Genomic DNA, 71,557 nt, shown 5'->3' on the forward strand with positions numbered 1-71,557 from the left:
TATGCTTGTCAAATGTAAGTAGATGTTTTTTTTTTATAAAAATAGATACTATTAATTATGTTTGTCATTTGGCTAAACTAATAGTGGCAGAAAATAAAAATATCAAATCTCGATGAGTTAACTTTTGAAAGATATTACATTTGAACTCAAATTTGCAGGTCTTACTAGTATTGATCATGTTGATTTATTTCAAAAAGAAATTAGGCTAAGTTTTTAAATCTTTTTTTTTTAAATCAGAAGTGATCTTTGGTAAATTACATTTTTAATAATAAAACAGAATAAGCAAGTGGGGTTATAGTGTAGGATGCAAGCTTGCTAATCCAAAAGTTCCAAATCAAACTGCTTTCATATCCAAACCAGGTTATAAAATACATAAAGGAAGGAAGCAAAATCCTGGCAAAACCCGTTAGTCTGAAAGCTGGAAACATGGGCTAATCAGTATTGTTAAACGACTGTTTATAAGAGACAGATACCTAAATGAGTTTTTAAAAGTATTGCTTTAGTACTCTCACTGTAGATTACATTGCAGATAGTCTCCTTGATATGAACATAAATTGCAATGTAAATAGATGTACTTTTGAAAAAAAAATTCTCTCTACAGGAATGCAGTTTATTTTATGTTCAAAGATTTTGTTTGAATTGTGCACATATTAATTTGCAAGAATTTCCTATGGAACTTCAACGGGTAAAACTTTTTAGTTCCATGTATTTTTTTTTTACCTGATGACCTAATTCTTATACTTAAGAACATATTGGAGATTGTAACTTGTAAAAAATTTTCAAATAAAAAAAATCCTATTCAATTATGTGTATTGCTTTATCTTGCAGGAAATAACTGAAAAGATGAAAGCGAAGGACAATGGCTAATCAGCTTGTTAAACTCAAACAATGAATCAGGGAGTCTGATACAAAACTCGTATGGTAGCATCAACCATTGATAAATCAATTTTCACATTACCCTGTGTGACATTACCAACTTGACCAGTCTTTCATAAAATGAGTTGCCAGTTGCACTAGTTTACTGATGAAGCATACTTTAGAGGAATTATGCTTAATGAATGTAAAATTTTGAACAGCAATATGCAAAATATGTTGGAAACTCTTCATTCCACACATACATAATTGAATAAACAAATGTGCTGAAAGAACTTTATTTTTGTTGCATCATGTTTCATCAATTCATAGTGAAAGTATGTTAAATCAATAATTGGTCAGAGCTGCAGTTGCTACTTTTCTCCAATAAATAATAGAAGTATATTATACCCTGGAGGGTTTTTTGTGCTATGGAAATGTAGCTTACTTTCACTAAAAAAAACAATTTTTCCAAGGAACTACCAAAAAATGTTCTATGCCCATTAATTTATTTAAAAAAAAAACAAAGATAGGAGACAACTGATTCAAGATTAATATTCATGTAAATAAAGTTTGTTTCATAAAGGGAAGACAAAAATTATATCAGAACATGACATATGATACTATGATTATATATAATGAGTCTTCTGGTGTTTGACAACTAAAGCAAATGACAGATTTACCTCTAAGACACAATGTGACTATTTCACTACAGACAAGTGTGCAGCATAGAGAATGTATCAATAATGAGCTTTCATGCACATCTGTTGGATGGTTGTATTTACAATATTTACAAGTTAATGGGAGATTTTTCATTCAATGAGTGTGTGCAGGCATTCTTGTCCTTGATATGCGAAATTTAGACAAACATTACTTATGCGCAATTTCAATGCATAATCATTACCATATTGTAAGTCATGCTAAATTAATTTAGAAACAAGTATTTGTTTTACAGAGGGAAAAAAATCTATTACAAAACCAATTATCTTACAAATTAAAATCATTTAAGTGGAAAAGTATGACAGCCCTACTTCACACTAAATGAAAACAATAAATACTAACTAACAACAATTTAATTTTACAAATAAAATTGAATAAAATAATTTACATACAATGAAAATCCCTGAAAAATGTTTGCAAATATTCCATTTATTCTATTTTAAAATACCATATAATGAAATAACTTTTAAGTAAGCTGTAAATTCAATTAGCTAGCCCTACAAATTGTTTAAAATATATTAACATATTCTTTATTTTTAAGATTATTAGATGAATATAACATTTAGGAAAAAAAATTCCAAATTAAAGATGCTGCCTTTGCACAATTTGACAGTTATTAAAGGAAAATAGACTATTTTATGAGGTTCAAGTAAAGAGAATTTTTTTTAAACTTGGGTAAGTTTTTTAAATAAATGGTAGCTCATTATAGTTATTGTAACTGTGTATGAAGTACATTATCAGGGGTCATTTTTGTTATTTTTTGTTTTGTTTTCATCAAAGAGTTATAAAATACATTAACAATAAAAATCTTACAGGCTATAAATTGTTGTGGCACATCATATATACCCAAAAATGTTTTCTTATTTCTAGCCTACAAAAAGAATCAACATGGTGATTTATGTTTACGACAACAGGCACTTATTCACAACTTTCTTATATAAAACCCTCCAATTAAACCTTTTTGTATTTTGAAACTGACAAGAAATCCTAATATTTGTCTATTTTAAACATTTATAGAGATAAAACAGAACATTAAATACAGTTTAAAATTCAGTAAACAAGAGAAAACATCACAAAGAAGTTGTGCAAACAGTGTATGTCTAATGTATATAAGCCTCAATAACAGTTTTCAGCTAGTCACCATGAACAGAGCCGAATTTCTACAACCATAAAGTAAAACTACCTGAAGCAATAAAAGCCATTAAACATAACTTATCAAACACTTTTCAAAGATAACACCATATTCATATAATTATAATGTAAAATGCAGAAATTATATTTAAATATAAGTAAAATGTATTTTAAAACAAAGATTATCATGCATTTTGTACAACACCAATTCTTATTAACAGACAGACATTCATGTAAAACAGTGAAAGGAGATCACATTTGGACTAACAAAAAATGAGAAACTGATCTTCATACATAAACAAGAACATTTGGGACAAAAATATATTTGTAGTCTAGTAGATGCATTATGGGTCAGTAGAATTAACACATCTCTAACATTGGGATCATACATTTAAACACAACAAATATCCACCATAACTAAAACCAGCTTAAGCAATAAAAATATTTATGGGGGAAGCAAGTATGTTTGTTCTTTGTGTAAATTTCCTGTTTGTATATTAGTGTGATAAGGGCGTTAGTTGTAACATCAAACTCTGCCCTATTTAGATCACCAGCATCAAGTTCCAGATGAATTATATCAGCATAATTGTAATGCAATTTTTATAAACCGTTGCCTCAACTTTTTTTTGTCAAAACTGGATAATGAAGAATTGAAATCTTGAGACAACAACCCCCCAATAATGCTACCACCATTAAGTCATTTCTTAAAAACACAACAAAAACTCCAAGGAAATATGAATTACGTTGCACCTGTATCCCTGGAAGAGTCATCCGTTAGATCTGGGGCAGTAATTGAATTTGTATCACTGGCATCTGAACTTAAATGGCTGTCAGAGGGTCTAGGATCTGGCTTGGGTTGATAGTCTGTCACTACAACAGTAACATTTCCAACTGTGACTGACAGGTGAGATGGACGGCTTCTATCAACATTTTTCAATCTTGGAATACTGAAAATAATGACAAAACAAAACCATGTACGGTTAACTGTGTAAAGAAGACAAAAGATTAAAATATTGCTCAATATAGGATAATACTAATAACTGAGAGAGAGACTTACTTACCGATTTGAATCTGAATTACTATCGCTACCCTTCTCTTTTCGAGAAGAGTGTGACTTTTCTTTTTTTGGAGGTGGTACAAACTGTTGAGCCTTTTGCAATGCTACCAACTGAGGATTTATTCTTGGCTTTCTGTAAATAAAAGAAAATATTAATTTTATTAACAGCAAACATAAATAATAAAGAAGAGATAACACTTTTGACAAACCTGATGGCTAATCAGACTCTAATAACGGGATGAGAATTCAGATATTTGTCTTAAGGAGTCAATAAAGTCATATACTCAGCAAATATTTAGAAACTCGTGGCGTCCTTTAAAATTAATAATACTTTTAAAGGTTATAATGTTTTTTACAACTTTAATATTAAATTACTCTTATATCTATAAAATATCTAAATACTAAAAAGTATTCACATCAACCAGCTTTTAAATAAACAAAACAAAGGGGAAAAAACCTGAATTTTATTTTGTTATAATAGACTGGTAAACTAATGCTTTTACTTCTACTATTTTAACTAAAGAAATTTTAAGCTTATTATTTTTATTTTTGTGTATTAAAAGCTTATTGTTAATAAACAATCAATACTTTTCAAATAGTTTTTTAACATTAACTGCATTTGTTAAAATATATTGTATAACCTTGTAGATGTTCCTTTTCTAACATCACACATTTCACATTTATATGCCTCTGGTGAATTTTTGAAAGTGCACACACTGCAATCCCATGATCCCTCATCAAGAACTTTTGCTTGTCTTTTTGCCCTATGGATATTCAATAAAACTTGAAACAATTTTAAAAGTACATGTTCCTATTTATTGTATAAATTATGAATACAAAACTTGAATCATTAACATATCCGAACATTGGCTTGAATCAAATCAATGGACAGACCTTAACATTTACTCACTATTGTCAAACTTAACATAAAGCAATGCTATAAAATAAAAAATTGAAGTAACTAGTTTTAGTCAGCAAGTAAACCATTCTATTAGCAACTTTTAAGTAGAGCATTCGACTCAAAAATCATAAGTTCAAATTCAGTGGAACATCACTGAGTCCACCCAGCTCTGATAGGCAAACTGATGACCACATTATCCCTTCATTTGCCACGTTCACAGAAACAGGTGAAGTCTACTTCACTTGCCCCATGGATCGTCAAGTTCAAACAGGAAATTTAATAAAAATTATTACAACCAAGTCCATTGCAAAGTAAATACATTTCTTGATAACTAATGAAATATTTGAGTAAGAAATTCTGTAATTTATAATGCTAATTGCAATCTATGTATGGAAGAAGAGAGTATGATTGCTCATTCTAAAGTCCCAAGTTCGAACCACTGGGCAGATTGGGATTGCAACCCATCTTGGAGAAAAACTCCAAAATCAAACAACCGCTACATGGCAGGTTGTTTTTGCTTGGAAACCTCACAAGCAAATCAAGAGAGAAAAGTAGGCTAAGTCAGATTTGACAGTAAACCCTGTATTGTATTGGAGGAAATTCCCTTCAATTTTAGTTAGGGCTAAATTAAAAATGAGGAATATGAAAAACTAACACTTGAAACAAGTAGCAACAAACATCTAATTTAAGTTAACTATGCTTGATGGAGTCTGAGTCAGGTGGTAGGTCAACACGAGTTCATGGGGAAAAAATACCAGATCTGCAGTACGCCACATGGGTGGGTTTAGTGCGAAGATGCTCCTGACCAATTGCCAAAAGGTACGGAAATTCTAAAGATACATTTTAAAAGATAAATGGACGGCTAAATTGCAGTTATCAAATTATCAGCGTAAGTTTAAATACTGATATTTTATAAGAATAAAGATCTAGCTGTCTTTTCTAAATCTAGCTCAGCTTTCACATAAATCGCATCCGGTCGCAATAATTTTTATATCAGCTTGTTGGCCATTCAACAATCTATCACGTGTTACCAGTATGTTATTGTGTGAATGCTATTTTTAGCAACAGTGCAGAGACACGTTGAAAAAAACGAAGTAAAAAGTGGTCATAAAAAAGTGGGTCAGGGGAGGTAATTCAACTTGCGTTATGAGACTAGCTACAGTAATGAAAGTTTGAAACATTTTTGTAACTTTCAAAACATAAATTTCCTAAAAATGTGAAATAATTTTTTAAAATTTAATGAGTCACCTTTTTTTCACATTACTAGTCTCAGCCGATTTTATGTATCTACAACAATAAATTACTGCCTATCTATTTTAAAAGTATAAAGACTCATAAAAGACCAATATCGACTACTTTCGAGAATATTCTTGTTGGTGTCCATTGATTGTGGAAACAGAGAATGAGTAGTGACAGGTCACAGTGTATGTGCCTGTAATCAACTGTAATCACTGTAGAAATCTAGATCTCTAGTAATGTTGAGCAGTTGTGTGAGTTATTCCAATTTTTCTGGCTCACACTATACAACTGATAGACTATCTACTGGCACTGTGACTGTGTGACCTGTGTCTGATCACATCACTTCTGCTTCATCACTTCTTTAACTTTAACTTCTTAAATTCACAAATCATTTTTTTTCTTTTAATATAAAAAAATAACAGGACAAGGATAGGATGTGCTAACCTTCCAGAGGACCGCTTCTCTTCCATTTTAAAAATTATATCAGTAGCTTCTACCTAGATTTTTAAATCTAGACCTAGATCTACTGATTTAATGCAAACCACAACACTTTCGTGCCTACCAAGTTAGGTTTTTTTAATTTCTACAGCCGAAAATAAAATGGATGTCAATATGGTCACGTGACTATACTTCTAGAAATAATTAAAAACTGTATCATAAGAACTATAAATTTGTGAAACAATATTTACTTCAACGCATGTATGCTGCAGCAGTCTGTTTACCCACAAAAAAGGGAATATTAAAAATGTTGTTGATCTTAAACAAAATAATAGAGAAGAATTTAAATTTTTAAAAAGATGTTTGGTGCTGGAGTAGTAAAAAAAATTAACGCCTGTTTATTGACGCTGAATTCTGGATCTAAGCATAAATAATAAATACGAGCCGACCCGCGGTGTATCATACGCCGCTATTTAGTTGTTTTATTTTCTACTTTTCAGTAATTCATAATTTGTGAATTCGACAGTACCAATGCTACCACTGAAAATATTTGCTTTAAACACTATCAGTAGGTCGTTACGGACGATACTACCCCCACCCTCCTTTCCCCCAACCCCAACCCTACCCCCCCCCCCCCCACCCCGTGAAAGCAGCCTCCTCTTAGTTTCCTCCCCTAAGTTTAAAATCGTTTCACAACTAAATTATCTGCCCCTAATAGCCGTCACTAAACCCGGCTCTACGATTAATGTAAACATTTAGCGTGAACTACAGCTTACCAGACCATGTAGGGGTGGGGTGATAGGGAGCGCGCTTACAGCTTGTTTTCTAGCGTCTCCCAGAGGAGAATTATATATATAGATACCTATAAGCATAAATATATAAGCATATATATATATATATATATATTTTAATAACATAATAACAGTAGGGTAGAAAAATCAAATTAATTTAACTCTTTTCTAATTTTGACAAAGGAGGTAATTTAAAAATACATTAAACTCACGCTAATAAAAATGTGAATGCAAATATACGTTCGTCATAGAAGGAATTAGTGTTGCAATAATATAATTAGCAAAATGTGAATGCAAATTATTCGGATGTGTAAGAGGAAATTATTGTTAGAAATATATAAATAGCATGGATTGATAAAAGGCAATCTTTTATTTATTTTATTCACTGAATGTAGGCCCTACTTTTTATTGCTTATAATTTTTAATCAACTATTCAGCACTATTATAGACGCGTCATCACGTTCATTAGGTGCGCAATGGTTTTAGTTATGAAACTCTATTGTAAATTTTTAAAATTTAAAGTGCTGGAAATAAATTGCGTGAATGGATAAAGTGAAATCTAATATATAAAGCTCAGTTCTGTAACGTGTGGCAAAAAAAAAAAAGTTTGTCGTTGACACTTCTATGGATTTAAGTGTTAGATTTTTTATCGTGCTCATAGTCTAAATTTACGAGTCAAAAAATTACCATTGAAAGTCTTTAAAAAGAATTTTCATTCTATTTACTTATAAGAATAATTTTCAATTAAGAGTACGACATAAAATTTTTAAAAAGTGTATCGACGTTTATAAAATTTCTAAAATTGTGTCGGAAATGTATTGACTGCACAGTTACTTCCCTTTAATAAAAAAAATTCTTAAGAAGAAAGAATTTACATTTTATTACTTTGTTTTTGGTGTTAAGAAAAAAAAATAATTACACAATTAGCGGGGATTGATTAAGTGCAATGTCGTTAGGTATTTTTAACACTGCCTTTTATTTATTCTATACACTGAACATACTGTTCAATAATTATTATTTTTTTAAAAATCAATAACATTTAATAAGCCAGGTCCTACAAATCATTTACGTTTATTTCTTTCCATTTACGGATAAGCTTGGAGTATTATCTTTTTGTTCACTAAATTGAAACAGGCGCGTCCGCCGGCGCCCCTGCACGGTTTGATTTGGCACCCTGGGCTATCATGTGAGCCATATGCTGCACATGTGAGCGCTATGCTGCATAATTTTGTTTTGAACAGTGCGATAGACTATGGATAAGAAAGGTTACTATAGTCTTTAAGTGAATCAAATCCGGGCGTCCTCCGGCACCCCGACAGGGTGCTATTTGGCGCCCCGGGCCTTCCGGTGTACACTATGGTATCTACGTTCGCGTGAGTTCAAAAGACTATGAATAAGTTATGCACTATAGGCGTTTACTAAGTTCAATCAGGCGGTGACGTCATGGTGCGTCCTCTGGCGCCCAGACAGGGTGCTTTTTGGGGTCCCGGGCCTCCCGTGTTCGGTTTCGCGCCTACGTTCATTAAAGTGAGTGCAAAAGACTATGAATAAGTTGGGGTACTATAGTCGTTTATTAAGTTGAAGCAGGCGATTCAGCCCCGTGAGCACTTTGCGTTTATATTCGCGTTAGTGTTTTCTTTGTGTTTAGGTTGGGTTTGCGTTAGTGGTTGCGTTTTGATTTGGTTCGTTTTTGTTCTTTCTTTTTTCGTTTTCGTTTGTGTTTTATTTTCATTGGGTTTGTGTTTGTGTTTGTGTTTGAGGTTGGTTTTGCGTTTGGATTTGGTTTGTTTTCGTTTGTTTTTTCTTTTGTGTTTTTTTCTTTGGGTTTGTGGTTGGTTTTGCGTTTGGATTTGGTTTGTTTTCGTTTGCTTTTTCGTTTGTGTTTTTTTCTTTGGGTTTGTGTTTGTGTTTGTGGTTGGTTTTGTGTTTGGATTTGGTTTGTTTTCGTTTGCTTTTTTCTTTGTGTTCGTATTGGTGTTTGTGGTTGTGGTTGGTTTGTTGTAAGTTTTTGTTTTCGTTTGTATTTGTAATTGTGTTAGCGTTATGTTTGCGTTTTGTTGTTTTGGTTTTGGTTGGTTGTGGTTTGGGTGGGCAATGCCGGGTTTATGATGATTACTAAACACACAGGTAATGGTCTTTAACAGAAAGGTTTTTCACAGAAGCCAGAGCAGGGCATGGCCGGGACGGCTAGTATTGTATATATTATAGATACTGCCTATTATTTATACTGTTTTCTAATTATTATTCTATCTTTCGGGTTTTATAGGAGAGGCATAGCGAAGGGGGGGGGGGGCATATGTCCCCGGGTGCCGACCTTAGGGGGCGCCAAAGTGGGTTGGAAAAAATTTGCGAGGGGGGGGGGGAGTGGTGGAAATCGAAAGTTTTTGGGCGGGGGGGGGGGGGGGGAGGGGTGCAAATCGAAAGTTTGAGGGGGGTGCAAATCACCGGAAAGGGCGCGATTTGGCGCTACGGGCTAGACTGTGAGCAATATGCCTTTATGATTGCATTTAAATTGTGTTTATGTTATGAGTGTTGTGTTTGTTTTTTCGTTTTTTTTTTTTTTTTTTTTTTTTTTTTTTTTGCGTTCGTTTATGTTGTGTTTAGTTTTGTTCTGTTGGTACATTTAAAAAAGATTTACCGTGGCGGAGCACGGGATGCAGATAGTATATATATACAGTGGCGTAGCGAGGTCGGGTGTCACCCGGTGCGGCACTTAATGGTGTCACCCCCCCCAGAGGCGTTGCGACCCTTCCCGTGGACAAACTTTCAAATTTTCGATTTGCACCCCCCCCCTCAAGTTTTCGATTTGCACCCCCCCCCCCTCAAGTTTTTCTCTCTATATTTTGCTATTTTTTGCCTTGGTGTCACCCCCCTAAATGTCACCCGGTGCGGTCCGCACCCCCCGCCCCCCCTTCGCTACGCCCCTGTATATATATATATATATATATATATATATATATATATATATATATATATATATATATATATATATATATATATATATATATATATATACCAAAATCTAGATTAGAATAGAATCATATTAGAATATAGCCCCCTCCTACCCCATCCGCCTAAAAAAATGTATAAATAAGAGATATAAATACACCTAGATGGTTTTGTTTAATATTATAGACGTTATTCCCCTTTGTCCAGCGATCATTGAATAAAAAGGAAATTTTGTCTTATCTAAGTGGTTTGCGTAAAGAGTTTCTTTCATACAATTCTTCGGGTAGGGGCGAAGCCCCACCCCCGCGTAAGAACGTCTGAGCCCCCCCCCCCTCCTCCCTAACTCAAAAGAAATTTCTTCATCGATACTCTATAATAAAATTACCGCCTAATTAATGTGTCTAATCTAAAAAGTGGTTTTCTCGCAATTTCTTTAATGCAATTCTTCGCGTAGTGGCTAAGCGCAACACCAGTGTTTCTTTCAGACTTTTTCCTCCCCGGAGAGGGGTGGGGGTACTTGAAATTTTCGGGGGCGGGGGTAGAATTTTCTGGGAGGGGGCGGACACTGGAAAAAGTATATAATTATATTTCGTTGAATGGGACGGTAGACATGTTTTTTTTTGGGGGGGGGGGGGGGGGGGTGGGGGTGGGGGGGTGGGGTGGGGGCGGTGTGTGTGGGGGGGTGTGGGGGGGTGGAGGGTGGTGTGTGGGGGGTGTTGGTGGTGGGGGTAGGGGGTGGTGTGTGTGGGGGGGGGTGGGTTGGTTTTAGTTTAGAGAAAAGAGACAGCACTATCAGCCTAGCGCCCGGTGTATCCTTCCTCAACGGGCCATTTTTCTCGTATATAATATTAATACTAGCCGTCCCGGCCAGGCCCTGCATTGGCCTCTGTGAAAACCCTATCAGTAAAGCAACATGACTTGTGTGTTTATTAAGCAGCATGTACTCGGCATAGACGTTTGACAAAAGAACACATAATTAGCCCTAAACCCAACTCGAACTTTAAATTTAACACTAACCACAACCAACCAAAAACAAAACACACAAAAAACAAGCCCAAACATAACACAAACACAAAAGCAAACAAATTAAAACTAAAACACAAACACAAAAAAAAACACAATCACAATCACAAAAGCAAAAGCAAACAGAAACAAAAACGCAAGCACAAACATATACGTAAACACCAAAGGAACCACCTGATTCAACTTAGGAAATGCTTATAAATGCGTTTAAAACAAACGTAGTTGCCATAGCGCTCACGGGAATGCTAATTATATAATTATTTTTTCCAACACCAAACCAAACTAATAAAAAGTATTTTTTTCACCTGATGTAAAGTTATTTTAAAGGGAATTTTTTTTTATCTATCAAAGGAAGTAATTAGCAATAAAGGAACAAAGTGAAGTCATTTGTACACTTTTTAAATTTTTGTGAAGGATGATATATTTTTTTTTAATTTGTTTATTCCACAATGACATTAATTCAGGAATCAAACGGTAGGCCTACGTTTGAAAAAAATGCATTTTTTTACAAAACCATCCATGTTAATTTTCTTTAATTAGTCATTTCGATAATAACTGCCTTAAGAATATTACACTGGCGATCAATGAGTTTTTTAGTATATGCCTCTTTTGCCAAAGGTCTGTCCGCTGTCACATACAGAAACTCAGAATCCGTTTGAGCTTTATATATATATACATATATATATATATATATATATATATATATATATATATATATATATATATATATATATATATATATATATATATATATATATATATATATATATGAAATTATGTGAGTTTTTGTGTTTGTTTGACCTTTACGCATTACAATAATTGTATCGAGGTTTCTGCAGGAAAAAAAATTCTCAGAGTGTGATGCGAATTTTCTCTATATACGGTACATAAAAATAAATTGCGGATAAATGTTCATCCAAGTACCATGAAACTTTGGGGAGTTGATGAGAATATTCCTGGGAAGGTCAGATGCGTTTTTGCGTCCTGAAGTCCAAGTTGCTATCATAGGACTTGGTATCCGTTTTGGACGTCTGGTATAGGTGGTCAGGGATACTACTTGATTAGACGGTAAAACTGCACCAGGCGCATCCGCCGGCGCCCAGGCGGTGGAGTGACCCGTAGCGTCTCGGGCTCGCCATAGGCACTATGGCGCCTACGTTCGTTTTAAAGAGTGCAATACAGTATGGATATGATGGGATTCTAAAATCAAATGACGCGATGTGCGTTTGTTTTTACATTATTCAATCAGAAGATTGGAAAGTAATTTTTCTATATAGACATCTAGTGATACTGTAACCGCGTATAAAATCGGAATGAAGATTTTTACAAATCTCGACGTTTTACACCTCCCTGCGTCGGAAAAAAACTTAGTTTTCCAATACTCTCTATGTGCGCGTATGCCTGTGTCTATGAACACGACATCTTGATTACCGTTTCAGTTGGGTGACGAAATTTGATATATAAGCATTCCACTAAATTTGTAGTTTTCTTTCAAATATTGAGCCATTTACAATACAGATTATTTTGTCCAGATTATTTTTCTCACCTTACATCCACTTGACAAGCGTACACAATTCGATGTCTTTTTTTTTTCTTTTAGCGCTGACAATATAAATTAATTTGTTAAACTTAAGTGCTAAATTTTACCATTTAACAAAGAAAAAAATCTAGTTTCCTTTTACATTTTTTAATAGTCACCAGTTAAAGCACTACTTTCAGTTATGTAAATAAGGGTACATGTTTTTTTAAACAGACTAATTTGCTTTATTTTTTTTTTTCTAACACGACAAAAACCCAGCACCACGACAACATTTTCCGGGAGGGGCGGACAACATTTTCCGAGGGGGGGGGGGGGGGGGGGAAGCGGTAGACTTTCTTCGGAGGGGGGGGGGGAATACCCCCCACCCACCCACCCACGAAGAGATGACTATAGGAAACTCTGACTGTGTTACTGTCATGTACACTTGTTTTGCGATATAATTTGTAAACTAACAATCGATTGCTTAGGCCTACATATATGAAAAGATAAAAGAACAACCATAAGCACAAAAATGTTATTTATTAATGTCTATTTTTTTCCAATTTATGTTTAACTCTAATGATAGGAGAACTATAGATATGCCTAGTTAATTTTCTCCGGTAATGGGGGTGGGTGGGGGTGGTAGACTTTCTTCGGAAAGATGCCTGGAAAAAATTCTGGTTGGGTATCATCTATCCCACCATTAATAATTCCCATGGTAGATTTGACTATTGTAAGAAGTTCACAGGCATGATATTCCCAAGGGACATGGTGTCAAATGTTACTTATGAACTGTTAAAATTACAAGATATTTGCAGTCTTTAAACTTAATTTACAAAAAAAAAAAGCGTAGCATCCACATATTTAAAAATATATAGATAAGGTCGTGTGGCGTCAAAACGGCCAATGACAAAGCGGCCCCGTCAAAACTGCCCCGTTAATATGACCCCGTCAAATCGACCCCCGTCAAATCGACCCCGTCAAAAGGGCCATCGACATATGGGCTCCGGCATATAGGCTGCCGACAAATAAGTCGGGGTCCTTTTGACGGGGCTATTTTGACGGGGTCGCTTTGTCGGGGGTCGATTTGACGGGGTCATATTAACGGGGCAGTTTTGACGGGGCCGATTTGTCCCGGGCCGTTTTGGAGGTTCACCAGATAGGTCCTATCTGGGAAAAAAAAACGATAGAACGAAAAAATTAACCCTCTATAGATCTATACTCATTTTGAAACCCCCTCCTAAGAGTATGACCGATTCCCAGCTAGGCCTACGCCATTATTTCTTAGAAAAACTTACTGGAATGTAACTTAGTTCTAGATCCAGATGTAGATCTAGATCTATTAAGCAATTAAAGTAGCTCAAGTGGATTGAGTCTCCCTAAATTCCATGCATATTTTTTTTTTACTTTTCGTGTTAAAAATAGGCCCAAAGGTCGAATGAAGTGAGACAACACTTGACAAATTTGCATCCGATGATAAAGTATTTCCTTGTTACTTAAATAAACTCAGATAACATTTTAAATCATTACTGCGACGGTGCGCTACTAGTGTGGATTAAGGGGTCAAACTGCAAAGATAGACTTAGGTAGGCGAATAAACATCGGTCACGCGGCTTGCCAAAATGGATCTACACTTTAAAAAAGGTAAAAAGTATGTCGTGTTAAAATTTAATTTTCTTGATTATTTATAGATTAATGAAATATTTATGCTTATTTGAAACAAATTTGACAATTAACATTAAATGAATTAGATCTCTACTATTATATATATACTTTTGTTAATAATTTGATATGATAGTTTGTTACAAATGAAAATAAATATAAACTGGCAAGCAACACACTGGACGGTGGTAACACGGCCTCGGATAAGATTAGCATAGACTAGAATCTAGATCTCTAGATCTTTACTATTTATTATTCGTGATGGAAAAATGGCATAATATTTCATATTAAAATTTAAGCCGAGGTCCACATTGCAACATCTACATTCTAGATAGATCACCATCGAGTCTATAACCACTATAATAATAGGCCAGGCTAATACATTTTCACCCAAGACAAAGATCTACAAACTGTTTTCGACGCTGTAAACCAAAATTATAATTTTCAATTTTATTTAATGCTGACTTCTAGACTCTAGATACTAGATCTAGATAGAATCTAGATTTTAGATATATAGATCTAGATTTTCTAGATCTAGACCTAGTATAGAATCTAATAATTGTAAAATATTTGAAAAATTCCGTCTAGTCTAGAGTACTAGAATAAGAGATCTAGAATCTAGATATATCTAGATCTAGATTTCTAGATCCAAGTAAGATTCTATCTAGAAATCTAGATCTAGATCTACTTTTATCTAGATTCTAGATCTATTCTTTATTGATCTAGAGATCTAGATCTAGAATAGAATCTAGATTCTGCTCTAGAGAATCTACTAGATCTAGATCTAGCAGTAGATCTAGATAATTTGTTTGTGTGTAGTGTGTGTGTGTAGAAATAAGAATACTGAATAGTCATAGATCTCCAGATCTAGATCTAGACTAGATCTAGATCTAGTATTCTCTAGATCTAGATCTACTAAATTAAACTAAATTTCACTAGAGCCTTAACTAATTAATTATTATAATTATTATGCTAAGTGCTGAAGTACTTAGTCTACTAGCAACTAGGACTCTAGGATACTACTACTACTACTATAATAATATTTTTGTAATATACATACTGGACTAGACTAGGTTTAAAATTAAAAGTTTAGTTTAATTATTAATAATTAGGCCTAAGTAAGTAAGATCTAGATCTACATCTAGATTCTAGACACTCCAGATCTAGATCTAGTAGTAGAGTAGTAGACTAATCTAGAGTTATACAATATACTCATCAGTAGGCCTATAGTACAGTAAATAGTATTAGTAGACTATTTTCTTTAGACCACTCTTTAGTTCTTTGCAAAAATCCTTATCTTTTAAAATACATTAAACATTATGATTTGTGTTAGTTAACTCTTAGTCACCACACTTTTTTTACTGTTTATTGAAACATTTCAGGCTGACTACATTTTGCCTATTGTACAGTCAGATTTTGTTTTAGAAAGAAATTCACCACCGCAAAACACCCAATATGAAGCTGTCTCTTAAATTTACTCGAAGAGAGTCACACAAAGCTGCTGTGTTTACTTTAACATTTTTCAGGTGGGGATTAATTTTATTATAAACTTTATCAGGTGGAAGTGTTGATCTTATTTCCATTTATTAATAATAGTTTTAACAAAATATATTTTCTGCCCACAGTTATGCATTTTTCCATGCTAATAGAAAGGCATTCAGCAATGTCAAGAGTTCAACTGCTAGTGTATGGACTCCAGAACCCAGAAATGAGTCACTTCCTAAATTGTTACCTGAAAAGGTATGTAATATTATGCAATTATCAAATAGAGATTCTTAAATTAGATTCTGTGTTATAATTAAATTTCTATTCACTTTTTAATACAGTAAAAAAATGTAATGGTCTACATTTATTTCAAAATAAATATTAACATTAAAACAACTATTGGATTTGCACTTGATTCTTCATCAGTATCTTAAAAAAATAAATCAAGTATACAACTAAGCTGTAGGCCTATACGTCACTTTAATTTAAGGTTTTGCTAAAGTATAAAATCAGTTTATCATTCTTTGATATATTAATACAGGCTGAAAAATTTGTCATTGCTTTAATCAGATTTAATAGCCATAATTTGTAATTGAATTTAAACTATTTAAACTTATTTTAAAATCCTACTGAAGATATGGTCCTCTCACCATTTATTTGAAACAAGCGATGATGCCATGAAATTTGAAGGTGTACTGGACACAGCTTTTATGTTAGCATACGCAGTTGTAAGTTGTTGAGTTTTAAACATTATATTGTATAGTTGTCTGTTTTGCTTTTTGATGTAGATTTAAAAACCAAGTATAGGATAGGAAAGATTTAAAATATTCATATTTTCAATCTTAATCAAAGTTGACTAAAATATTTATACTTTTTTTTTTGTTTAATAGGGACTCTTTTTGAATGGATACATTGGTGATAGGTAAGCCTTTAATTAAAAAGAATTATATTTTATCAGCTTAGTTTAAAAATGTTTGTAACTTTATAGCAGATTGCTAACTATTAGTTTACGTAGTTTACATACTTATAATTATATTTCCAGAGTTAACATGCGGATATTATTGTCTGTGGGTATGGCTAGCACAGGCGTATTAGTAAGTGTATACACTTTCTGTTTTGTGTTTAACATTTAAAAAATTAAAGACAAATTGATTTATTTTCTGTATAAATATGTTCTAGAGCTTATGGTTTTAAAAAGTGAAATGTTAAGTGTTTTACAACAGAGCTTGGTTTTTGGAAGTTAGATAAAAATATTGTGTAAATTAGCACTTGACTCAAGTTTACAAATTTTATTTTCAATTAAATTAAAAAATGTTGTACATATATACACTTTTTAACATTTATAAATATATTTTTCCCTAATTCCATTTTGATTTCCCATTACGAACTTTTCCCCAGATTTTTATATTTGGATGCATAACAGAATGGGTTGCTTTCTACAACAAATATTTTTACTGTTCAATCTGGATTATAAATGGATTGATGCAATCAACAGGATGGCCAGTAGTAGTGGCCTGCATGGGGAACTGGTTTGGTAAAAGCAGGTATGGTAATAAACCCTCATGCTTTAGATACATAGCATTTGAGGTTTCAATGTTAAATCAAAAGAGTCATATAAAAAATGTTTTTCTTCAAAGCCGAGGAATGCTTCTGGGGATTTGGAGTTCTTGTGCATCTGTGGGAAACATCCTTGGAGCTGTGATGGTTTCTTCAGTTTTATCTTATGGATACCAAGTATGTAATCATTATCATTATAGTTGTATGAGTAACTAACAGTTGTTCTATAAATTAGTTATTGCTGTTGTGGGTAAAGACCAAATTTTTTGTTCAACCAGGCATTGTTTGAAAACCAAATGGTAAAGATATTTCAACTAAGGGACTGTTTTGTATAAAACAAAATGCTAACTCCTGCACAATTTTTTCTAATGAGATAATTTAAAATAATTTTCAGTATGCATTTTTGATGACGTCAACAGTTATTTTGGCTGGGTCATGTTTAGTATTTTTTGGCTTGGTACCCTCTCCAGCTGATGTAGGTGAGAGACTTGGTTAAAAGTGGCATAAAAACTTTATAAATTTGCAAATGAAAATACCTACTATTAAAGTGCTTGACAATCAATTTTCCAAAAAGATATATTGGATTAATAACCATCTTCAAGACAGTAAAATACATATATATATATAAATTTATTGTTTTAGGAATGGAAGGCCCAGATGATGATAATGAAGATTCACGAAAACACAGTTTAAATGCAGATCATGATGATGCTAGAAGTAAGATTCTTTTTACAGCAAGCTATCTTTACAAATAACATTAAGTCATAATTGTTTTTTGCATATTGCGTGTTTAGATTTTACAGACTGAAGCAGATAATTTTCTATTTCGTAATGGTTGATATTGGATATCGACAAAGTTGTTTTAACCATTCAGTGTGTTCAGGTGCAAGGGTAATTTTTGTACTAACATTCATATCATGTGATTTCCCATCCTTTTTTTTTTCTAAGTTAAACCTATTGTTGAGTACAAAGCGACCTCTGAACATGTTTATATCATCACCCTCCCTAAGAATGTGGTGACTCCAAAAGGTATAACATTGTAAACTGGTTAATCGCACCTGACACTGAAGCCCATAATCTGCTCAAGTACCCCGCTGCTGTATTTTTCTTATTTTTCTATTAAAACAAACTACAATTGTTTGTTTCATCTCTTTTTGGTACTTGGTTTCCTTTTAGTAAAATGTTTGTAACTCATTGCAATAGTTACATGACATGCTTGTTCAATGTGCGATTAACTAGGATACAATCTCTTACAGCACATGACATTTTGAAATGTCTATCCCAAAACACCCAATATTTTATTCTACCCTGCCAGGCTTTCCAAGCAAGTTGTCTTTATTTATATTTCTAAAGTTAGAGATAGTATATTTTAGAAACATGCATTAAAAGCTACATTCTATGGGAAAAAAAACGCCCTTAGTTAGCATTACTTGAAAGAAAAAATTATTAATGGAACACTATTTTTTAAAAATGACCAAGTGTATAAATAAAAATTATTTTTTTCGCATTTAAAGCTTAACCCCTTTCTTGCTATCAGGTGGCGTGGTACCGTGACAAATGATCTCAAGGACAAATAATCTCAGACAAAATATCTCTCAGAATGGCTTTTAAATATTTAGCTGGAAGAACTACAGAAAGCCATTGACAAAACAAAATTATTTAATTACCATCAGAATACTGTAGTTCTTGTTCTTATATAGACATCAGCTGCATAAAGATGATGAAGTAAATAGGTGTTATAATTGTATCTGGTATTGAAGTCTTTCATGAGATTTTTAACCTACTGTAGAGTCTCAGTCTTAGTTTTTAAACTGCCAGGGTTTCTTCCTGCTGCTAGGTATGAGAAAATTCTGCCCCACAGGTGGATTACAGTTCAGCTTTCTACTGCTTGCACTCTACTTTTGCTTTTTCATCATATGCTACATTTTAAATTTATTTTTAAAATTATGTTTAGTCTTTTCATTAATCATGTTTATGCTCATAATATTCATATCAACCCACATGAAATTTTACAATTATATGTTTGTATTTTTAGAATGAAATCAGTTATTGGAAATTAAAAAATCACAATTTAATTATAACATGTAAACTTGATATTGTAAATTATGTTGATTAATATGATTAAAATATATACAGAAGACGTCCGAGGAATGTGACTTATTTATAACTGTTTATTTGTTTCAGCAATTTACCTAGTCCTTCAAATCAAAATTACAAACTATTTTAAAACTAACTGAGAATTTACAATTTTTAAATTATGTCCCTAAATATCCACCCCAAATTTTCACTTCTAATGATCTGTTTTTTGATTTACAGGACCACTTCTAGAGGATGCACAGAGTGCTAAACCAACTGAAGGTGATGACACTATTACTTATGATCTGCAATCTACCAAGCCAACATCAATGCCTTTCTGGAAAGCTTGTCTTTTACCAGGTGTTATTCCAGTAAGTCTTTGGTCATACATTGTCAAATATTGGTTTATCAATTTAATATTACCACTATATGTTTATGTCATTTTGTAGCAGATGTGTGTGACCTATCAATATCTTAGTAATTGAAAAAAAACATTATTTTTTTTTTTTAAAATGGGCCTTATGTGTAATTATATAATTTGTAGTTCTTTATCCACTTAGCTTCCAACAGTACTTTAAAAATGTGTCTCCACATTGTTTTCAGTATTCATTGGCCTACGCCTTCCTGAAGCTTGTAAACTATTCATTTTTCTTCTGGCTACCGTATTACCTGAAAAATGCTTTTGACTGGGAAGAGAGTGAAGCAGACAAGCTTTCTACTGCCTATGATGTTGCAGGCATTGTGGGTAAGACATTTAGTGCTCTTAGATTGATTTCAGTGGGGTTAATTCTTATTGTCTTTAAAACCTTCATGCACTTCTTACTATGTTACTGAAATATATTTTAAACAGTCTGTTATTGTGGCTACTTTGAACCATATCTTTTTTTTTTAAAGAAAAATTGATGATAGTTGTTGAAATAATACCACTCTCTTTCAGTCTAAGCCCATTTTTTTCTGTATATTGTCTCCCAACCTAAGCAAAACTTATCAATGACATTTTTAACAACTTTGCAGGTGGAATAGTGGTTGGCTTTTTCTCAGTGAGTAGTAATATGTTTGTCCTGTATTAGCCCTATTTAGGGTATACTGTAAGTAGGATAAGGATGTTTGTTTAATCAGTTCATTAATATTTTCCTGATATATGGAATGTTGTAAGTAGGATGTCTGTTTAATCAGTTCATTAATATTTTCCCTGTTCATTGTATATTGTAAGTAGGGTGTTGATGTAATCAGTTCATTAATATTTTCCCTGTTCATTGTATACTGTAAGTAGGGTGTTGATGTAATCAGTTCATTAATATTTTCCCTGTTTATTGTATACTGTAAGTATGATGTTGGTGTAATCAATTCATTCTATTTTATTCCAGGATCGGTTAGGCAAACGAACTATACTCATTCTTCCAATGTTACTCGTCTCCATCCCTTCTTTATTTGGTTACAGCGGTGAGTTGGGAATTACATACCTTTTTATAAGAAAAAATTTCTATTACTGTTTCAATACTCCATTGGCTGATTTATAATCATTTTATTTTAGTTTCTCCAAATGATCGTCTTGTAAATACAGTTTTGATGTCTCTCATTGGTTTCTTTATTGGAGGCGCAGCTAACCTAATTAGTGCAGCTGTATCTGCAGACTTGGGTAAGTCGATCTCAAGATACCAACACAAAGATTTCCGATGCTCTGGAAATCAGGTTTAAAAAATGCATCATTTTACGGTACCATGAAATCCATATAAGTTTGAATACTTCACTAGCACCCCTTGATATCTAAACAGCAGTTTTAAATCACAAATTCTAAACAACAATCACTTTACAGGATCACAAAGACAGATTCAAGGTGATGATAAAGCTCTGGCCACAGTCACAGGTGTTATAGATGGCACAGGTAGCCTAGGTGCTGCCTTAGGCCAGGTATGTCTTTAGCTTTAGCCCAGATGTGATATCCCAGGTAGTTAGAACATTAACTTACCTCACATTGATGTTTAGATAAGTATCCTTTATAAGGATAATAGTTATATTTTTTTACCTGCAGATTGCTGTTCCTTACCTTGAAACTGCACTAGGATGGTCGTCAGTATTTTACTTATTTATGATATGTGTAAGTACAATCTATTGATCTACTAACGCTAGTGACTTTTACTCCACATTTTTTAAAAACTGCCTTAAATACATTTTTTTATAACCAGTTTTGTTGAAAGTAAACCTCTTGCTCTGAACAAACTTTGTAAAAGTTATAACTCATGTTTGCTAACAACATACTATTTTTGTTGTTGATATTATTAAAATTTCTTCCAATGAACTCCCATTTTCCAGATGTTTCTCACTGCTGTCTGCCTGTTCCCATTGTTTATCAAAGAGATCCGGAGTCTCAGGTGTCCATGTGGAAGAAGAGACAGCAGCTTAGCTGTCAATGACTGAACAATATAATACTTCTCCTGTTGTTTTAAACTGCTTTCAACTGCTGTGTACTAGAGTTCAAGTTTTAACCACTGTGTGTAGCCATTTTTACCCCAAGCAGTGTGAGATAAATTTATGTGCATGGTGGATGTATTCAGTTTTTTATTGATTTAAAGAGTGTTAGGGACCACTAATGAATGGATGAGATATTCTCTAAGTCTTTCAAATGTATTTTAAGCCTAACTCCTGAATTGATTCATGTTTGTGCAATGCATAAATCATTTTATGTAGTAGTTTTTATTTCATTACTAGCCATCTGTTAGGTTTCTGTTGAACAAATGTTTTGAACCTAGTCTTGCAGTAAATTTTCTGGTTTTAGTTTGATCATGTTACTGTACCTGTACATAGACTTGGTTTTTTTTTTAAATTTTATCATAGACATATTTTAAGTTAATTTTAGAAATTTAATTTTTAACATTTAAATTTAATTTTAGTATTCATTTATGAGTAATAAATTCTAAAATTTGCAACTGAGCCGTACTAGATTTTAACTGAAGTACTAATATCTTTGCTTTGGAAATTCTTTCAGTTTTTTATGTACATTTTACTCTCAGCTATTTTATTTAAAGATAAAGTTAACTAAAGTTTTTTTTTAAAGTGATAACTATTTATTTCATTTTTAATCAAATGTCAGTAATGCAGTGCATTCTGTGACTGTGACTATAACTTGTTTTACTTAATTTTTGAGAAATAGGTTTCTTAAATTTTTACTTCTCAACTGGTGAGCATCTGTATATTTGATATATATATATATATATTATAATTCATATTTGAAGATGTGAATCTATTATTTCTTTTCAAATGATTTTGAAAGGAATGTCTTGTACGAGATAACAAAATGTGTGGTTATAAATGGAACATGAATTGTTTCTTCTCATGTAGCAGAGATATAAACCAAATGTTAGACCACCCCTCCCCAAATACCAGGATACACCTCTTTGGTTTGTCCACCACACCCCAAATCCCTGGATACATCTCTTTGGCTTGATCATCCCACACCAACTTGACCCCCCCCCCCCCCCTAAATCCCTAGATACACCCCTGTGTTGTGACCACCCCCATAGTTCTATCTACACCCCTGTGATACAGAGTCCCTGCCATGAAATCTAGCAATATCAAGCCTGACACTTCAATAGATGATATTATATTTCTTGTTCAGAGCCGTCTTCCATTCACATGTCTACACACTGGTGTATGCTGGGACTCAACAGTTGTCCATGACAACTTGTGGCAGTGAAGGATGTTTTTTTGTTTTCTTGTACAGTGAAGTGGAGAAAGTGAAAGTTAGACATAGCTTGAGCAGCCACCATGGTGGAGGAATGCACAATTAGCCAGTTGTAGTGAAGCTTGTCACTGTAAACTGTTAATTTTATATTTGTTTTTTTTAAATAGAATAAAGTGCTTGTCTTTTCTATCCCTGTCAGTTTAACTGTAATGTAATGGGATCCTGGTGTACTTCTCTTTCAGTATTTTGTACTTAGTTTTCTATTTATTTTGTTTCTCCAAGCTTTATGAAGCAAACAGTCCATTACTGTATACATTTGAATGATAAAATGTAATTAAGTTTTGAGGGTTTTAACGCCCACTTAGTTATATTGATTATGCTTGCACATTTTTATAATCTGTATATAAAATGGTGAGAAAATATTTTTTTAATGCTTGACTAAACTCCTGGGGTTAGGTATTATTAATTTCCATCACCCTAAACTTGATAAAGTGTTGTTGAATGGCATTGGTTGCACAATTGTTTTCTCTCAAGTTTCATCATTGACTCAAATATGTAACATCCCTGAGTCCACTCAGCTCTTACTAGTACCTGACCAGGTGGCTGGCATAACGCTTGTATTGCTTTTTAGTGAAGCTGGTCCAAAAAGGGACTTAGTTGCTTTACTTACTGTATAAATGTAAGCCAACTATCTGAAGTCCAATTTTGAGTCCATGCTAGTATTACTTTAAATACTTCAGTCAGAACATCCTGACACATTCCATATGTACAAAGCCTGATGTATGATTATAATAAATGATTATCAATTTGTCTGTTGGCTTGTCTTTTATTTTAGTTCCAGTACCATTGTTAAGTAATTCAATAGCCTTCTATTGTAATACATTTTTCAAGTTAAAGCTATCTTTTCAAGACAGCTTTGCACTTAGTTTTAGGAACCTCTAGTCCACAAATGACCACTGTGATTTGCTCCATTCACATTCAGCTTATAACATGGTAAATGTGATTCACATTGTTTATCCTCAGTAGTTTCTTTTAATGATCGTGAACTCGTGCTGCCGGGGGTAAGGGCAGAACAGGGTGACACTTAAATGAAAAAAAAAAATGTAAAATTGACTGCAGAGGGAGAAGAGGAACATCAAGCTAAAAATGTAACTTGAATGGGGAAGGGTGACACCGACACTGTGACGCCGCCTAAACTGAGTGTAATACCATTGGGCTCTTCCCATTGGCATATTAGGCTGTTACAGGGGCGTAGCGGGGGGGGTGGGGGGTGCGAACCGCACCGGGTGACACCATTTAGGGGGGTGACACCAAGGCAAAAAAATAGCAAAATATATAGAGAAAAACTTGAGGGGTGGGGTGCAAATCGAAAGTTTGAGGGGGGTGCAAATCGAAAATTTGAAAGTTTGTCCCCGGGAAAGGTCGCTACGCCTCTGGGGGGGGGGGGGGTGACAACATTAAGTGCCGCACCGGGTGACACCCGACCTCGCTACGCCACTGGGCTGTTATATTTATTATTGGTGCGCAAAACTTCGGCAATTTCCCATTATTCTTTTCAATCACGCGTTCATTTATTAAAGTTTTCAAGCAAGAATGATGCACACCATGTAAACAATCCAATCTCTTGTAGAGTCAAACATAAACCAGGTACGATTGTTATCGAGGAGAAGGGGTGATTACAGTGGGTGTTTGGTACACAATGTGGATCTAAGCATGTGTTACATAAACGTGGTATAAGCAGAGACGGCGCCAGGTTATTTAGCGCCCTTGGCAAAACTTATTAAAACGCCCCCTTTTACACAAATTAATTACTAAAACATATCTTAACATATGTATAATAAAACAAATAACTAAAAGTGACATATCAATTTATTATCAATTGCGTACACGTTATAAGTAGAGATCAAAGTCAAATTTTACTAGCCTCCATCGTCTCAAAAGTTTGTAGTAATTCCTTCAATTACAGTTTGCAAGCGTAATCACATTTTATTGAAATTGTTGCTAAGTGCACAAGTCTACTTTGTACTTTGCGATATAGCCCCCCTTCCTTCCCCTTAGAAAATTTGAAATGCTCCCCCCCCCCCAGGGGAGAAAAAAGTCTGGGGAAAAAACACTGAATCAAAAAAAAAGTTCTTGTAGTGTTGGGCTCCATGCAGTTCTCCCATTGGGAGTCCCAAAACGCAGTGGCGTAGCGAGGTCGGGTGTCACCCGGTGCGGCACTTAATGGTGTCACCCCCACCCCAGAGGCGTAGCGACCCTTCCCGGGGACAAACTTTCAAATTTTCGATTTGCACCCCCCCCCCTCAAACTTTCGATTTGCACCCCCCCTCAAGTTTTCGATTTGCACCCCCCCCCCCTCGAACTTTCGATTTGCACCCCCCCCCCTCAAGTTTTTCTCTATATATTTTCCTATTTTTTGCCTTGGTGTCACCCCCCTAACTGGTGTCACCCGGTGCGGTCCGCACCCCCCGCCCCCCCCCTCGCTACGCCCCTGCCAAAACGGATCTTTCATGTTTTAAGCTTGACTATCTTTAGTTATAATTATAAAATGTCTATATTGTGTGATTATGTAACGATTTTTGGTTTTTGAAAAATAAATGGTTATAAATAATATAGATTCCGGCCTAAAATTGCTCTATATGAATACTTTTGGAGAGGTTGAAAAATATGAAAAGACAATTAATTAGATGTTTAATTTACGACTTAGACTGTCTACTAACATTAAGTATTGCAATCTATAACGGCTACTGATGCATTTGTTTTTCAACTTGATAATGCTAACAAACCTACCAAACAATTTTGTTTAGAACTTAATCTCTATATAATTGTACAATAGCAAATAATAATTTAAGGTTGTATTTATAAGTAAGCGGTCAACCTAATGTGTAAGGAATTTGAAATGAATGTAGAGTTTAGCAACGAATTATCTCCCATTTGAAAATTCCAATACCAAAATTTTATTCAAGGGAAATAACTTTCACAAGAATAGCTCAATTAACCAAGTGTAACTAAGACATGCTTGAAAAAAAAAACGCTCTAAATTTCAGTACGTAAAAATTATAACACATTTTTTATATTAGCTATGTAACCTTGTAAAAACAATAATTTTACCTATTCATTACTTAACTGTAGGTTTTGTTTGAAAGTCTAAAACCGGTAGCTTTATTATAACATACTTTTATTCAATTTCGATGACATACTTTAAATTTTATATGTGTTAATTTACGCTATCAATATAATTTTGGATCCCCTAAATCAGGGGTCGGCAACCTTTTGAAGCGGAAGAGCCAAAAGTTACAATTTTCAAAATTTCCCTGGTTTTAAAGAGCCACTAACATTTTTTTTATTTCAAATATTTTATTTTTTATTAAGATTATTAGTATTTGTTCAAGGAGCTGGAAAGCCGCATCTTGATATCAAAAGAGCCGCATGCGGCTCGCGAGCCGCAGGTTGCCGACCCCTGCCCTAAATAAAGGGACGCCTTTTTAAAAAATCAAACACGGGGTAGAATTTGTTTTAGACATTGCTAGAATTATTGATTAAATATAAAAAAAAATTGTAATTTTAAAAAACAAAGATTACGGTTAGTTATAAAAGTTATAAATTCCATCCTATTTAATATTTTATATTAACTAACCGTAGGTACTCGTTACACGTGAATCATAGGTCTATATATTTTAAATGGTATATATTTTTTAGAAGAATATTTTATAAAATAGTTATTGGTCAAAACTCAATGTGCTTTACTTCAGGTTTAACGATATTAGTGACAACTTAATAGCTAAAAGACCGATACATTTAAAATTACATAGGCTACTTATACCTATTAGAAAAAATAAAACCAAATTATGTACATAATTAGTCAACACAACACCATATTAAATGCACACATTGATTAAAAGACTTAAATGATTACGTCAAAAAACCCCGTCTTTTCAACGGTATTTATGTTGTTTTTTTAAAAAGTAATTTGTATTAGTTTTGGCCGAGGAAAGTGTATAAATTTCATAAAGTAAGTCTATAGATCTAGATCTAAATCAAATTTTAATGAAATAGTTCATTTCTTCGTATTCTAAAATATGATTAACTTCACCAAGCTCTATAATTATGCCCTGGGTATAAGGGGATTATTGTTATGGCCCAGTGTGTTAGAAGTACACAGACACTGTACAGATCTAGGGAAAACATGGTATCACTCGGTGTGTTAAACCTGTCTATAGACCAGTGGCGTCACTAGGCCGGGTGGCTTAATGACGGTGTCACCCCACGCCCTCCAAAATTTTGTATGTTTTTTTTTTCTCGTTTCTTTTTGTCACCCTCCCTTTCCCACCCCACCTCCTATTTTAAAAAAAAAATTCTGGATAAAACATTGTTTGAATTGGAATTTTTAAAAATTATTTTTCTATTTCGTGCAACCATCTAAATGGTGTCACCCTATGTAGACCCCCCGCCCAGTGACGCTATTGCTATAGAACAGGGGTCTCCAAACTACGGCCCGCGGGCCGGATGCGGCCCGCGAGGTCCTCTCATCATCTTTTTGTCCACGGAAAAAAACGTTTGTTGGAGTTGGCTGAGGAACTTGCTCAGAAAGTTACGACATGCCTGGAAGAAACTGGCCCCCGAACTGAAATTTGATAGTTAATGCGGCCCTCGGGCTGAAAAGTTTGGAGACCCCTGCTATAGAATATAGTTCATCCCCCCCCCTCCCCAATGATAATGACGAGTGTTCTACTTCTGTCCCGGTATTTAATCGCATGCCCGATAATTCCTATCAAATATCAAATTGTTTCATCATCTCTCGTAATCAATGTCAAGGTTAGGTTTAGATGTCAAACCTCCCCCCCCCCCATATACACACCCCCTACAACCACCAAGGTTCATGAAGTGGGTACCCGTTGTGGGGTCACATTTAAGCAGTGTCTGTCTTCATCCACTTGAAGGCTTGTATTTTCTGTGGGGTCCCATTATGAAGGTGTGTCGTCATCCACTTGAAGGCTGGTATTTTCTGTGGGGTCCCATTATGAAGGTGTGTCGTCATCCACTTGAAGGCTGGTATTTTCTGTGGGGTCCCATTATGAAGGTCTGTCTTCATCCACTTGAAGGCTTGTATTTTCTGTGGGGTCCCATTATGAAGGTGTGTCTTCATCCACTTGAAGGCTGGTATTTTCTGTGGGGTCCCATTATGAAGGTCTGTCTTCATCCACTTGAAGGCTTGTATTTTCTGTGGGGTCCCATTTTGAAGGTGTGTCGTCATCCACTTGAAGGCTGGTATTTTCTGTGGGGTCCCATTATGAAGGTCTGTCTTCATCCACTTGAAGGCTTGTATTTTCTGTGGGGTCCCATTTTGAAGGTGTGTCGTCATCCACTTGAAGGCTTGTATTTTCTGTGGGGTCCCATTATGAAGGTGTGTCTTCATCCACTTGAAGGCTGGTATTTTCTGTGGGATCCCATTTTGAAGGTGTGTCGTCATCCACTTGAAGGCTTGTATTTTCTGTGGGGTCCCATTTTGAAGGTGTGTCTTCATTCACTTGAAGGCTGGTATTTTCTGTGGGGTCCCATTATGAAGGTGTGTCTTCATCCACTTGAAAGCTGGTATTTTCTGTGGGGTCCCATTTTGAAGGTGTGTCGTCATCAAGTTGAAGACGATTGGTGCAGATCCCAGTTTTTGAAGAGAGACTTCCATGGGCCATAAGTGAACCAGCTAACTGGTGTTGGGGCCATGAGTGAAGCGGATGACAACTGGACTGGTGCACGAACATAGATTACATGACCAGCATGGAAGAGGGGGGGGGGACTGAACTCAGCCCTGTTTGTGACCTCTAATACGGTCGTTGGCTCTTCCAGATTGTTCTAATTTCTGGCTTTGCGCTATCTTGGTTTTTTTTAAAGAGTAGAATAAAAGAAGCGCTAAGAATGTAAGATAACAATTTAAAAAAAAAAAGTCCGCTCGTTTTGAAGACAGTTTGCGACAATAGCTATGTCACCCGAATAGCCGCGTTGCCAGGCATTACGACAGTGTTAGAATGTTACAGTTAAGCCAAAAGTTGAGTTCTGGTGGGAGCAGAGTTTCTTCTAGGCATCTCTGTTGCGCCCCCCCCCCCCCCTCCCCGAAGAAAGTCTACCGCCCCCACATATATATATATATATATATATATATATATATATATATATATATATATATATATATATATATATATATATATATATATATATATATATATATATATATATATATATATATATATATATATATATATATATATATATATATACTTTTATTAGTGTCCGCCCCCCCCCCCCCGAAAATTTAGTCTGAAAGAAACACTGCAAAGTAGTCTACGCATGTTATACAGCATGCACCTTTATAATAGAGGACCTTCCTCATCCTTTCCATATCGCCATAAATCCGCCTTCATCTAGCTACGCGTGGCGTAGTTTAGAGACGCCCCCTCCCCCTGGTATAAATACAGGCCTAACATACATGATATGAGTTGATAAATATATCAATTTATATCACGTATAAGCAGTCAGGTGTCACCCGGTGCGACACCTCATGGTGTCACCCCCCCCCCAGTAAAAAAAATGGTAGGCTTTATATATAGGCTAGGGAAAAATTATATGGGGCACCTGCTGATCTGGAGACTTTAGTCCGGTTTATTCACGAAGTTCGACTTGTTGTCTAAATCCTCCACCATATTCTCAATTAAGAACGAAGAAGAAGAAGATACATATGCTATATATATATATGCTATATATATATATATATATATATATATATATATATATATATATATATATATATATATATATGCTATATATATATATATATATATATATATATATATATATATATATATATATATATATATATATATATATATATATATATATATATATATATATATATATATATATATACTTGGTGTCAACACCCCCCCACCCTCCCCCCCCACTCCCCCCCCCCCCCCCCACCCCCTTGTCGGAATAGTCAGTTTAAATGTTAAAAGACTTTTTAACTCTAATTACCCATTAATTGAACTGACAAAAACATATTTTTCTGCTATATATTTTGCAATATTTTGTCTTGTTGTCACCCCTCCCCCCCAACTGGTGCTACCCGCTGCGGTCCGCACCCCTGCCTCCGCCTCGCGACGCCTCACTGTAAGCTAGACAGGAATACGTTTGACAGTACAGTAAAGTACTTTTACTACCAAGGTCTTTATTTGCGCCCCACGCCGAAGAGCTCGCTCATTATCTGGGTTAAACCACGAACGAAACAATGCGCACGGCGATAACCCAATACATGCCGATAGACATTGGTGGTAGGCAGATAATGGGGGCAGAGTTGAAAGTTCATTGTCAGAAGCGCTTGAAGTGGTGTGTCAATAGCAGGGGCCAATCAAATCAGGAGATAGACCCCGACGTCATTGTATGGCTGGACGTAATCTAGAACTAGTACCTGGGGGGTGGAGGTGGGCGGGGGGATAAGTCAGAAGACCCCCCCCCCCCACGTCATTGTAGGACTAGACGTAATCTACTAGTACCTGGGGTGGGGGGATAAGTCAGTAGACCCCCACGTTTTGTAGGGCTGTACGTAATCTAGGACTAGAGAGAGAAAGATGATTTTTATACCAAGTGTCGCAAAGAGCAATCGAAAAGATTTTGTGGAATGCTGTACTGCACTAGACTTATGTTAACTTCCCACAGTTTTTTTTTTAAATTGACCTAATTATCAAAACCAAGTTAATGACGGGTTAAGTGGCATCACGCGACAGTAGCATGAACTCATCTTTCAACTACTCCCCCCCCCCCCGCCCTATTTCGTTGGAAGGGGGGTAAACTTTCTTCGTGAGGGGGGGGGGGGGGCGAAGACACTGTTGGTGGAAGGGGTGGGCTGATCATCGACTGACTGACCCCATTCTCAGACCCCGAGCTTCTCAGGGCGGTACATTCGGGGTGACTGTTATAGGGCCCCGAGCTGAAGAATTTTAAAAATAAACTAAGTAAAAGATTTTACACTCCCGGGGAAAAGGGGAGGGGGGGTCTGACGGTTGTGACGATCTGTGACGAAAGGTATGAGGGTAGATATAGTATAACGTAACTTTGGTTATTGTGTGTGTGTGTGACGGTGGGGGGGGGGGGTATTAGAATGATGACGTTCAATTTTGGCATTGGGAGGGAATCGAGAAGATTTAAATATTATCTATTTAAAGGGTTTATTTACAAATTACATATTTTACCCCAAGGGTAGGGGGGTTTGAGGGATGGAGTCTAACTTTCATAATAATATGCTAATTCAAGTGGAGGTGATTTTACTCATATAGGCCTAAGCTTATCAATCAATAAGAGACTGTTTCTTTTGTAGTAATATTTGAGTGTAGCGGTCAAGGTCAGCCGATAGGATGGCGCAACAAGCGCGCAAGATTTTGATAGCCATGGACGGTAGCAAGTACTCGGACTACGCCTTTGATTGTAAGTAATCGATTATGCTTTTGATTGTAAGTAATCAACTATGCTTTTGATTGTAAGTAATCGACTACGCTTTTGATTGTAAGTAGTCGACCATGCTTTTGATTGTAAGTAATCGACTACGCTTTTGATTGTAAGTAATCGACCATGCTTTCGATTGTAAGTAATCGACCATGCTTTCGATTTATTCTGGCGTTAAAGTAAACCATGTCAGAAGATAAGTAAGGCATTAAACAAATAGGTTATCATGTGTCTGTGTGTGTGTGGGGGGGGGGAGATGGGAGGGGGGCTGGATTGTGCATGTGGATCTGGAAGCGGATTAGTAATTAGTTTGTGTGGAGTGTGAAATCATCATTACAGTTTATCTTTAACGCCCTTGATCATCAATTGCCTGAACGTGAACATTCGACAACCATGTGATAAAAAAAAGTTCACCTCCCCTACCCCTTACCCCCTCTCCCCCCCTCTCCGACCCACACACAGCCCACATCTGCCATCTATGAACATGTTTATTTTCTCACCGCTCTACCAGGGTTCATGAGGTACTTCTACAAGGATAAAGACGACGTTCTACTGGCCTACTGCGTGGAGCCTCCGACGGGACTCTCTATGTTCTGTTAGTTGGACCAACACAAAGAATAGAATAGATGTTTCGTTTCATTGTGAAGACCGTTTGTAATATATAAATATACCTACATACATATACTAGCATATATGGCTATACACATACGCGCTCATACAGACGCACGTACACATATATAATTTATGTACACATATATGTATTTATTTATAAAAAAGGCATATACACCCCCCCACCCCCCACCCCCCCCCACACACACACACACACACACACACATATATATATATATATATATATATATATATATATATATATATATATATATATATATATATATATATATATATATATATATTTTTTTTTTTTTTTTTTTTTTTTTATTATTTATTTATTTAATTAATTTTTCTTGACATAGGTCGGAGAAAGTCGAAAGGTGTTGTTGAAACAGAAACGAGTAAGTTGTCTGCTAGTTAGATGCTGGCTTAGTGTGGGGGTCATTAACCCAGTGTAAAATAAAGTTGTTGTACCATCTATGTCAAATTCTCTCACTTGATCGAATACCAGATACCAACATTACCAACCTACACAGCTTTTGTCTTTGTCGTTCAAACGTCTACAATATTATTCACGCTTAGACCGTTCGTATCTCCCCTCCTCTACGATAAACCAGTGGGTATCCTCCCCCCTCCCCCCCCTCTATCTACCAGCCCCTGCAGCCCCCGTAGCCCCGGGACAAGACGCCAACGCTGTGGCCAAGGTCCCCCAGGAAGACGAGGATGAGTCGACTGTGTTGTTGATTAGGCTTCAGTCTAAGATCTCCTCAGCTGGTGTAAGTCTGTCTGTGTGTAAGTCTGTCTGTGTGTTGCTGATTAGGCTTCAGTCTAAGATCTCCTCAGCTGGTGTAAGTCTGTATGTGTGTAAGTCTGTCTGTGTGTTGTTGATTAGGCTTCAGTCTAAGATCTCCTCAGCTGGTGTAAGTCTGTATGTGTGTAAGTCTGTCTGTTTGCTGACTGTCCACCTGGTGTAAGTCTGTGTGTTGTCTGCATTTATTTATGTATTATAAGTCTAAAATCTACACACCACTTTAAAGAAACGAAAACCTTTTGGAGTGAAAATATTTTTTTTGGCACTTACTTTTTCCAATATGGCAGGTCAAGGGCTCGGTGCTCCGTTTATCTGGCAAGCCAGGGGAGGCGCTCGTGAAGGCCAGTGAAGAAAACAAGGTGGACATTATCGTGACGGGGACGAGAGGGTCCGGGTTCTTCAAGAGAAGCACCATGGGCAGCGTCAGTCAGCACATCGTCAACAACGCCAGTGTACCAGTCCTTGTGGTTAGAGTTTAGGTAGTGGTCCCCTCAACAACAGTGGTCCTTGTGGTCCATTCAACACCAGTGGTCCTTGTGGTCCCCTCAACATCAGTGGTCCTTGTGGTTAGAGTTTAGTGGTCCCCTCAACACCAGTGGTCCTTATGGTCCCCTCAACACCAGTGGTCCTTGTGGTCCCCTCAACACCAGTGGTCCTTGTGGTTAGAGTTTAGTTAGTGGTCCACTCAACAACAGTGGTCCTTGTGGTCCCCTCAACACCAGTGGTCCTTGTGGTTAGAGTTTAGGTAGTGTCCCCTCAACACCAGTGGTCCTTGTGGTCCCCTCAACACCAGTGGTCATTGTGGTTAGAGTTTAGGTAGTGGTCCACTCAACACCGGTGGTCCTTGTGGTCCCCTCAACACCAGTGGTCATTGTGGTCCCCTCAACACCAGTGGTACTTGTGGTCCCCTCAACATCAGTGGTCCTTGTGGTTAGAGTTTAGTAAGGTGGTCCCCTCACCACCAGTGGTCCTTGTGGTCCCCTCAACACCAGTGGTCCTTGTGGTCAGAGTTTAGTTAGTGCCCCCCTCAACCCCAGTGGTCTTTGTGGTCCCCTCAACCCCAGTGGTTTTTGTGGTCTCCCTATTGTGACAGTGGTCCTTGTGGTCAGAGTTTAGTTAGGTGGTCCCCTAATGTGACAGTGGTCCCCCTAATGTAGGTGGTCAGAAAATTATTACTACTGGTGCTGGTCTTTATCAGTTATCGGATTACAATACTATTGTTGTTTTTTTTTTAGCGTTTAACATTTATCATAGTATTAAATTAAAATGTTTTATTACCTACCCTGATAAGGAGAGGATTGTTTCTTGCACAAAATTTACTTTTCTCTCCTTTTCGTTGCAGTTTTTTGCAGTTTTTATTATATATATATATATATATATATATATATATATATATATATATATATATATATATATATATATATATATATATATATATGACATTTTCTTTATCGAACATATACTTTTTAAGTTTGATTAAACTAAAACAGAACGAACAAAAACTAATTACCAAGATTGAACAAAAGTACATTTAAAAATGTAAAAACCTTGTTTAATACTCTTTATAATACATTCAAATACAATCAAACACATTGACAACATTCTGACTCAATAAATACAACAGAAAAAAAACGGTAACTTGTCACAGGGAAACCCATAAACGATGTCTCACCCAGATTGAATCAAACATTGATCCGGATTTGACACAACATCGCAGAATTGTAATCATTTTCATACCAAGGGAAACAACTGACTAATTTCGTTTGGCAAATAAATAATAGTTTGGTTATATCCCCTGGTAACTTTAGGTGTGGGGTGTGGTGGAAAAGAGGATTGTTGACTTTTACGTTTTTTGACAATGGAAGGGGAAAAAGGGGTGGGGGTGGGTGGTGGAATTAAAAATCGGCATTAGGAGGGTGTTATTGTTTATGGACCACCGAACAATTTATAGACAATTTTTAAATTAGCCAGAGTTTAGGGCTTGTTTTTTTCCCAATAAACTGCCGTAAACCTTATATACAAGTATGATTCAACATTTGTTTAAAATGTTGTATAGTCAACAAGATGTTGTGAGAATGTTGTATACCCAACAAGCTGGGGTGAAAATGTTGTATAGACCAACTAGCCGGGGGGAAAATGTTGTATACCCAACAAGATGGGGTTGAAAATGTTGTATAAACCAACACGCTCTGAGTCTTAGAGAAAAGACAACATCCCAGCGTTGTTTTATACAAACAGCCCAGGTACAACACGAGGAGCTGCGCGAGAAAGACGGGAAACAGATCACATTGTGAATAAATAAACTGTATCCATGTGTGTCAGTCATTGACGCCCTAGTGTATCAAGTCTTGGTGTCATTTGAATCAGCTATTCACTGCTATTGACGTCCAAATGTATCAACTATTAACGTTCTAGTAGGAGTCACTGACGTCATAATGTATACATCACTGACGTCATGTATCAATTACTGACGTCATAATGTATCAATCACTGACGTCATAATGTATCAATCACTGACGTCATAATGTATCAATCACTGACGTCATAATGTATCAATCACTGACGTCTAATTGTAAGAAAATATATCGAAGATTGGGGTCAAAATTTAAATTAAACATTTCATGAATTCGTATAAAACAATGAAACAAATTATCTCAATAATTGACAAACACATTCGAATAATTTAAAAATCGACAATAACTGTGTCAGTAATTAGCGTCCTAGACATATGTCAACAATTAGCGTCCTATAAATATGTTAGTAATTAGCGTCCTATAAATGTCAGTAATAAGCGCCCTAAAAATATGTCAGTAATTAGCGTCCGATTCAAAGTTTGTCAGAGTTTTAGGATAGTTCATTTTCCCCGAAGAAAAAGTGCTGGACAAGGTGCCGGGGAGGGAGTGGGGTCGCTCATACAGGAAGTCCGTGTCCACACTGCACCCGTTCCTCACGCTGACCTTCTGCGCGAGCTCGTATTTTAGGCGGGAAACCATCCGCATCTTGGGGATAAACACGATGAGCAGGATCATGGTGGCGCTGGCCAAGATGGCGGAGCAGATGATGATCTCGGACCACTTCCGGTCGACGTAGAACAAACAGAGCGGCCAGGCTATCCAGACGAGCAGACACGCCCAGCAGCAGGCCAGCAGAAGTTTAGACTCGCCCATGTTCTTTTTCTCGTTCCGCACCCGGATGGCGTAGAGCGAGCAGACGAGGATGAGGAACATGTTGTACACGTGGTAGATGACGAAATCTCGCCGGTCAAGGTCACAGGCGTGCTTCTCCACCTCGAACCTGTCTATTTTTAGATGTGTAGCCGGCGTGTGGTACAGCCACCACTGCACGCCTATAGAGATCTGCACGCACCAAATAAAAAACACCGAAACGCACTGGTTTACTCCAGAAACTTCACCCCCAAGACCGATAAGTTTGTAGTTTTCTAAAGTCATCAACTTAACAAGTATAACACCAAAGCATAGTGAAAAAGCGATTCCGGAAAGAAAAAAACGAAGTCCGCACACGGCTTCGCATGGAGTAAAAACAAAGGGCACGACTGAAATAAATAGGACTTTGAGGGACAGCAGAAGTGCAAGTCCCAGACCGATGTAGCGCTTGCCCAGCGCGCGGGTGTGGATCTTGTACAGGATGTAGAAGGTGAAGGTCAAGGAGATGAAGGTACCCGAGCTGGCGATGGCCAAGACGGCGATGGTCCACGTCTCGAGAATGATCTCCCCCTGACTGGCGGTGTACAGGCATTCGTCAAGCTCAGAGAAGGACGAGACGTTGGGTGACGTCACTTCCAGGCATGCGCAGTCCGTGTGGCAGTTGGTGTCTGGGGTCCTGACGACGACGTCGGTTGTGGTCGTTTGGCGCATGTTGACGATAGGTTTGGTTAGGTTTAGCAGGTTTTGGTAATAGCTCCCGACCTAGAATGTACAAAAGCAGATTAGTACATTTTTACAAATATTATGAATTCAACAGAGAGAATAATCATTGTGTACTTATAACGTGAAGGTACAGGGAAGGATAATTTATCATTGTTATACTTTATTACTGTTATTGTTATACTGAGTATGTAGACGATGATGGTACAAAGCAATGTCGCATAACACTGATTTGCCTTTCTTTATTTTTACATCTAGGCACAACTAGCCTACAAACTCGTTCATTGTAATAAAATGTAACGATTTTTATAAGGATTCTAATAAGTTTTTTTTTTAATATCTAGAATGAGTCCTAATTTTTAAAAAATAAATAAATGATGTCGTTGTTTGTAAGTGGAATGCGGGGGGGGGGGGGGGGAATGGGCAGCTTAAGTTCTCAGAAATGTTTTAAAATATTTTATGTTCAGATCCCACTTGCCTAAAAAATTAAAGTAATCATAAATATTTTTATACAATAGACGGGATGGACAAGTATAAATGTTTTTGCTTACCTCGACTATGCCATCTTTTTGGACATTAAAAAGAGACAACTTGGAATGTAACATGCCCTTGAAGTAATTTTCTGGTTGCTCCCCTTGACGAAAGTCTCCTGCAGCTAGACCTAATTTATCAACTATATCCTTGGCAAAGCTATCACAGATACCGGATTTTCCCGGACATTTTTTGACGTACTGTGCATGCAGGTTATGAAGAATGACGTCCACTGATTGTATAACTTTAGTCGCACCAGACGTCAAATTAAAGTTTAAGAAACTGTCGTCTGCAAGCGAACACTTTGACTGAGCATCAGGAGAGGATGGACAAGAATGTCTAATTCGTGAAAATTCTTTCAGCCATTTTGTTTTGTCCTCAGCTTTGTAGGTTTGCACGTGATTGGCTAGTTCGTCGTTTGTCTGCCATTTTGAAAGCAGAAGTAGTGAGTTTAGCGGGAAAATGCTGGAAATTTCCTCAAGTTTTTGGCTATCTGCAGTCAAGAGCGGAACGATCCAGAAGTTAGTGTTGTTTTCTGGGATATGCTGAAACAACAGTCTCTGATTGGCCGAACTGGCGAGGAGGATGGCGGGAAACCCCGGGTAGTCTGTGAGCAGGTCGTGAACTGAGGGGTCCTCCGTGGGTCGGGACGGAAGGGTTTTGACGATGCAGCTTTTTTCCTTCAAAATGGCGGACAAAATGGCCCTGGCCTCGTTTTCGTACTGACCTTTATCCTCGAGTATTAAAATGTATTGCTTCCACTTCAAGGTCGCTAGAATTTCAAGAATGGCTTTCGTGACGTCAGCGTAACCTTCACCTTGAAATACGTCACTGTCGCCGTTTCCGATGAAAAATATGTTCTTTTTTTCGTGGTCGAAAAGTTCTGAAATGGACAAAGTGTTGTTGTTTTTGTCGAAAATGTAGCCTAAGTTTTGAGTAGGATTTGCGGAGTCTTTGATGGAATCAGTTGAATTTCCGTCCTCGGAATCGTTTGTGTTCTGTCCAAAGTTGACCGCGCAAGATTCGAAATCTCCCAGGATCTTCAGGGCCGTCGCGGTCTCTGAGCAGGAGTCTAGCACCAGCCCGCCCACAGAAACCCCGGGGAGGAGGTGTGGGTAACGTCTCTTGGCGGAGTCCACAGCAAACATGAAAGCTAGAACCCGATTGGTCGCTTCCTCGTCCTGGTTGACCCCGCCACACCGGAACATGCCGGAACCGGAAGTGTGGAGCGGGAAGACCCCCGTGACGATGACGTCACCGGGCTTGTGGAGGTGTGTGTGGGGTGAGGTGAGCGGGGTGTGGCACCTGTAGCACGCGGGGCACCAGCCACGACAGGTATTGTGGGGCAGCAGGGTGACCTGGGTCTTGGACAGGTAGGCGCCGTCTACGTCAGCAAGCTGTGTCAAAGAGAAACCGGAAGTACAACAATTTTAGTTTCATTTTAATCATCTTAATTGTATAGCAAGTGAAGGGATCCCTTCCAACCACTAAAATTAAGAACGAAGAAGAAGAATCATCTGATTTGTTAATAAAGATTAAATTAGTTAAATCTAACAGGAAGGTGGACGTTAGGCCAGTGCAGTATCGTATCATTTGTGATTTAATTTTTTTTTTACTTGTTCGACATCATGAACAGTTCTAGTACATTTATAATGAATTAACTGGAACAATTAAGATGTGTTGTGTTCAAGAGGCTAAAAAAGATGCCACTTCACAAGTAGAATAGAAGACTTAATAAAACAAAATTCACTTAAAGAATTGACAAATAACAAAGTGACATTTGATATAACTATAGTGATAGTTGGTTGATATCTACTCAGTGCTGGTAGATATCTTGTGAATACTTATTATAGTTGGTAAGTATCTAGAGATAGTTGGTAGATAAATTGTGAATTGTGATGGTTGGAATCTTCTAAGTGTTATAGTTGGTAGACACCTTCTATATGATTGTGATATGTTGTGTTCTCTATGAGTGTGATATGTTGTGTTCTCTATGAGTGTGATATGTTGTGTTCTCTATGAGTGTGATATGTTGTGTTCTCTATGAGTGTGATATGTTGTGATCGCAGGGCACATTTGATGGATAGTGGTAGATATCTTGTGATGGTTGATATCTTCTATATGGTGGTAAATATTCTGTGTAAGTTCACATGGGCATGTGACGGTAGGTAGATGGTATGCCAGGAAAAAGTAATCGAAAACGAGACTCAACTTTGGCCCTTCATGAATAAATCTTCGACACGCAGACGGAAAATTCCGGTACATTAGGCACGGAAGCCGGAAAAATCTCACAGAATAAAGTTGGTGAGAGGGTAGGATTGGCGCGTGAGTTGTTGGCCTTGATTTGGTGTATTATAAAGTACACTAAACACACACACACACAAGCACACACACACACACGCACATACACACACACACGCACACACACACACCCGTACGCAGGCACACATTGTTACTAAAATTCTATAATCCTTCATACTTCATACCACCACGCCCCCCCTCCCCCCGTAAGGCGACATCTACATGTGTCTAAGCTTGCTAGCGATATTGTGCTAAGCTTTGGTTACATTTTTTTTTTTGTCGTAACACCGTCCTGTTAGCTTTGAGGATAAAGAACAGCCTCCCTCTTATTTTGTCATCCAGTCAATTACCCTATTGACCCAACGACCCGTTCTAAAAAAAAAAAAATCGCCTTCGATAAAAAAAAATAAAACTCAGAAACTGGAGAGCTCTAAAACAAAATGGCCGAGATCAAAGTGAAGCGTCCGCTCTTCTTGTACTGGTTTCAAGGGCCGCAACCGGAGAACTGACGTACTGAGGCGAGTGATGGCCCCCTAACTCAAGCCCAAAGCTAGAATTTAACGTGAGGTTTAACCTGTTATGTTCAACTGAATTGCTGTTATTTAACTCGCGATTCTGTCGGGTGTTCAACCACTGTGTGAAGCCACATGATGGAAAATACATTTAGATTTATAAATATATCAGATGTGGTATTATAAAATAAATGCAAGTTATACATCAGTGTTGATCATTGATTTATTTGAGGTTATAAATCAAAGGATAAGCCTCATTTTACGCGACAGACATTAATCACTTATCATGTAGAATAAGCGGCTTCGATTCCATTTCATGTGTGGATTTTATTAGGGACAAACTAAATAAGGGGTGTAAATACATGTAGTTGGTGGCTGTTGTAGTTGGTGGCTGTTGTAGTTGGTGAGTGTTGTAGTTGGTGGATGTTGTAGTTGGTGTAGTGTATAGTGGTGTAGTACTGTGTGATGTTGCTGTGTGACGTGGTGTATTGGGTGGCGGTGTAATCGTGTAATAGTGCGGTATAGTAGTGTGGTGTAGTAATGTAGTGTTTGGTGGTGCAGTTGGTGGTGGTGTGGGGTGGGGTGTAGTGTTGGTGAACTAGTAGTGAGTGGTGTGGTAGTGTGAGGTGACTTAGTGTTTGGTGGTTTAATTGGTGTTGTTGGTGTATATGGTGTAGATGTGATGTAGATGTGATACAGCTTGAGGTCCAGTTGATGTAGTAGTGTGTGGTGTAGTAGTGTGTGGTGTAGTAGTGTGTGGTGTAGTAGTGTGTGGTGTAGTAGTGAGTGGTGTAGTAGTGTGTGTGTGGTGTGGTAGTGTGTGGTGTAGTAGTGTGTGTGTGGTGTGGTAGTGTGTGGTGTAGTATTGTGTGTGTGGTGTGGTAGTGTGTGGTGTGTGGTGTAGTAGTGTGTGTGTGGTGTGGTAGTGTGTGGTGTGTGGTGTGGTAGTGTGTGGTGTAGTAGTGGGTGGTGTGGTGTGTGTGTGTGGTGTGGTAGTGTCTGGTAGTTTGTGGTGTAGTAGTGTGTGGTGTGTGGTGTAGTAGTGTGTGGTGTGTGGTGTAGTAGTGTGTGGTGTGTGGTGTGGTAGTGTCTGGTAGTTTGTGGTGTAGTAGTGTGTGGTGTGGCCGTCTTTGTGTGTGATTTAACAGCCGCTGCTAGCAGCTAGATATTTCACTCTGCTAACCACTCTTTTGTCTGAAATTCTGGCAGCGTATGAGAGCCAGCCCCTATCCCTTATTACCAGCCCCCCCCCCCCCCACCCATCACCAGCCCCACTCCTCCCTCTCCTTAACCACCCACCGTGAACACGTCATCTTTTACCTTAAGGTTTTGTAAAAAAAAGTTTCAAAACATTTTAACTTTGAAATATTTATACTAATTTGAAAATATCGGAATAAAAACACCGAACCAAGCGAAACGAGAAACAGATGCACGACTGGTTAAAAACGGGACAACAGAAGAGTCAGAAAACTTTCCCGCCAATCTGGGCGTCAGAGTCATCGGGCGGCCATATTGTAGACAGATTCCAGACGAGAGCAAGTGTTGGGGTAGAGCCATGACGTCACAGCACGCGGAGTGAGCACAAATTTCACGCGCGGGCTACGTCATCATCAAAATAAACAGTTGGTACAGCCACGCCCATTCAGTGATGTCACAATAATTAGACTTTAATTTTTATTCCAAATATTCAACCCTCTGTCCACATGTACACACAGATCACATGTACACAGACAGATATCATGTACACACACAGATCACATATGTACACACGAAAACATGCATAGGAAAACATTCAGCTTTAATTAAATCTAGTTTCAGAGTTAAAAAAAAAATTAACTCTACCTTCAGCGAATAGTAGTTTGGCCGAATCTAAAACAGGGAGAGTGCGGGAGGGTGTTGGATGGCTTTCTTGTACTCGAACATACCAGACCTGTATCTGTAACCGGAAGTGACCTCAACGGGCAATTTTGTCAATAAATACTCGATTAGTTAGTGCAGGCTGGACTGGTAGGATGCTACTAACCATCGACTCATTAATCAACTTAATTATGACCAGAGTTTTTTCTCTTCAAAATAAGCTAGGTAAATAATTTCCACGGTCACCCCCCCCCCCACCCCACCCCATCAACCCCACCCTCCTCTCCCTCACCAGACCGCCATTATCATCAATCCGACAATCCCTTATTTGCCATTAAACGACGGCATCTAGAGTTAAGGCCCTTACCCAAAGCTGGTATACCGCGGACCTTCACCGGAGTAGCCGAGAGTTTTATTCCTGAGCCTCGCAAATTGGTTACATCCGGGTAATCAGCGACGTATCGGTCCTTCTTTACTGAGGGGATGGGGGGGGGGGGGGGGGGGGGAAGAGGAGGAGGGAAGGGGGGACAACCGTTTATTGCCAATAAGGCTGGTGTCCATTCGCAAAGCCACAGTACGTCTACAATTTAAATTAGAATATTTAATTGTCTTTTTCCTGAAACCTTCAAAAATATAATTAAGTAAGTCGTTGTGTGACCTAGTTTAATCTGACCTACTTTTCACAACGAGACGACAGTCAGCCAATAGAACTGCGATTAACTCTGGTGTAAATTTGAATTTTTTGTAATTAGGACACCCCTGGGGTGTGTCAACGACCCCGTGATGTAGCCCAGTGCCCCGGGGGTCAGGTGATTTGCATACAACCTGACACAACCCGACTAAAAAAAACGTGCGGCTCTTGAATGACTCAACACGGATCACCTGATTAGGATTAGGACCTGGAACTCGTGATAAGAAAATAACATTTAGTTGCTTACTGCACGGGTCCCCCAAGTGGGCAATATAGCCCCTAGGGTCACTTAAGTAATCCGTGGTGGGGTGGGGGGTGGGGGGCAGTAAAACCTCCGGTGCATTAGGATGACAAAAGGGGCGATGAAAGCATTATAGAAGAGTCAATTTTCGTCCCTTTAAGACGAAGAATTTTTTTTAGATCAGACAATTTACATTAACTACTTAAAGAACCGTATCGATTACAACGTAGTATCGATCACAAAAGTAATCCTATGCGTAATTTAATTGGCATCTAAATTTTGGGGATATGGAGTCGTTGAATGTAATGAAACATGTATGTCCAAGTATTAAAAATTGGTTTATTAAAAAAATAATTAAACTTTGCGTTAGAGGTGAGAAGAAAGTGGGACAAAAATAGATATTAAGATGGCGGGGTCCACTTTTATATCACGACTGTCTCAGGATACTGCTTGAGTGATCTGATTGGACAGTTTGAATACTTTTTAAATTTTCGTTGAATATGCAACAGTCACGTGTTAATTACTGTAAGTGCTAATTAATGCGGCAGTTTTGTGCTGTAGATACCTCCTCTAGCCACGGGCAATTTTTTACCAAAATTACTTGTTTAACTGTTGATTTGTTTTATTTCTGGAGGTCTGATTCATAAGTGGTGTGTGACTTTATGTGTATGTCTGAGTGTGTTATTGTGTGTGTGAGAGTGTGGGGGGGGGGGGGGAGGAATAGGAGAGTGTCGTTTAGTACAAAGGTAGGGAGGGGAAGAGGTGTGTGTGTTAGTGGGGAGGGGGGGTTGCTACCGAGTATTCCACAGATATTGTCAGACTTTTCAGATGTTGTGTTAGCCACCAACTAATCGTCAAATGTCACAAACATAATCTTCCTCCACCCCCTCATTCCAGTAATGATTTAACCAAATTACCAAATTACCCCCTCCTCTCCCCCCCCCCCTCCTTTCCCCATTTTAAACATTTTCTTGTCGATGTCAAGAAACAGAATTTAATGTACTTACTTCACTCCCCTTTACAAATCGTCACAAAATCACAACTCCCCCTCAACCCCATTCTCACTTCAGTACATAATGAATTGTATGAACGCCACCAAATAGTCTGTTTCAAATCCAAAAAAAATCTACGTATGGGAAATAATAGATTTAACAGTTTATACGCCATTTAGGGTTAGTGGCTTGCAAAATAGGAGTGGCTAAGAATAGTTAATTGTTTTTATTTGCGGAAGAAAAAACAAACACATTTCTTACAATCCAGGTGTAAATTTTAACAACAAAACCGACGCCTAAGAAAATGGATGGCGTGTTTTCGCCAGTTTCTGGAGGAAGTTTGGCTGGCGGTAATTAGACCACACGCTGGGCAAGGCGATCCCATGAGCCTCTGGTCTTTGGACAAAAAGACCACGTGATCGTCAGGCGGGTGCTAACAAAACAGCCCCAGACGAGAATTGTGCTTGTTTTGTAACACTTAGAAATGGCCGGATTTTTCTTTTCTTACATTTACTAGAAGTTTCTGTCGCACTTACCTCCCTTCTCCTGCTACTCCGCCCACACAACAAGAACTGGTGCACAATTTAGATAGAAAATGTATTTTTAATTCCCCTATCCCCCCCCCCCCCCCCTGTTAGTTTTAAGCCCCCCCCCCCCCTTCCACCTTGAGAAAATAGTCTGAAAGAAACCCTGGTTACATACAAGTGGCAATAACGCTTAAATCACTCAACGAACTCCAACAGAAGTTTAGTTCGTATGGTACATGAGTAGATACAGTGGTTGTTCATCGTCATTGACCTCACATGATAACCCCCCACCCCCCGTTACGCTATAGACCAGGGTTGTCATCAGGACAGGGTATCAGTGTCCAGGGTGATAACTCAGAGTGTCAGGTGCCCTACCCCCCAACATTTTTGTTCTGAGGTTTAAAATCACCATTTCAGCACTCCTGCTTTATTTCATAGTTTGTCAGTGAATATTAAGATTTCTCAATTAGGTGTCATCCTCACCCCTTTTCTCCCTAAATCGTTTCCCCCAGTGAAGCCCCCCCCCCCTTCCCCCTCCACCTTCTACCTTGAAGGCTATGACAAAACAAGTGATTTTAATGCAAAAATATGAAACTGATGTGTAACCAAAAATAACTAAAATAAACAAGTGACATGAAGTATAAAGACAGGTTATCCATGTGTATAGTAAGGGACAATACAAAACTAGAGACAATCAACTTACGACAGTCTCAGTTCCATTCTTTACCAGCACCACCTCCAGGCTTGTAGACTCCACCCCCGTGTTTCTGATTGGCTGTTCAGCTGTCAGTTCTAGCCGTGACAGCCAATCGTAGGTTCCCCTGAAGACAGCTGACAGGATGTTACTATATTTAGCGCTCTCATCCTTCTTGAACGGAAGTGGCGCGAACGTGTTTGAGTTCAGCACCAAACGAGCGATGTTGTCGTTTGGTATCGTCTGCTGGTCAGCGTGGTAACGGAGGATAAGGTTTGGGTTAGTGTGGGGGTCTTTGGGCATTGGGGTTAGTTCATTCCATGGCGTGTAGATCAGGGTTATATTGCCGCTTCCGGTAGAGGGTAACTTGCGCAGTCGCAGAAGGAATTCTAGTGTGTCGTTATGATCAGTGAGAAGAAGGTACAGTGGAGTTTGACTGAAAGGGTTGAGAGTTTGGTTGAGCTCCTGAGCTAAAATATCTTTTTTTACACCTAGAACAACCAAGTTAACAAAGCAGAAATCTTTAGCTTTGTTCGACGTCTTGAGATGCCGGACGATGGTCAAGAAAGGCTCTTTGTCAGACACGATGACGTTTAAGACGGTCCAGTTGAGTTTTGAGAGCGCAGTCAACGCGTTCTCCGCAAATTGTTGATGGATGTTGTTGATTGTTGAGTAACCCGAGCTATCAACATACAACATCGGTTTATCATGTCCTACATTTGGAAGGTTTGATCCGTCGACATACGCTAGAACCTCGGCAGGATCCAGAATTTTAGAAGACTGTGTGACGTCATTGATTCTTTGCACGCCCATCTTACAGGAATCGATTTCTTCGAATAGCCTACGATACTCTGATGATCCGCAAGTATCGAATAACACGCCTTGTATTCGAGGCGATGAAGTGTTATTTTTAGCATAGAGTTGAATCGATTCCAGGAATCCAATCGCAGAAAGATACCCGGGCGGGTTCGGCTGGTCGCAGAATCCACTCACAGAAGACGTGTGGATAGGGAATAGCCCAACAACAACAAAATCACCTTCTCCGACCGCCATTAATGGTTTTCTGGCACCGCGGTCCACAAGCGTGGCAGGGCACTTAAGGCAGAAGCTACAGAATCGTCCACACGATTGGCTAAAACTCGCATTGTTTAGAACGTCACTCGGCTCTGTGGTTTCTGTGACCCTAGTCACAACACCAGCCGGGTCGACAAAACTCACGACGTTTGACTGATTGGGGAACAAGCTGAGTAAAGCATCACACAGGGAAGTATCTGACGATGAAAGATTTAAAGCTGAACACAGACCACGTACAAACATGTTGCTCCACAACACCGCACCCACGGGCATAGTCTCTAGCGAGTCCAGAAACACGCAGACGTCTGATGAGTTGTCTGCGTCACCACGACTACAGTTTAGCTCCATCGTTTCCTGGAAAATCTGTATCCTAGAGCTCAATGACGTCGACTGGTTCCCGTCGCTTGTTTTGATGATGTCGTCACATTCTGCTTCACCTGCCCAAGAAACGGAAAGAGTGGGGGTGTTTCCTGCGCTGGGTGATGACGTGTTCATGCAGTCTTGGGTAAAGTGAACCCGGGGTATGCCGGGAAGAGGAGGCAGAACGCAAATCTCGTTCTTAAGCGCGAGATCGTTGAACAATATCTCGGCGTTGCGAGATGCTGGGGACCCCGGGCTGGGGGAGATGACAGAGACAGCTGACCAGTTGAATCTTGTGACGGTCGACACGACATCCTGGGGAAACAAAACATTGTGGTATAAGCGGTGTGTAGTAAATATTGGGACACGTTAATTTAACGGTGTGTGGTAAAAGTTGTGGCACATTGTTTAATTTAACTGAGTAGTTCATAAGGTTGGACGTGGATAAACTTATCTCTTCAGGGTAAATCCAGATATATTTAAACTTGGGAACACCTCAAAAGTATTCGAGTTAGATGGGTTGACTTATGTGACGAATGATACGATGAAATAAATTAGGCTTTAATTTTAAATAAATAAACTATTTTACAAATGCAATTTAGCCTAAGGCTGTAACCGTTAAAAAGTTGTATAACGTGCAGCATTTTTATTATTTTTTTAAAACTCCCAAACGATGTTTAATTGCCGATTGTTTCAACAGTTGAGATGTTTGTTGTTAGCAAACTCAGTCTTTTAAAAAACACAGTCCACGCCAGCTATTTTTTTTTTACTAAAACTTCACAAATAACTTCCCTGGCTCAGAATCATTTCATGGATAGAAGCATTAGAAGCCTTTGGTTATTTATTTCCTTTTAAGACACTACGCGTCAGTTCAAATACTTGACACATTGTCCAAAAAAATCTCCAAATTTAAAAAATGGGAAGCCAGTTATCTCGAGAAATGAAGGAACTGTAACGTTTAGGGTGAATGACCGAGCTGCGATTTGTTTATGTTTTCATTGCGATTCTGTTACTGGCCGCGACACACCTGTCAATAAAGCAGATTTTACATCTCTGTCTTAAGGTATAACCCTTTAAGTAGGCTCTTGCGGGTCTTTGAGAGAAATCCGTTAACGCGGGGGAGGGGGGGGGGGGGAGTTTATACAAGCGTGAGTTAAGCGCATGCAGGCGGAATCAAAGGAATTAGTTTTATAACTGTGCGGGTGTTGGCGCAGTAGGGTTTAGATTTAAGGAGTTCAACTGTTGGCGGGAGTATTTATAGCTCAAACACACACACACACACACACACCACGCACACCACATACACGCCTCACACACACACTCACACACACATATATGTGTTTGTGTGGGTGGCTGGGTGGGTTGTGTGTGTGTGTACAGTGTGAGGATCATCACCTGTAGACCAGTGTAGACGTAGTGAGAGACAATGAGATGGTTGGAGCGTTGTGGTGCACGCAGGATTCGATCCGCAGACACGACCTCGATGACAGGCACGCCGATATGCTTGGTAAGGTCAAGGACGATATCCGTGCTCTTGAGGTCAGTTAGTGTTACAATAGCTGATAGTTAAAAAAAAACATCTGGCATTTTAAAACATAAATATAACAAAATATTATGACATAGTTGTTTTATTACTATACATACATTCACCTTCTTCATTCAACACAGCACACCCATACTCACACCCCACTACCTATACTCACACTTAACCGCCCCCCATCGAATACCTAAATTTACACTTACCCCCCCCCCCTCGAATACCTATATTCACACTCCCCCCCCCCCAGAATACCTATACTCACTCCCCACTTCGAATACTTATATTTACACTTACCCCATCCCCCCCCCCCGAAATACTATATTCACACTTACCACTTACCCCCCCCCCACCCAGTATACCCTTACCCAAACTTACCCCCCCCCCCAGTATATCTATACCCAAACTTACCCCCCCCTAGTATTCCTATACCCAAACTTACCACCCCAGCATACATTTACTCACACTTATCCCACCTATGTATATCTACTCTAACTCCACCCCACCCCTCTACTAACCTGTGAGACGAGGGTACCGTATAACTTCCAATAAATCTCGGACATTCTCTTGAGTATGGAAACAATTGGCTTCGACTGAAATGAAGAAATTTGATTGGTTATCTGCTAGGTCACATGCCTAGTACATCACATGACCCCAAGTTAACGAGCAGACCGGGTATAAAGCATATGAGCTGGAAGTTATTTAAAAAGTGCTAAAGGGGAGAGGGGAGGTCACCCGGGTGGGGGGTGGGGGACAGAAAGTGGGTTTGAAGCGTAATGAAAGATCTAAAAAAAACTTAAATTCCAATTCTATTTAACTTAATTCAAAATTTCCTTTTTTTTTTAAGTTCGCATCTCTGTTGAAATCCTGGCCTATTTGAAAAAAAAAATTGATTGAGAAAGATTGAGAGCAAATGTAAGGCAAAGTGCAAAGGGTGAAAAGCAATATTTGAGGAGTTTTTCAATATCAAACTAGATGGTCACGGGGACATTTGAGGGGGGTGGTGATAGATGGGTGTGGGGGACTGATATGTGGGGGTTGAGAATGTGGGGGACTGATATGTGGGGGTTGAGATTGTGGGGGACTGATATGTGGGGTTGAGAATGTGGGGGACTGATATGTGGGGGTTGAGAATGTGGGGGGACTGATGTGTGGGGGTTGAGAATGTGGGGGGACTGATGTGTGGTGGTTGAGAATGTGGGGGGGGCTGATATGTGGGGGTTGAGAATGTGGGGTGGGGGCTGATATGTGGGGGTTGAGAATGTGGGGGGGCTGATATGTGGGGGTTGAGAATGTGGGGGACTGATGTGTGGGGGTTGAGAATGTGGGGGGGGCTGATATGTGGGGGTTGAGAATGTGGGGGGGGGCTGATATGTGGGGGTTGAGAATGTGGGGGGGACTGATGTGTGGGGGTTGAGAATGTGGGGGGGGCTGATATGTGGGGGTTGAGAATGTGGGGGGGGGGCTGATATGTGGGGGGTTGAGAATGTGGGGGGGGGCTGATATGTGGGGTTGAGAATGTGGGGGACTGATATGTGGGGGTTGAGAATGTGGGGGGGGGCTGATATGTGGGGGTTGAGAATGTGGGGGGGCTGATATGTGGGGGTTGAGAATGTGGGGGGGACTGATGTGTGGGGGTTGAGAATGTGGGGGGGCTGATATGTGGGGATTGAGAATGTGGGGGGGGCTGATATGTGGGGGTTGAGAATGTGGGGGGGGGCTGATATGTGGGGGTTGAGAATGTGGGGGACTGATATGTGGGGGTTGAGAATGTGGGGGGGGGGGAGGGCTGATATGTGGGGGTTGAGAATGTGGGGGGCTGATATGTGGGGGTTGAGAATGTGGGGGGGACTGATGTGTGGGGGTTGAGAATGTGGGGGACTGATGTGTGGGGGTTGAGAATGTGGGGGGACTGATGTGTGGGGGTTGAGAATGTGGGGGGCTGATATGTGGGGGTTGAGAATGTGGGGGACTGATGTGTGGGGGTTGAGAATGTGGGGGACTGATGTGTGGGGGTTGAGAATGTGGGGGGGACTGATGTGTGGGGGTTGAGAATGTGGGGGGGACTGATGTGTGGGGGTTGAGAATGTGGGGGGGACTGATGTGTGGGGGTTGAGAATGTGGGGGACTGATGTGTGGGGGTTGAGAATGTGGGGACTGATATGTGGGGGTTGAGAATGTGGGAACTGATATGTGGGGGTTGAGAATGTGGGAACTGATATGTGGGGGTTGAGAATGTGGGGGACTGATGTGTGGGGGTTGAGAATGTGGGAACTGATATGTGGGGGTTGAGAATGTGGGGGGGCTGATATGTGGGGGTTGAGAATGTGGGGGACTGATATGTGGGGGTTGAGAATGTGGGGGGCTATATGTGGGGGTTGAGAATGTGGGGACTGATATGTGGGGGTTGAGAATGTGGGGACTGATATGTGGGGGTTGAGAATGTGGGGGGACTGATATGTGGGGTTTGAGAATGTGGGGCAGATATGTGGGGGTTGAGAATGTGGGGGACTGATGTGTGGGGGTTGAGAATGTGGGGGGACTGATATGTGGGGGTTGAGAATGTGGGGGGGACTGATATGTGGGGGTTGAAAATGTTTTGGGGGCTGATGTGTGTGGGACTGATATGCGGGGATGATGTCGGTGGAACGTTGTGTGTGGAGTGATGGTTGTAGGGGACTGATTGTGGTGGTTGATGTGTGTGGGGGTTGCTGTGTGGGGCTTATGGATGGGTTTTGTGGATGAGGTTGATGGTTGGCCTTGTGGGTGCGGCTTTTGGTGGAGTTAATGGGGGGGGGGGATTTTGGGTGGGGGCCAATGTAGACTAATGTGTGTTGTAGTGTATGGGATATGTTTGGAGTTTGTTGGTGGGGGTGATTGATAGGATTGTTTGTGTGGGGTGATGTGTGAGTTACTATGTGGAGCAGATGTGTGTGTGGGGGGAGGGGGGGGTCAACAGATGTGGCTGACGGGTGTGCTGGAACTGAGAGTTGCTGTAAAATTATGAAACTGTTTTCCTGACAAGGGGAGCTCACTATACACAGATAACCTAATCGGACAGCCTGTGGAGATGTATAAAAAAACATCAGCGTGACTTCCCTTTGTATCGATTATTTACTGCAACAGTTACCGGCCTTTATTTGGTGTTTGCAATATTTATATGTGTATGGTCGTCGTGTGCCGAGGACGTACAAGACATGCAGACAGCAAATAGCGAAAGTGATGGGTTTTTTTAAAAAATGTAAAAAGGTATTTGTTAAAGGTAATAATGCAACACAGAGAGGATTTGTTCTGGGGTGAATTCTATGCAAACGTCTAAGTAACAAGTTAATCCAATATAACGAAACGAAAACAAAAGAAACATGAAACTTTAGAAATGTTAAGCAGTCTAAATCGCCTTCAGTTCATGTAACTTTCTTTATCTGAGTTGCTTGTTTTGATAAGGGAACGTCGGCTTTGTTGCATGAATGTGGTTTTTTTTTTACTTTTTTCTCTCTCTCTCTCTCTCTCTCTCTCTCTCTATATATATATATATATATATATATATATATATATATATATATATATATATATATATATATATATATATATATATATATATATATATATATATATATGAAGATAAATATAATCTCTATGAAAAGATGTTTACAAACTGACCACAAACTTACCTAAAGTAACATTAACATCTGTGACGTAAAGTTTAAAAAGTTCTGTGATATTCCTGACGATGGACAACACATCGGTGCCTTGGTCGTCTGCTGACGTGCTGCGGTCGTCTGCTGACGTGCTGACGTCAGCTAGGCACGCGCCTGTCTCCCAGTCTATTCTGGACATGATGACCACAACAGTCCTGTTCGCGTCTGCTGTCCTGCTGTCTCCATCAGATATGCTGGCTGTTGCGACAACGATGGAGATCAGCAAAAATATTATGTTTGCGCTGGTGTGAATTAGTTTCGATCCAGGTTCGTTGACGAATCTCACTCGTTTATAATCCATGTCTTTACAGTTTCATATGTTGATGTCTAAAACAAGGTTCAGTTCTCTACTGCAGGAGGTTAGTTTTCAGATCTCAGTAGCCAGGATCAAATCCCACTGAAGCCAGGATGAAATCCCACTCAAGTCGACGACGTGTCTGCTCCTGTTCACAAGAAAAGAAAAACATGGTCTGGTGGATTGACTTGATAATTAACTTTAGTTCGGTTTCTCTCCTATATCGACAATCTAAGAGACTATGTTGTGAAACAAGCGACATTTGTGCCAGAGATACCCTCTAAGTTATAAAGACAAATGACACTTGTCCAGCCTCTAAGATATAAAGCTAGGCGACAATTGTACAGCCTCTAAGTTTAAAAAACGTTTTATTTAATGGTTGCTTTTTTTTTTGTCCTGCCGAAAAAAAAATTGTGTGAGATAATATCATTTTATATTCAACGTTCAAAAGTTTTTTTACTGCATAACTTCCTATTTCAATGCAAATTGTTATTTGAAAATTATTTATTGAATGGTAACTTTTGTTTTAATGGAACTAAATTAGTTTCATTATAATTGGATAAACTTTGAAATGGGTAATTTTTTTTTCGAAAAAAAAAGCTTTAAATTTAATCTTTCTTTAGTTTTAAAATAGCCCACAATGGGATGTGCGCTAGCAATCCAAACCTTACCATCAATGAAGGTAAAGTCTTCAAATCAAATGACATTGTCAATACATTGCATGGCTTATGTCTACATAACAGAGGTTACCTACTAAAATATACTGTTTTTAATATCAAGTAGGAGTTACACAACCTAATATCAGCAGACCATATAGGACAAAAAATATATAATGTCTCCTAACTGTGCATTGTCTGCTTAATCGAGGGAATTTAAACAATGATATTCTCAATACCCATTAGGAATTACACAACGTTATACACAATTTAATATTAGTATTTTACATGCACTTCACCTACAAGTCTACTTACTTACTGTTAATAAACAGCCTAGCACCAATGGATAAACATCGCTCACTTAATACTTAATGTTGTCAATTAGCACTTCACCTATCCAAAATCAAACATCACTCAATATTAAAAATATACACATCCGCGATCTAGATCTACAAACATCACTTACCTCATGTTTACAGTCCACCTAGCACCAATCTACAAATATCACTTACTAAATACTTAAAGTCATTAATTAGCACTGCGCCGATCTAAAAACAAACATTACTCAAGTGATATTAACAATTAGCACATCAGCGATCTAGATTTACAAACAACAAATATTACTCACTTAAAATTAACAATCAGCACATCAGCCATCTATACCTACAAACATCCCTCACGTGATATTAACAATCAGCACATCAGCCATCTATACCTACAAACATCCCACACTGGCCTACACTCCTGTAATGACACTCCACAATGGCCTCTCCCAATCACAAAAACCAAAACAAGCCGCCCAGCCCCGCGTCACACAGCCCACCAGGTAGCGCCGCCCCACCCTGCACCACCAGTGTAGACTTTAAAGTTCAAGGATCACCCCCAGACCTGCACCCCCCCCCCCCAACAGCCCCCCTCCCCTTGATGTGTTTAATTGAAGCAAACCCGAAGGCTGGAATTAGCCCAGGTTCCCCCCTCCCCACAGACAAGCGATGGCTCAATGCGCTGGATTTATGAACATTATGTTAATATATGCATTGTCACCCTCATTTAAACATTCATTTATAAAATATTGGATTGGATAATTTGCCGGGCTAAAAAAATATGGTTCGGGTCAGACAGACTGGCGACATAGCTTGTTTTTTGGGATGAACTAACGTTCGCTTCACGTCTGAAACAGCATGGGTCGATTCCACGTCTGTTTACATATTTTATCTAGGTCACGCGCTGATTTTCATCTGGTCAGTAAATTTGGACACCTCGACGGACGAAATTTGATGGGAATTTTTCTGAGTTTAAAAAACATCACGAATACCAACACGAGAAATTCGCGAGAGAATATCAAAGTGTCTGTCATGGCGTGTTGCGAAATATTAATTGACTTTTAGTGATTTAGTATAACCTAGTTCGTTGGCTTTCTGTTATTAGAGTGGACCCCTCCCCCTGTCCCCCAATATACATAAGCATGTTGGGTGAACTCCCTATTAAAACTCCAGTCCAGTGCTGTAGCTATTGAAGTTAAACAATTGCAGGATTGTGGTTCGGTGAATTATAATCTCACCATAAACATAGTTCGATATGTGCTCCCTCTCCCCACTATATGTGCCTAGTACACTTTCAACTACACCTAACATGCCCCCCCTCCCCTTCGCCGGCCCCATTATGGTGTAAGCACACTATCCAAACTTTTTAAGTCAACATTTTAAGTTGGATCAATGTGTCAAGACTACCCTCCCCCCTTCTCACAATACTCTAGACATGCCACCACCCCCCCCCCCCCCCCCCACACACACACAATCACCGCCACCACACACCCCTCACACAGTTACAACCAACACTCTCCCCCCTCACACAATCACCTCCCGCACGAAATTATTTACCACCGAAATTAAGACCACCGCCCTTATTACATAGACAACACACGTTCTTAACAAACACACAAGAAAACATCGCCACAGCCATTTTCTATGCTAGAGGAGACCAAAATAGACCCCATGTCTAGCGTCCAGCGTTAGCTCCCCTTGTCCTTCTAAATCCTCATAATCGCCCTTTACCTTGAGTTCCCTTGCTGCTACCGACCACTGCCCCTCTCTAAGTGTTTACCTGCAAAGTTCTAAATTGTTTGCGGTTCGGGCCGGACGCTCGACGGTTTTTCTCGGTAAACAACCGCAGTGATGGTCTATTTACCGAAACGTCGTGAGGCGCATCTGACAAGCAAGGGCTGAAACCTCTCGGGGACGTGTCTAAAGTTGTCTTCATTGGTCGAAAGTGTCTTCAGACTTGCCGAATTATTTGACTTCGGCACAATTAAATGTCTTCAAACTTGCCAAATTATTTGACATTGGCACAATTAAATGTCTTCAAACTTGCCAAATTATTTGACATCAAAACGTTTAAAGAATAATAATACTTAGTTTTAAATAAAGACGTCGCTTGATTTCTTTTAAGTCATAATTTTATAAAAGTACGCCGTCTCGCCAAGTGTGCGGTTGTCGGTTAAAATAAGAATAAAGTCGATGGTATGTATGTGGTATGTATGTTTGTGTTAAAGGGAGGAGTTTCAGTTAACAATATGTCACAATTGTCTATTATGTAAGTTTTTTATGTTAATATGTGCAGCTCCGCATAACTTTGAGAGAGACTTGACCACGCCACAATGGGGAAAATGTTTAAACTTGGTGTGAAATGACAATGACGGCGTGCCTTGCGTGTTGTAGGGCCAAAAACTACCATTCAGATGGTGTGTACTGGCTATTCAAGTCAGCGATTGGTTGCATTGTACGCTGTTTTCATCGTGTATGGTCACCGTGAACTGTTTTCATCTCGTATGGTCATTGTGAACTGTTTTCGACCGTCTGCCTCATTGAGAACGTGATGAACGAAAATCAAGACTGAAAAATGTAAATCAGTAGCCCCGAAAGTGTAGCTTCAAGTAAAATGGAAAGTTATAATAAACAGGACAGTACAGGTTTTGAATCTGGTAATGGAGGCAGGTGGTCGAGTGATAGAGTGTGCTTTTGAGTGACTATCTGTGTGTCCGTCATTACGTCGCAAGCGGGTACCATGAGAGTTTTCTTTGATATCTTTGTTAAACAGACATTGTCAAGATTGGAATAAAATACTTAAAAAAAACTTTTTAAAAAACCAAAAAACTTGGGTACGTTCACCATCAAATTTCCCGACCCATCTGCCCGACCCACGTTTTTTGTCATCAAATGTATGAACAAAATCTACGAGCAGTCATTGGTAGATCCCCTAGGGTCGGAAGAAAAATTTATTTTCTACTTTTTAGTCCACAAGAAAAACGTGGTTTTTTTAAAAAGTTTTTTTAAGTATTTTATTTTCTCCTTTTTAGTCCGTTGCTACACATGAAAAACGTGGTTTTTAAAAAGTTTTTTATATAGTTTATTTTCTACTTTATCTAATGACTTAATTAAGTATGACTTGACTAAAAGTGTTTTTAAATACACGGACTAAAAATCTTGAGCGACCGATACGCTTTAAACAGAGAAGGGGCGTAATTTAATTAAGCCTACATGCCGTGACCAGGATTCGAACCTGGGTTGTCGCGGCCATAACGCGAAGTACTAACCACTATACGATCACGGCCAGCGCGCTCACATCGATTGGGGCCGAAGTAACTGTGTCAATAGGCCTCCAGTCTTGTCGGTATCTTTAGAAATCATGTCCTCAATTTTATGGTCCTTGGGGCGTAATTTAATTAAGCTAATTTAGGTCTCTAATTGCTAGTTTTTATGATTGCATCTGAAATTGTTAGGCGAAAATAGCCTGCATGCCAAATTTCAGATGTCTAGAGCAATCAGAAGTGGGCTAATTTTCGTTGTCAATTTTAACAACAAACCCACAAATAAACAAATAAACGCGAAGCTGAGTTAAGAAAAACGTGTTAAAAATTAACATCAATCTTTTGCAAGATCCACCCCCCCCCGGGCACTAGTAAAAGTGTATGTTTACTATATAAAATTCATCTCCTTCGGGGGGGGGGGTGTTAGACTTTCTTTCCCCCCCCCCCCTCGAAGAGGTGCCTGGAAGAAACTCTGGTGTTCGGTATGGCGGCGCACAAGAAGATGGGTTAAAATAAATAACAAACCTTAACCTTAAGTGAGAGATTGACCGGCTGTTTCAATTATTTTTAAAAAAAAGCTCAGAACAAAAAATAACACATTTAAATTTTCCCCAAAGCCGCTTCAGTGCTCTCGCAGTGATGTCCCCTGGACCGGAAGTTGTACAAACACGAGTGTCTTAGAGTATTTGAGAACCGGCCCTCGACCCCTCGGGTCAGGTCTAGGGATCAACTGTTAGAACCGCTCGGGGAGAAAGGAAAAACAACACCTCTGACGACCCCCGTTTCTAATTCTGTTTTCTCTTACCACGAGTGCTCGTGTTCGTAGAATCAAAAGTAAAAAAGTTTGACCTGCAAGATTGACAATCTACGGATCTATACCTACCATTTTACAACAAACAAGGGATCTATACCTACCATTTTACAACAAACAAGTCTACGGATCTATACCTACCATTTTACAACAAACAAGGGATCTATACCTACCATTTTACAACAAACAAGTCTACGAATCTATGCCTACCATTTTACAACAAACAAGTCTACGGATCTATACCTACCATTTTACAACAAACAAGTCTACGGATCTATACCTACCATTTTACAACAAACAAGTCTACGAATCTATACCTACCATTTTACAACAAACAAGTCTACGAATCTATACCTACCATTTTACAACAAACAAGTCTACGGATCTATACCTACCATTTTACAACAAACAAGTCTACGGATATATACCTACCATTTTACAACAAACAAGTCTACGAATCTATACCTACCATTTTACAACAAACAAGTCTATGGATCTATACCTACCATTTTACAACAAACAAGTCTACAGATCTATACCTACCATTTTACAACAAACAAGGGATCTATACCTACCATTTTACAACAAACAAGTCTACGAATCTATACCTACCATTTTACAACAAACAAGTCTACGAATCTATACCTACCATTTTACAACAAACAAGGGATCTATACCTACCATTTTACAACAAACAAGTCTACGAATCTATACCTACCATTTTACAACAAACAAGGGATCTATACCTACCATTTTACAACAAACAAGTCTACGAATCTATACCTACCATTTTACAACAAACAAGTCTACGAATCTATACCTACCATTTTACAACAAACAAGTCTACGGATCTATATCTACCATTTTACAACAAACAAGTCTACAGATCTATACCTACCATTTTACAACAAAAGATAAAAGAACGACAAAGTCTCTCCGCAAGAATTTCAAAAACTACTTGATGAAATTAAAAAATTAGTCAAGGGAAAGAACTTGTGAAGAAAAGATAAAAGGGAAACTACTCAACAGTTTAATAGGATAGAAAGCCTTAGACAGGCCGGAGGCAGGAGGGAGAAAATTTGAAACTTGAAGCGTTGTTTGGCCGTCTCTTCCAATACTGAAATGTGTTATCCTCAAATACGCGTGTTTTCATTTTGTCAGAGGTTCTTACTCGGTGGCCCTCGGGATACAATGGTAACTAGGTGGCCCTCTCGCCACAAGGGTAACTCGGTGGCCCTTTGGATACAAGGGTAACATACGGCCCATCTCACTAAAATGTAATTTGATTGGCTCCTCTCCACAAAGGTATTAATGGCCCTCTCACAACAAGGGTACCTTGGTGGCCTCTCGGTATATGGGTAGCTTTATGGCCCTATTGCTACAAGGGTAACTTAATGGGCCTATCGCTACAACGGTAAAAGTGGCCCTTTGGCTACAAGGGTGTATTGGTAAACAAAACAAAATAACACTGCAGGATAACGTACAAACGGATGATTCCATTGTTTCTACCAGCAAATTTCAGGCAGCCATTGCTTGGCATTAACACATTCATGGACGTTCGAAGATGAAGAATCTATGTCTAGCCTAACGTTAGCATGATGCCATAGTATAACATTTTTATTATAACCTAAATTAAACCTAACGACAATGTATTCCTACCGTTGGCGCAAGAAAAAGTTTAAAGTTAATGACAAAATAAATAACGATCTCACCAGTTCGTTTAGTTTACTGATTGCTTGCTAAGTCACGAGTGTATATGATTTATTATCATACTTCATACAAGCGGAAACAAGAGAAAGCTAGCCCGTGACATGTTTTTACTGCCTGTAATAAGCAGGGGCTTAGTTAAGGTAGGGCGCATAGCTTAGTTAACCAGTGTTGGACTTGTTCAAATAGAATATATACAGATGGGAGGGGTCATAATCACTGCCCGCAACCCTTGTTTCGTATGCGGTGCTAGCCAAAGATTTTAATGTTCTCTGTCCTGCTGGGGTATGGGTCGTCAATCAAATATCTCAGTCCTCTGTCCTGCTGGGGTATGGGTCGTCAATCAAATATCTCACAGTCCTCTGTCCTGCTGGGGTATGGGTCGTCAACCAAATATCTCACAGTCCTCTGTCCTGCTGGGGTATGGGTCGTCAATCAAATATCTCACAGTCCTCTGTCCTGCTGGGGTATGGGTCGTCAATCAAATATCTCACAGTCCTCTGTCCTGCTGGGGTATGGGTCGTCAATCAAATATCTCACAGTCCTCTGTCCTGCTGGGGTATGGGTCGTCAACCAAATATCTAACAGTCCTCTGTCCTGCTGGGGTATGGGTCGTCAACCAAATATCTCACAGTCCTCTGTCCTGCTGGGGTATGGGTCGTCAACCAAATATCTCACAGTCCTCTGTCCTGCTGGGGTATGGGTCGTCAACCAAAGATCTCACAGTCCTCTGTCCTGCTGGGGTATGGGTCGTCAACCAAAGATCTCACAGTCCTCTGTCCTGCTGGGGTATGGGTCGTCAACCAAATATCTCACAGTCCTCTGTCCTGCTGGGGTATGGGTCGTCAACCAAAGATCTCACAGTCCTCTGTCTTGTACCATTTCCTCAACCAGGTGTGAGCCATCTTTGTATTTTACAGCTTTAAAGTCCCATCTCCAGGTGCTTCTTATTGGTGCGGGTGGGGGTGAGGGGTTAAATTATACGGTCCGGAACTTTAAGTATGCAGATTAGGTAAAGTTAGTCAATCTTAATTAGCTAAGCATGGTTAAATTAAGGGAATTTGACCAAATTTACAATGACGTGTGCTATGGCGGACCACCACAGGGTACAGAGGCAGAAACAGACTGAGGACCGCTGTAAACAAGGGCGAAGACAGCGAGGCAATAATCTCTGATGAGATAACGCGAAAAGAGATGAGGTGAACGTAAACTGAGATGAAAGAAAACTCGGTTTAGATGGATAAACTATTCAGCGGGTTTGCGCTTCTCTACAGCCTCTTTGGTGAATGTCTAGGCCGGATAACTCTATCCAGGGGAGGTAATGATCGTGTCAAGTGATTTTTCGAGGGAGCGTAACGGACGGGGTTGTTTCGTGGAGTTAAATTAGAAATAATGTGAGGGGATGAAGTTGTTGGGACACACACCCCGACACACGGTGAGGTGAGAGTTTAGAGGGGGATAAAATAGGGGTAGCTGTTTTTGTCATCGTGTGGTGGTGTCAGATACAGGGGCAGGGTGATGGTGTGAATTGGTGTATCAAGATAGGAACTAGGGGGGGGTGGGGGGGGGGGGGGGGTGGGAGGATGGATGGGGGCTGGGGTGGGCGGGGGTGGGAGGATGGATGGGGACTGGGATGAACTGGGGTGGGCGGGGGTGGGAGGATGGATGGGGACTGGGGTGGGAGGATGGATGGGGACTGGGGTGGGCGGGGGTGGGAGGATGGATGGGGACTGTGATGAACTGGGGTGGGAGGATGGATGGGGACTGAAGTGGGCGGGGGTGGGAGGATGGATGGGGACTGGGATGAACTGGGGTGGGAGGATGGATGGGGACTGGGGTGGGCGGGGGTGGGAGGATGGATGGGGACTGGGGTGGGCGGGGGTGGGAGGATGGATGGGGACTGGGGTGGGCGGGGGTGGGAGGATGAATGGGGACTGGGGTGGGCGGGGGTGGGAGGATGGATGGGGACTGGGGTGGGCGGGGGTGGGAGGATGGATGGGGACTGGGATGAACTGGGGTGGGCGGGGGTGGGAGGATGGATGGGGACTGGGGTGGGCGGGGGTGGGAGGATGGATGGGGACTGGGGTGGGCGGGGGTGGGAGGATGGATGGGGACTGGGGTGGGCGGGGGTGGGAGGATGGATGGGGGCTGGGGTGGGCGGGGGTGGGAGGATGGATGGGGACTGGGATGGGCGGGGGTGGGAGGATGGATGGGGGCTGCGGTGGGAGGATGGATGGGGACTGGGGTGGGCGGGGGTGGGAGGATGGATGGGGGCTGGGGTGGGCGGGGGTGGGAGAATGGATGGGGACTGGGGTGGGCGGGGGTGGGAGGATGGATGGGGACTGGGATGAACTGGGGTGGGCGGGGGTGGGAGGATGGATGGGGGCTGGGGTGGGAGGATGGATGGGGACTGGGGTGGGCGGGGGTGGGAGGATGGATGGGGGCTGGGGTGGGCGGGGGGTGGGAGGATGGATGGGGGCTGGGGTGGGCGGGGGTGGGAGGATGGATGGGGGCTGGGATGGGAGGATAGATGAAGAGGTAGGCGTGGCTCTCAGTACTGGCAGGTAACCTTTTTTCAGAGACTTATTCTGACCTTTAGAAATAGCAAACGATTTTTTAAAAATAATGAGCAGTGCAACAAGTCAAAACTGTTGAAAGATGAAAGGATTTCAAACGTTGTCCTGACTGCTAAATCAGACTAAACCAACTACAATTACCTCATTATCGCCATAATGGATGGATTGGTTATGGGATTATAAAAGGATCAATACACCGCCTCGGTGGCTGTTATCATCTTTTTGTTCTCTAAACACGCAACGCAATTTGTTGAGGGATAAAATTTAAACTTTTAAACCGATTTCTTTTTTTTCAGTAATCATCATACACACACACACACACACACACACACACACACACACACACACACACACATATTCACACACACATATTCACACACACACACATATTCACACACACAATTCGGTTGTGGTTTCATTCAGCTACAGAAGCGTTCGGCTCGCCAACGATTTAGATAATTTGTTGGATGCCGCTGGTGTTTAGGGACCAAAATAAAACTCTGGCACAAACAAGAACCACCGGCCCATTTTCACTAATTAATTAACGTTCGGGGAATTTCGATCCACCTCCCACCCACCACCCCTTACTGCTCGTCTGAGCTTAGCCAAATCTCCAGGCGCCATAACGCCATTGTTATTTTGTCCATACAGATTTTCGCCAGGCAAAGAGTTTTACTTCAAATCTTTTATTCACCAAAATCTTTTAAACCAAGGCCAATTTTCTATTTATAGAATCCCGGCATTGAAGTTTTGACTATCAAAAATTTGGTTGAAGGTCATTTTTCACTAGCAAAAAATTCGTTATAGGCCATATTTTTTTTCTAACATCACCGGAAGTGGGCGTTTATGTAATATTCGACTTGATAAAATATGGCTGCCACTAGACCACACGAACACCATTATCGTTTCACTCCCGTCTTTCGAGGGGTAAAGGTCAGACCATCTCCAAAAATATTGCCTTCTTCTGCCGCAATTGTGGGGGAGTGACACCACGTGGGTCAGCGCCATTAAAATCAGACGACAGGCGGTGTAATCGTGTGCACGCGCTGGAAACTAGGGCAGGGACGACTACTCTAAACTCATTATTTTTTTCTTTACATAAGGCCTGTTAAAAAATTATTCAATTCCTTCAGGTCCCATACGATAAAGTTATTCAGCTTCGGAGTTCAACTCTCCATTCTTTTATTTTTTATAATTTGCTTTCTTTTTTTCCCGGGGTTTTCGCTCGTGCTAATCAACACACATCACGCGAGCAAGGCTGGAAATCTTAAAATATTTTTCTAAACATAAAACGTAGCCATATTTAATCTAAACTCCAACATCAATCATGGAAAAGGAAAGGTGTTTGCTTAAGCGATATTAAGCAAACACACGTATGCATATATATATATATATATATATATATATATATATATATATATATATATATATATATATATACGAGAAATGTATACCATATCCTAAAAGAAGAGCATTTATAAATGTTTCTTAAAGCCCAAAACATTTTAGCAATCGATTTGAGAGTTTTAAAACACATTAAGCTGGCTGCAAGGACACCACTTTTTAAAATTTAAAGCTGTCATTTACTTCAAATTAACCCCAATTAGGGCCTATTAAGAACACATTAAGTTTAACAAATTAAATTGCATTCTCCGAAACCGGTAATGAACAATGTTTTTTTTTCTTTTTTTTTTTTTTTTTTTTTTTTACAAAAAACAAATAGAATTAAAACCTTTCCTAAATAGACAAGTGCCGTAACTTTATTGTAATGAATTCTATGTACACCTAAAATCAAAATCTATATATATAAAGCAAAGTGGTCGGGTGCCCGATAGGGCACTTCCCGGCGCCGCAGGCGCGTCAAATTTGGCACGATGGTGCCTTCGGGTGATAGAACACGAAGGCCGGTGACGGTTGGCCGAAAAGTCTACGGGGAGGAGGTCAAAACTGACCTCGACTGACCGGCGCCTTATATGGGCTATATTACGAAAAAAAAATTCCTCCGACGACCCCCCTTGAAATTTTGTGAGGTGGTAGGAGAACTCGCCATGTCCGGGAAAAATCGGGAAATGGGTCAAAACTGACCAGTCGTATTTCCCTATATAATCTTTGTATTTTATGGGGAAAACAGAGGGTCATTTCAAAATGGATTTTAGGGCACTTACCCTCTTTACATCTGGCTAAGTTTTGGCATTCTTATAGGTAATTGGCTTGGCCGTAGGGCAAACCTGTCGGTTTGACTAAAAGCCCTCAACGAGGGCTAAAAAGTGACCGCGAGTGAAATTCTCTTTATATGAGCTCTATTACGAAAAAAAATTTCCGACGACGACCCCCCTTGATATTTTGTAAGGTGGTAGGAGAACACCCTGGGGTGTCACAAAAAACTCGCCATGTCCAGGAAAAATCGGGAAACGGGTCAAAACTGACCAGTCGTATTTCCCTATATAATCTTTGTATTTTATGGGGAAAACAGAGGGACATTTCAAAATGGATTTTAGGGCACTTACCCTCTTTACATCTGGCTAAGTTTTGGCATGCTTATAGGTAAATGGCTTGGTCGTAGGGCAGACCTGTCGGTTTCACTCAAAGCCCTCGACGAGGGCTAAAAAGTGACCGCGAGTGAAATTCTCTTTATATGAGCTCTATTAAGAAAAAAAATTTCCTCCGACGACCCCCCTTGATATTTTGTGAGGTGGTAGGAGAACGCCTTGGGGTGTCACAAAAAACTCGCCATGTCCGGGAAAAATCGGGAAACGGGTCAAAACTGACCAGTCGTATTTCCCTATATAATCTTTGTATTTTATGGGAAAAACAGGGTAATTTCTACACAAATTTTAGGCTACTTACTCTTTGTATAACTGGCTAATTTTTTGCATACACCTCTATAGATGACTGGGCCGTATGGAAAAACTGTTGGTCAGTATCAAAGCCCTCGAAGAGGGCTAAAAATGACTGCGATTGAAATTCTCATTATACAAGATTTGGTCATTTGGTCTATGAACAGGGGCGGTAACTTTTTAATGTAACAATTTTTTAATATTTTGTATACTCTTTTTAAGAAAAAGCAAAAATCATAATGTATAGCATTGTTTTAAATGGATAGTTTGTTATAAATTAAGTTTAGTATTGTATTGAAATTGTAAAATTAATTGCAAAAGTAATTTAATATTATATTTGATTAATAATTTTTATGAAAGCCCTTTCAGTTCTAACAACCTTGCGAGTAGTAAGTTTGCGAATATTCCATCAATTTATGGGCACAATAAAAGTACCCGACTGTATAAATTTAGGCACTAAGCATTTAACATAACAGCCAATCACCTATTAATTATTCATTCAATTTCTCAACTGTTTTGAAAACCTAAGCGAAGCTAGGCAGTATGCCTAGTCTATATATATAAAGCAAAGTGGTCAGGTGCCCGATAGGGCACTTCCCGGCGCCGCAGGCGCGTCAAATTTGGCACGATGGTGCCTTGGGGCGATAGAACACGAGGGCCGGTGACGGTTTGCCGAAAAGTCTACGGACAGGGGGTCAAAACTGACCTCGACTGACCGGCGCCTTATATGGGCTATATTACGAAAAAAAAATTCCTCCGACGACCCCCCATGAAATTTTGTGAGGTGGTAGGAGAACGCCTTGGGGTGTCACAAAAAACTCGGCATATCTGGGAAAACTTCGTAAAGGGGTCAAAACTGACCAGTCGTATTTCCCTATATAATCTTTGTATTTTATGGGAAAAACAGAGGGTCATTTGAAAACGAATTTTAGGGCACTAACCCTCTTTACATCTGGCTAATTTTTGGCATGCTTATAGGTAAATGGCTTGGCCGTAGGGCAGACCTGTCGGTTTCACTCAAAACCCTCGACGAGGGCTAAAAAGTGACCGCGAGTGAAATTCTCTTTATATGAGCTCTATTACGAAAAAAAATTTCCTCCGACGACCCCCCTTGATATTTTGTGAGGTGGTAGGAGAACGCCTTGGGGTGTCACAAAAAACTCGGCATATCTGGGAAAACTTCGGAAAGTGGTCAAAACTGACTAGTTGTATTTCCCGATATAATCTTTGTATTTTATGGGGAAAACAGAGGGTCATTACAACGCAGACTTTAGTGTACTTCAACTCAGTATATCTGGCTAATTTTTTGCATACTCTTAAGACAATGGCTTGAACTTTAGGGAAAACTGTCGGTTTCACTCAAAGCCCTCGACGAGGGCTAAAAAGTGACCGCGAGTGAAATTCTCTTTATATGAGCTCTATTACGAAAAAAATTTTCCTCCGACGACCCCCCTTGAAATTTTGTGAGGTGGTAGAAGAACGCCTAGGGGTGTCACAAAAAACTCGGCATATCTGGGAAAAATCGGGAAACGGGTCAAAACCGACCAGTCGTATTTCCCTATATAATCTTTGTATTTTATGGGGAAATTAGAGGGTCATTTCAAAACGGATTTTAGGGCACTTACCCTCTTTATATCTGTCTAAGTTTTGGCATGCTTATAGGTAAATGGCTTGGCCGTAGGGCAGACCTGTCGGTTTCACTCAAAGTCCTCGACGAGGGCTAAAAAGTGACCGCGAGTGAAATTCTCTTTATATGAGCTCTATTACGAAAAAAAAATTCCTCCGTCGACCCCCCTTGAAATTTTGTGAGGTGGTAGGAGAACGCCTTGGGGTGTCACAAAAAACTCGCCATGTCCGGGAAAAATCGGGAAATGGGTCAAAACTGACCAGTCGTATTTCCCTATATAATCTTTGTATTTTATGGGGAAAACAGGGTAATTTCTACACAAATTTTAGGGTACTTACTCTTTGTACAACTGGCTAATTTTTTGCATACACCTCTATAGATGACTGGGCCGTATGGAAAAACTGTTGGTCAACATCAAAGCCCGCGAGGAGGGCTAAAAATGACTGCGATTGAAATTCTCATTATACGAGATTTGGTCATTTGGTCTATGAACAGGGGCGGTAACTTTTTAATGTAACAATTTTTTAATATTTTGTATACTCTTTTTAAGAAAAAACAAAAATCATAATGTATAGCATTGTTTTAAATGAATATTTTGTTATAAATTAAGTTTTGTATTGTATTGAAATTGTAAAATTAATTGCAAAAGTAATTTAATATTATATTTGATTAATAATTTTTATGAAAGCCCTTTCAGCTCTAATAACCTTGCGAGTAATAAGTTTGCGAATATTCCATTAATATAGTGTAGCAATTATAATACCCCACAGTATAAATTTCGGCTCTAAGCATTTACACAGCCAATCACCTATTAATTAATCATTTAATTTCTCATTTTTTTTGAAAGCCTAAGCGAAGCTAGGCAGTATGCCTAGTTAGTAATAAAACAGATAGTGTTAGTTACCTCACAAGTTAAACAGCTGGTATAAGATGACCAGTGGCCAGTGGTTTCCACAGCTAATAAATTCACGTGAATCGATAAAACACAATACATTTGACAGAGTTATCTCACCTGAAACAGCACTTGTCCTGGAAGAATCCTTCTGAGACCCTCTATATGTCCTCTCTATGTCCTTCCGATATCTTCCATATGTCCTCCCTATGTCCTTCTGAGACCCTCTATATGTCCTCTCTATGTCCTTCCGATATCTTCCATATGTCCTCCCTATGTCCTTCTGAGGCCTTCTATATGTCCTCTCTATGTCCTTCAAATATCTTCTATATGTCCTCCCTATGTCCTTCTGAGACCTTCTATATGTCCTCTCTATGTCCTTCCGATATCTTCTATATGTCCTCCCTATGTCCTTCTGATATCTTCTATATGTCCTCTCTATGTCCTTCTGATATCTTCTATATGTCTTCCCTCTGTCCTACCAATATCCTCCAGTGAGCACCTCGAATAAAAATTCCAAGTCCCACAAATTGTCGGATGTACTCACGTTCACCTTGAGAAGCCACGAGAGAGTCTGCTCCCTGGTCAGCACGCGATGGTACAGTGGTCGACTCCGTCAGTGGTCAGCTACCGAGTGACCACAATCTGGACCTTTCACTTCTCGTTTGTTGGGGGAACACGTGATCAAAGCCGTGAGGGTGAGTCGTCTCACGTGTCACGTGGTTAGCTGATCAAGTGGGAGGGTTCAGTTAGGCGGTCACGTGCAGACAAGAGAGGGCTGGCCTCTTCGTTCTTCGTGGGCCGTATACACATACATGTATATATATATATATATATATATATATATATATATATATATATATATATATATATATATATATATGTGTGTGTGTGTGTGTGTGTGTTTGTGTGTGTGTGTGTGTGTTTGTATATATATATATATATATATATATATATATATATATATATATATGTATATATATATATATATATATATATATATATATATATGTGTGTGTGTGTGTGTGTGTGTGTGTTTGTGTGTGTGTGTTTATATATATATATATATATATATATATATATATATATATATATATATATATATATATATATATATATATATATATATATATATATATATATATATATATATATATATATATATATATATGTATATATATATATATGTATATATATATATGTATATATGTATATATATATATATATATATATATATATATATATATATATATATATATATATATATATATATATATATAAGTGTGTGTGTGCATACATCGCTGGTGGCGTTTAACCAGTCCCCAACCCACTCCCTCGCAGGGAAAGTAGTGAATTTTAAAAACATCAAATAGACGTCTGAAATAAAATGTGGATATCTTGATGGGTTTTGTGTGCTCCAATATCTACTCGTTTTATAATTTGTATTGCCTTGGTGATTATTATTTTAATGTGGCTTGTGGGCTATTGTGTCTTGTTGGCTTTCGTGATGTGTGGGCTTTTGTGACATTGTCAATTTTTAAACTGTACAACACCTGACGAAATGGCTCAGTTCCTGAATATAGTGCCCAAAATAGTGGATAAACAAACTATTTTAGAGAGGAATCAATTCATGAACTGTGCAAAAAAAAAAGATGTTTAGAAATGATCAGTTCTTGAATTGTGCAAATATGAACAAATAGTCACTTCCTAAACTGAACAATGAAGGAAAAAATCGCCACATCCTAAATCACGGAACACAAGACGGAAATTGTTTTCTAGCACTATAGCCCTGGACGCCAAGTGGTCTTGTCGTGCTAGCACCGGAAGTCCTCGACCTCCCAGAACCCATTTTCTGCTCAAGCCGCGCTTTCCTGAACAGAATACCAAGTCGGTACCTTCAAGTCCCGGACCCACCCTCATAACCCAGCCCGCCCAGGGGACCCGCGCCAATAAGCAGCTCAGGCGGGGGAGGCAAACATCATGAATACATCTTGCATCAACTCGAGCTGGTCCCGCTAATAGAATCAACATCACCACTGACCAGTGTATGACTTCTCGACCGCTCCCTGGCCAACCGCCAGCGCGCCAGGCTGCAATTGATATTTCTCTATAGGGTTTTCCGTTCTCCGCAGAATTATCGAGATCCGATTTCGTTATTGATTCACTCTGGCTATAGAATTCCCAAGTTGCATTTTTTTTTCGGGAAAACCCCTTCCCCCCATCCTGACACCCCTTCAAGCCTTCAGTCCAATAGTCCATTGTTATTGTTTAGGTAGACCGACGTTTCAGATTAGGGACGGCAATTCGCGAGTTATGATCAGTCTGGGGGCCACCGTAATGGGATTATGGGTAGGAAATATAAGACAGCGGTGCGGGGTGAGAATTGTCCATCTAAAATTAAATTCCGTTGCGTACAGGGAATGGCACACGGGCGGGCTGGCACCGAAATGTAAAGCTCGGCCAACGGGATGTGATCTTGACATTTTAACCAGTTCATTACTTTAGGTTAAAAGAAAAAAAAACTGAGTCCGAAAAGAATTTTTCGAAGTGAAAATTAAAACGTATCAGCATTTTTACCCCACACCTCACCCCCACCTCCCCCCACCTCCTCACACTTATGTTGCTAGAAACCTATGCCCATAGCTTTATAGTTTATCAAATTATCAGGCAACAAATGACAAAGACAAGTTCCAACAACGATTTGGGGATTCGAATTTTTTTTTACATTAAGGCTAGATCTAAATCTCATCTTTCATCTTCTCATAACTAGAAATCTCATGCTGTTCTACGGATTAAAACCCCTGGTCTACCAACACAGTTGGGGGGGGGGAGGGGAGAGAGAGAATGTATACTTTTTTTTATTGAGACCAAATAGGGTAATACATATAGTTAAGTAAGAGTTATAATTTAGATATAGGTCAAATCATTTAACTGACATTAAATCTTTCGACATAGTCTCAAAAAGCAAGTATTTTAGCTAGATTAAACCGGATATCGTATTTCGTATAGCTTGGTATAAACAAAAAAGCCATATTTTAATATAGTTGTGTTTCTTATAACTTGGTATACACATAAAGCCATGTTTTAATATAGTTGTGGTTCTTATAACTTGGTATACACATAAAGCCATGTTTTAATATAGTTCTGGTTCTTATAACTTGGTATACACATAAAGCCATGTTTTAATATAGTTCTGGTTCTTATAACTTGGTATACACATAAAACCATGTTTTAATATAGTTGTGGTTCTTCTAGCTTCTTATACACCAGAGGAGCAGCGACCCTGCCCGGGGACAAACTTTCGATTTGCACCCCCCCCCCCACTCAAACTTTCAATTTGTTTTTCAAACCCATTTTTATATTTGATATTTTTATAGCTTGGTATAGCTAGATATACACCAAGAGCCATGCTTTAATATAGTTGATATTTCTTATAGTTTGGTATACACCGAAAACCCTGTTTTAATATAGATGATATAACGTTTGTATTAGGCTTACAGATTTATCGAAACAGTTAGTTCCTCCACTTTCTATTTGATAGCACTGAGCAGCCGGTAAGGCCGGACAACAACGCGGATTAATCAGTCGATGGAGGCAAGGACTTCCGGGATCAGCCGTAAAAAAAAATCAAAGCACCAAGGGTATACATTCGACTTATTGGATAAAATTGGGAGGGGGGAAGGGAGGGTGAAACAGGGGAAAGAAAAAATTAAGGGGAAGGTAGTGTTATCAAAGGGAGATAAAAAAGAGAAAACACAAAAGTTATATTTCCTTTTAAACAGGTCCAGTTTTTCAAAGCACTTGGGGTTTCCGGAAATGACGTGAGAGACAGGCGTACGTCAGCTGTTGTCACACGTGACATGGCTGCTCGTGAGATCTCGGTTTATCTTCAGCTTTTAAGAGCTCTTCATTATCCAAGTAAAGAAAGTTAGGAAAAGATTCTTATTGAAACGGCACCAGATTCCTCCATCTCCCAGATTCTAGCAAGCTGGTGCACACCAAAGTGGTCTACCTCACGGAGATGATCTCCTGATATAATCTCGTCAGGTGCATGAACCCTCACACTACTAATCTTAATACTTAACTCGCGTACAGAAAATAGCGATGAGATAGGCAATTAGAATTAGATAGTTTTGTGCTTACCAACTCAAACAGGTTTTACTTAAAAAAATGTTGTTTTTTTTGGGGGGGGGGGGGGGCATTTTAAATATTTATTTTCTGTTCCGTCATGGGGTGGGTGATGGACGTTCTACCCCCCCCCCCAACGCACACATACCTACATGATGTGTTTATCCAGGGTTGTCAAAATGTGATATTAAAGACTGTATATATATATATATATATATATATATATATATATATATATATATATATATATATATATATATATATATATATATATATATATATATATATATATATATATATATATATATATATATATATATATATATATATATATATATATATATATATATATATATATATATATATATATATATGTGTGTGTGTGTGTGTGTGTGTGTGTGTGTGTGTGTTTGGTGAAAGTGTGTATCTGTGATGCCCATAGGGTTCATCTTTTTCCAGTAGGTTACCAAAGAAAATCAGCGACAAGATAAACAACGGTTGGCCAAAAAAGCTAACAGATAACCTGTTTTTACGAGCCAGCAAAACCT

The 71,557-nt window shown here is 39.0% G+C and overlaps 5 protein-coding genes and 1 non-coding gene across 9 annotated transcripts in view; 3 read left to right on the forward strand and 3 right to left on the reverse strand.

The window, feature by feature from the left end:
* The window catches only part of LOC131958458 (cysteine-rich DPF motif domain-containing protein 1-like), a 3,091-nt gene extending 1,943 nt beyond the window's left edge, over window positions 1-1,148 (forward strand). The window contains exons 2-4 of the mRNA XM_059323517.1: window positions 1-14; window positions 602-685; window positions 829-1,148. The exon at window positions 1-14 is cut by the window's left edge and continues 95 nt beyond it. Coding sequence (XP_059179500.1) covers window positions 1-14; window positions 602-685; window positions 829-867 — 137 coding nt within the window. The 3' untranslated portion in view covers window positions 868-1,148. The remainder of the gene's footprint in view (window positions 15-601; window positions 686-828) is intronic.
* Window positions 1,149-1,394: 246 nt separating this feature from the next.
* Window positions 1,395-6,515, reverse strand: LOC131958457 (YY1-associated factor 2). Its single transcript, XM_059323515.1, has 4 exons — window positions 6,345-6,515; window positions 4,402-4,524; window positions 3,765-3,893; window positions 1,395-3,650 (listed from the first exon to the last, which is right to left on the reverse strand). Exons 1-4 carry the CDS (start codon window positions 6,368-6,370, stop codon window positions 3,443-3,445), a joined length of 486 nt encoding a protein of 161 aa, XP_059179498.1. The 5' UTR covers window positions 6,371-6,515; the 3' UTR covers window positions 1,395-3,442.
* Window positions 6,516-14,156: 7,641 nt separating this feature from the next.
* On the forward strand, window positions 14,157-22,766 carry LOC131958461 (sugar phosphate exchanger 3). Of its 2 annotated transcripts, XM_059323523.1 has the most exons (19): window positions 14,467-14,706; window positions 15,665-15,808; window positions 15,908-16,022; window positions 16,403-16,495; window positions 16,658-16,689; window positions 16,810-16,861; window positions 17,166-17,311; window positions 17,405-17,501; window positions 17,719-17,803; window positions 17,967-18,041; window positions 18,273-18,353; window positions 19,641-19,771; window positions 20,004-20,145; window positions 20,415-20,440; window positions 20,768-20,843; window positions 20,935-21,039; window positions 21,217-21,311; window positions 21,433-21,498; window positions 21,714-22,766. In XM_059323523.1, exons 2-19 carry the CDS (start codon window positions 15,738-15,740, stop codon window positions 21,816-21,818), a joined length of 1,593 nt encoding a protein of 530 aa, XP_059179506.1. In that variant the 5' UTR covers window positions 14,467-14,706; window positions 15,665-15,737; the 3' UTR covers window positions 21,819-22,766. The 2 variants fall into 2 exon arrangements, with proteins under 2 accessions (XP_059179505.1, XP_059179506.1); XM_059323522.1 differs by lacking the exons at window positions 14,467-14,706; window positions 21,217-21,311; window positions 21,433-21,498; window positions 21,714-22,766 and adding an exon at window positions 14,157-14,264 and having other exon boundaries at window positions 20,768-20,935.
* A 1,892-nt stretch (window positions 22,767-24,658) lies between these two features.
* LOC131958469 (universal stress protein YxiE-like) lies at window positions 24,659-34,270 on the forward strand. Of its 3 annotated transcripts, XM_059323533.1 has the most exons (7): window positions 24,659-24,729; window positions 31,448-31,554; window positions 32,084-32,167; window positions 32,547-32,585; window positions 32,839-32,960; window positions 33,283-33,474; window positions 33,574-34,270. In XM_059323533.1, exons 2-6 carry the CDS (start codon window positions 31,485-31,487, stop codon window positions 33,472-33,474), a joined length of 507 nt encoding a protein of 168 aa, XP_059179516.1. In that variant the 5' UTR covers window positions 24,659-24,729; window positions 31,448-31,484; the 3' UTR covers window positions 33,574-34,270. The 3 variants fall into 3 exon arrangements, with proteins under 3 accessions (XP_059179516.1, XP_059179515.1, XP_059179517.1); XM_059323532.1 differs by having other exon boundaries at window positions 24,668-24,763; window positions 33,283-34,270; XM_059323534.1 differs by having other exon boundaries at window positions 24,668-24,754; window positions 33,283-34,270.
* Window positions 34,271-35,802: 1,532 nt separating this feature from the next.
* On the reverse strand, window positions 35,803-47,547 carry LOC131958453 (metabotropic glutamate receptor 3-like). Its single transcript, XM_059323511.1, has 4 exons — window positions 47,539-47,547; window positions 45,235-46,974; window positions 37,431-38,807; window positions 35,803-36,921 (listed from the first exon to the last, which is right to left on the reverse strand). The coding sequence occupies exons 1-4, from the start codon at window positions 47,545-47,547 to the stop codon at window positions 35,803-35,805; spliced, it is 4,245 nt and encodes a 1,414-aa protein (XP_059179494.1).
* An 8,835-nt stretch (window positions 47,548-56,382) lies between these two features.
* On the reverse strand, window positions 56,383-56,454 carry Trnah-aug (transfer RNA histidin (anticodon AUG)). Its single transcript has one exon. It is a non-coding gene; the product is annotated as a tRNA-His (tRNA).
* Between the last annotated feature and the right edge of the window lie 15,103 nt (window positions 56,455-71,557).

Source organism: Physella acuta, unplaced genomic scaffold, assembly GCF_028476545.2.
Source record: "Physella acuta isolate Inbredline_101_S28 unplaced genomic scaffold, ASM2847654v3 ptg001328l, whole genome shotgun sequence".
Classification (NCBI taxonomy): Eukaryota; Metazoa; Mollusca; class Gastropoda; family Physidae; genus Physella; species Physella acuta.

What these genes read in the sequence shown, in the direction of transcription:
- LOC131958457 (XM_059323515.1), bottom strand. Translation starts at nt 6,370, where the DNA reads ATGGAAGAGAAGCGGTCCTCTGGAAG. An exon ending in GAGAAGCGGTCCTCTGGAAG is followed by an intron (nt 4,525 to 6,344) that starts GTTAGCACATCC and finishes GAATATCCATAG; the next exon opens with GGCAAAAAGACAAGCAAAAG. An exon ending in AGAAAAGGAACATCTACAAG is followed by an intron (nt 3,894 to 4,401) that starts GTTATACAATAT and finishes TTTTATTTACAG; the next exon opens with AAAGCCAAGAATAAATCCTC.
- LOC131958461 (XM_059323523.1), top strand. Translation starts at nt 15,738, where the DNA reads ATGAAGCTGTCTCTTAAATTTACTCGAAGAGAGTCACACAAAGCTGCT. An exon ending in TTATGTTAGCATACGCAGTT is followed by an intron (nt 16,496 to 16,657) that starts GTAAGTTGTTGA and finishes TTTGTTTAATAG; the next exon opens with GGACTCTTTTTGAATGGATA. An exon ending in AATGGATACATTGGTGATAG is followed by an intron (nt 16,690 to 16,809) that starts GTAAGCCTTTAA and finishes TTATATTTCCAG; the next exon opens with AGTTAACATGCGGATATTAT.
- LOC131958469 (XM_059323533.1), top strand. Translation starts at nt 31,485, where the DNA reads ATGGCGCAACAAGCGCGCAAGATTTTGATAGCCATGGACGGTAGCAAG. An exon ending in GACGGGACTCTCTATGTTCT is followed by an intron (nt 32,168 to 32,546) that starts GTTAGTTGGACC and finishes TTCTTGACATAG; the next exon opens with GTCGGAGAAAGTCGAAAGGT. An exon ending in CTAAGATCTCCTCAGCTGGT is followed by an intron (nt 32,961 to 33,282) that starts GTAAGTCTGTCT and finishes CCAATATGGCAG; the next exon opens with GTCAAGGGCTCGGTGCTCCG.
- LOC131958453 (XM_059323511.1), bottom strand. An exon ending in AGAATGGAACTGAGACTGTC is followed by an intron (nt 38,808 to 45,234) that starts GTAAGTTGATTG and finishes TCTTTGACACAG; the next exon opens with CTTGCTGACGTAGACGGCGC. An exon ending in AAAAAGATGGCATAGTCGAG is followed by an intron (nt 36,922 to 37,430) that starts GTAAGCAAAAAC and finishes TGTACATTCTAG; the next exon opens with GTCGGGAGCTATTACCAAAA.